This window comes from Sitophilus oryzae, unplaced genomic scaffold, assembly GCF_002938485.1.
Source record: "Sitophilus oryzae breed Bouriz unplaced genomic scaffold, Soryzae_2.0 scaffold_937_pilon_pilon, whole genome shotgun sequence".
Classification (NCBI taxonomy): Eukaryota; Metazoa; Arthropoda; class Insecta; order Coleoptera; family Curculionidae; genus Sitophilus; species Sitophilus oryzae.
In genome coordinates, this window is record NW_022147569.1 from 1,530,062 (window position 1) to 1,593,638 (window position 63,577).

Below are 63,577 nucleotides of genomic sequence, written 5' to 3' on the forward strand. Positions count from 1 at the left end.
TTTTTACCTTAAAACACTCAAAGAATCACCTCCTGAAGTTTGGCCGGATACTTAATTAACACCCTGTATTTAAAAATGGCTAGCTAGTGATCTAGTAAGCTATGTTTATTTTAATGGGAAAAAAATACATTCCATAAAAAATAAACAAACTCATAATACAAATACTATACACTAATTAATTCATTTTAAATGTATCTAAATAAGCACTTTAATAATTGAAAAATGGTCAGGAGCACTTAAAATCACTTCATAGAATATACCAAATATGCAAAAAAAATCCAATAAAAAAAACACAAATGGCACATTAAAATCTGCATTATCTGAAATCAAACTATACCTAAACGGCTAATAAAATAATAGTGACCGGACTAAATAAAAGTGACAAGACGCCGCCATCGATAACGCGATGAGCAGTTTTAAATAATTATTATATTATTCCGAGTTATTATTACATACGTGTTTTACAATTATTGTAATACAGTAGCATACCTTCAAATAAATTTTAATTTAAATATTGTTAATATAGTCATATTAATTATTATAGCCCGTATGATTTCTAAAATAAAAAAATCAAGCGTGTTTTTATCAGAATTATTAAATGATTAAAAATTAGTAGAAATAGTTAATATTTATTAACTTCGTAAGTGTTATATTTTAATTATTAGGGACTATCTTAAGTTTAGGGACTATCTTAATAATCTACTAGAAACTATCTTAGTTAAGAATTAGGGACTATCTTAAGCTTTGCTTAAGTTTAAATTATGGTAAACTTGTGAGTTTCAATCATTTATATTTAAAATGTTAGGAAAGGCAATATAGATTTTAGGCAAGAGGGAAGCCAATATGGGGGGAAGGACTGCGTAACTAGTAATTAAAACTTAACAATCTTTTTTACTTGATATTTTTCTGGTCGTTCACGTTGCACTTTACCACGTTTTTTTTTAAAGTATTTTTTTTTTGTATGGCGAATATAAATTTATGGGCCATCCATAAATTTAAGTTTACACCTAAGTTCGAATATTGGTTAAACCTAGGAATACCCAGGTAATAGCCCGAAATATGCAAAAGAAGAAGTGAGTTTAGGTTAGATTAGAATTAGGTTTTAGTTGGTTTTACATTAATAAAAAATATAGACCTAATCGAAACTTAAGCTAAACTGACCCCCTTTTTGCATATTTTGGGCTCCTACGTGGGTATAGGAGCCCGTCATAGTGTCGTGACCGTGATCGTGACCAATCACTAATCCGCACACATTCATATCCATCATTAATATTTTCCTCACTAAATTCTTCACTTTTACAAAAAACCATCACGATAAAAATCAAATATCAAAATTATTTAACGTTGCGAACGTTAAACTTGTTCACTATACGTATCTGGAATATATTTGTGAATAGCGATCAATGATACGTTTACGTTAGACTGCCGGAGTGCTGACGTCACGAATGTCAAATTGCTTTGCAACGAACAAGATTTAGTTCTTTTATATTTCTATTGAGCTCTTCCAAATGACGCCACAAATTAATATAAAATGTAAAAAACAGGTGATTGTCGACAACCGCCGACTTGTGTCTGGTATTTTCAATACGCCTATGATGGTTGCGCATGTTGCAAAATCTGTGAATTTTTTATTTAAAAAACGGTCAAGTTTCCGAAAAAACGCTTAAACCCGTATATTTTATTTTGTTTTTTTACATATTTTAAGATTTTTTAAAAATGTATACAGGGTGTTTCGAAAAAACTGGTCATTTAATCACCATCCTGCTTAAAGCGCTTGACGTAAAACGCTGATTTTTGGATTGACTTTAGGGTGTAGAGGTTCGATAAGAAGAGATTTTTCGAAACTCGAATTCTAAGGGGGTGAAACTATCTCTCAAATATTAAAATATTTTTAGTATTGAAAATACTTCTGGCCGCGTTTATATGGGACCCATCTTTGAAAAAACGACATGCTAGAGCCTCATGGGTTCGATAACCTGCCTGTCAACACGTCGATAGTTTAGCCGGCGTTATAGGAATATGGAATAGGGCAAGGTCGTTCGAAGGCCGAAATAAGGTAGAGGTCGTAATTTAAGATATTGGTGAGTACTTTTTGAGTCTTAAGTCAACTATGTAGGTGAGAGAAATATTATGTGATTTATTCGAATGTATAAGCCGTGAAGCTAATAGGGTGTGTGTTATATTTCATGAATATTTCATTTTATTTTGTTCGTAACTGTGAGTCTTGTAAGCTCACACTGTATTCGTAAACAATAAGGTATTATCCTTATTATGGTACTTACGCTTAATTTTATATGTATGTATATAATTTTGTATTCTCTGTTTAATGTATTTGTACACAATTTTTTTATATATTTCTTAATTATCATATTATTTAACAGTATCAAAAGTATTTTTATACAGGGCGGTAAAGTTTTCAGGAAAATCAGTTTTTTTTATAATAACACTGATACTATTTTAAATATCTTTATAAAATTTAGTACACGTCTTCCATGTATCAAGATGTATTTTTTCATATAAAAAAAGTTCTGTAATTTTTATTTCAGTTGCGTCCTTACGGGATTGGGTTAGTTAATTAAATTTAATTTCTTGATTTTCTTAAGAGTTTAATAGCGAAGTACTTTAGACTTTAAATGGATACATATGATAATATTCTTTTTTCTCCGAAATTATGGAATTGTCTAGTTGTAAAATTTATTGATTCTAGTATACTTTAGTTGTTATTAATATAAGTTAAAAAGACGCTAACTTCTTTATTGCATTTTTAATTGATTAGCAATTTTTTGATTTTATCCAGTGTGTAAGCCACCAATGCACATGTCATATTTTGCACCCATACCTCATATTTGTATTTTACCACATTTTAAATTTATATGTATGCATGTATGTTATTTTTGATTGTAATATAATATTTGCTAAACTTTCTATCATGTTTTATGTATTAGTATATCAGTTTTTATATCTCCCTTAATTTTCACATTATTTTACAGTCGACATCAAAAATAATGTTGCCTCTGTACTTTGACGTAATATACGTATAAGTATTTGTTAAAACAATACTCGCCTATTCTATAAACATAATTACTTGAAAAAAAGATACCTATTTGGCGTATTTAGGTATATCCACTAATTTACTTGCACTTCGAAGTAAAATTCATTTTCGAAATACAAGACGTTTTTGAAAATGAAAATGTCTAAGCACCTCTCGTATCCCAACGATCTCATAACTTATCGAAAAGGTAAAGACTAATGGTCGAGTAAATTTTGAACCTATTGAATTATGCTAGAACTGCTTTTTCTTAGTAAATTATGACAGTTAAAACTTAATTTTTTTTTTTAATTTCATTATCTCTTGGATGGTCTATTTAATCATTATCAATTTGTTATTCTCCTTTGTGGCTTTATAAAAATAATATTTTTACATATTTTTACTTTTAAATTATAATTGACAACGACAAATCATAGGCTATGCTAGTCTTTGCAGTATAACTTAATTCAAAATTGGTCGCAAATTTCCTTAATTAACCTAGCATAAGTCGTAATACAGATTATATCAGTGTAGGAGTAATCAGATCGGAAGTCATAAGTTGAATCGGATATAAAATGCAAATATAATGTATAAATATAAAATCCAATAGTTCACGTGATGACTCGAATCGAGTGGTCTGTGGTACCTTTTAAAAAATGGCGGATAAGCAAAACGGTTCATCGTTCATTAACTGAATCTTCGTTAAAAAAAATCTTAAATACTACCAGAAGATGAAAAAAAAAAAGCTAGAAAACTTAAATTAAACGTCGAACGTCGTCGAGCCTATAGAAATCGCAAGAAAATTGCTAAAGTTTTTAAATCGATACTTCTTCTTCGACCTTGGAAGATTTTGAAGGACCATCAGAGACAAAAGGAAATATAAATCAGGAAGGTAAGTAATAATACCTAATATGAATATGGTTAATAAATATTACCGTGACTTACCACTGGTGTATATACGGATATGGAAAACGTCTCGGAGAGCCAAGATAATAAAAAATGATTTTCATAAGAAATAAGAAGTTTCTTATTCGCTGCATTTCAAAAATATTTTATGACAGGCCTCTGGACAAGCACACATGTCAAAGATATTAAAATTGAGTGGCTTAGAATCCTAATCCGGCATCCGTTTGTCGTTCATCGTTCCGTCAAACCAGTAAAATTGAAATATTATCTGTCATTTTTGAAATAAACCAATAAAACTGGTTAAAAACAACAAGAGACGACGCATGACGGATTTATATTTAAACCCATCCATAGCTAACTTAAAAAATATTGGAAACTTTTTTTAGTAAAATAAATAGATTGGTATGAGATGTCATCTGCTATTCTTGTCATCGTCTGTCTTACCTGAGAAAAAAAAACAGAGTATACATCGATAATCTAATCAAACTGGTAGTTTCGACCTTTAAACCGATATTAATGATTATTACGTTTACTTTCTTATTTTTCAGAATTAATATTAAAACATTATAGGTACCTACCGTTAAAATCTGAAATTTTGTTTCAGATTTCAGATTTATATTTAATTAATAAAGTCCAATGCAAGAAACAACATAATGAAACCACCATCACTAAGTGTCAAGATTTTATATTTATGGTTCTTACTTTAGAAAAATAATAAAAACTTTTTGTGACCAAATTTTATTTTTTACATTAATTTTTATTAATGTAATTTATTTTTGCTGCTTACCACCACGACCTTACATGGCATGGTTTCTGTAACCAAGAAATAAATATCACAGTTCAGTAGTAAACATTATAATGGTGACCGTAAAGTATCGAATAAGTTCATTTAAAATTAAGGGGTGTGTAAAAAAAAGTTTTTTTCTTCGACAACCGCCAACTTGTGTCTGGTATTTTCAATACGCCTATGATGTTTGCGCATGTTGCAAAATCTGTGAATTTTTTTTTGATTTAAAAACCGGTGAGTTTTTCGGAAAAAACTCTTTTTTATAAATTTTAAAAAAGGTTTTTTATAAATTTATATAGGGTGTTTCATAAAATATGACCATTGAGTTATCACGATTCTGCTTAAACTGCTTGACGTTTAAAGCTGATTTTTGGTAAACGGATTGACTCTGGGGTGTAAAGGTTCGATAAGGGGGGGTTTCTCGAATCTCAAATTCCAAGGGGGTGAAAACGCCCCTCAAATATTACAATATTTGTTATTTAAAAAACGGTTAGTCTTTCGGGAAAACGTTTGGACAAGCATAATTTATTTGCTTTTTTTTTATATTTTGAAATTTTTTAAAAAATCATACAGGGTGTTCCAAAAAGTTGGGCAATTTCTTAACCACGATTCTGCTTAAACTGCTTGACGTAAAAAGCTTATTTTTGGCAAACGGATTTTTCGAAAGTCAAATTCCAACGAGATGAAACTACCCCTCAAATATTACCAAGTTATATAATAATGATGGTGCCCGGTGGCGTAGAGGTACAGGCTCTCGTCTACCAATCTCAAGGTGTGGGTTCGATTCCCACACCCGGCATTTCATCAGCCGACTATTTTTATTAAAATAAAAATAGATTGGGTACCTAGGTCGACTCAGCCTTAAATGAGTACTTGGAATTCACAATCCTGAGGTAATAATAGGCGGTTGAAGCGTAGTGCTAGCCACATTACCTTCCTTGTATACCGAACGGCTGTACCTTGCTACTCCCAAGGCGTTAAACGCTATATACGGGAGCTATTATTATATATAATAATATCGCCACAGTATTTTTTCTCATGCTGACATAAATGTGAGAAAATTTTATCCAGTTTGTATGTTAACAGAAATCCTTGCTTTGCTTTATCATCACCATTACAAATGATTAATTCGACGCGAACGAAGTCGCTGGTACACGCTAGTAGGGTATAAAATAAAACATAAAAAACATATATATAAAACTTTATTATTAAACTTTAATAAATTACTTTAAAAAAAGTTCGTTTTCTTTATTTATAATATTTAAATTCTTTTTAATATTTTTAAATCCAGTTTCGTTTGCTCGCCTCCTTTATAAGGAGAACCATTTTGTCTTTTTGACGCTGGTTGAGATTTTCTACCATTCTTGTTAATTCACTGAACATGTCGACATCTTCCACTGCTATATCTACGGCAGGATTCTTGTCTGCTAGAATTGGGATGGCAAAGAAGATCGAATGTGGTATTTCGCTATCCCTTGCAGCTTCCTCTACTTCTTTCAAGTATTCGTCGTAGCTCAGTTCTAAGTCCAGTTCAAATCGTTTCAGATTTTTGGTAAACTCGCCGTAATAAAATCTAAAATATCATATTATGTCAAAATGATAAAATATTAATTGTTATACAGCATGTCTCCGGATTGACTTTACAAGAAGAAAAACTTTTTTGTTAGAAGAAAGAAAAATTAGTTCTTCGAAAAATTATTTGCATGTTCTAAAACGGAAAGGAGAATGAAATGTATAGTGAAAATCTTAAAATTTTCATATCGTTTTAGAAAAAAAAATAAAAAAACCTTGAAAATATGGTTGAATTTTCCTGAATATTTCACTCATGTACCGGGTGTCCCACTAAGAATAGCTCTCGGCTGTATCTCGGAAAGTATTAGCCGTAGGGGCTGCGGAAAAAAATATTTATAACTAAAGAGGCTAAGAGAAATTGCTGGAAATTATTTTCAAATTTGTAAAACGGCCGCTAGGTGGCGCAACTGCTATGGAAAATAAGAAAATAGATTTATTACAGAATTTTGCTTAGATAATGGGTACTATAAATAATAGCTTCATAATCTTCAGTATATTTAGGATTTTTTTTGTTAGAACCATTTTCCCCTATCTGCTAAAATAAAGTGGTGGGGGAAGATTAGATCTATCTTTATTTAAATATTAATAACTCCGGACTGGATGATTAGAATCCAACAAACAGGGCTCGTTTAAAAGAGCGGTTCTTACTCTATATTATACCATAAAAATAATAATAATAAGGTTTTGAACGTAGACGCTAGGGGGCGCTTTCTTACAATTTAACAAACAGCGCGTTTTTTTCAAAAAAAAAATACAATAGTATGTGTTATTTTAGCTGACAGTAAAGAGTAGTAAAATCTTAAAAAGTCAGCGAAAACCGCATCTTGATATCTTCTTTCAAACCGAAGATATTAGCAAAATTATAATAAATACTAAAAAATAAGTCCTTAATTACCTTACTTTTACAATACAGTATCAGTAGCCTTCTTGATTGCGCCGATTCTAACCTAAAAATAAGATAGAAACAGTTAGTTTGTTTTAAAATCGACGAAATACCAGAATACCATAATATACCAGATGTATTAATATTTAATAATTAAGATATTAATAATAAAAAAATGAACTGAGACGAAGATTCAGTGAAGTCATGGTAGGCTTTGGAAAAAAGTTGCTTTTCGCGTAATAGTATAAACGTCAAATTGTTATTAGATCAACATTTTGATAGTCTTAGCAGCGTTTTTTTTATCTTTTAAATGCTTTTTCAAAATGCCTTTATTATTTGAAGTAGTTGAAGTTGTTGGCATTTTGAAAAAGCCACCAAAAGATAAAAAACGCTGCTAAGACTATCAAAATGTTGATCTAATAACAATTTAACGTTTATACTATTATGTCAAAAGCAACTTTTTTCCAAAGCCTACCATGACTTCACTGAATCATCGTTTCTTGTTCACTATTATTAATATCTTAATTATTAGATATTAATACATCTGATATTATGATATTCTGTTATATCGTCGATTTTAAAATAAACTAACTGTTTCTATCTTATTTTTAGGTTAGAATGGGCATAATCAAGAGGGCTACTGATACCTTATTGTAAAAATAAGGTAACTAAGGTCTTATTTTTTAGTATTTATTATAATTTTGCTAATACCTTCGGTTTGAAAGAAAATATCAAGATGCGGTTTTCGCTGACATTTTAAGCTTTTACTAGTCTTTACTATCAGCTAAAATTACATATACTATTGCGTTTAATTTTTTTTGAAAAAACGCGTAATGTTTGTTAAGTTGTAAGTAAGCGCCCCTTAGCGTCTACGTTCAAAATCTTATTATTATTATTTTTATGGTACAATATAGAGTAAGAAACGCTCTTTTAAACGAGCCCTCGCTTGTTGGATTTCGATCATCCAGTCCAGAGTTATTAATAATCAAATAAAAACAGATCTAACCTTCCCCCACCACTTTATTTTGGTAGATAGGGGAAAATGGCTCTAACAAAAAATATTCAAAATTTACTGAAGATTATGAAGCTGTTACTTATAGTACACCTTATCTAGGCAAAATTGTGTAAAAACTCCATTTCCTTATTTTTTGTTGCAGTTGCGCCCCCTAGCGGTTGTTCTACAAACTTGAAAATAATTTCCAGCAATTTCCCATATCCTCTTTAGTTATAAATATTTTTTTCCGCAGCCGCTACGGCTAATACTTTCCAAGATACAGCCGAGAGCTATTCTTAGTGGGACACCCTGTACAAAAAATCACAGATGAAGCGGGAAAAAAACGGAAATTACCCGGCTAAAATTTCCCGCAGAATGTCTAAGTGACAATGACATATTTGTCACTTAGACATAAATTATTTTTAATAGGTATTCTAAACATGTCTTGATTTGGAAACGAGTGTTAATAAAGTAATTAAGTGTAATTGAAGAAAAAGTTGCCGAAAGTAAGCCGAAAAACACTATAATTAATCACCAGTATGTATGGAAACAGTTTATGGACTTTATAAAAGATAGAAACTACATTTTGGATGCGAACATCCCAATCTCGGCACTGGCCAATATTTTGACCGATTGGACATTTAATATGAAAAGGAAAAACGGCCAAGACTATAAGGATTTTACGTTAAAAACTATTTGGAATGTAACAGCCAAGCTATTAATGGAAAAATACCAAAAAGAATGTAATATTAAATTTAATCCTTTTACTGACACCGAATTTAAAATATCCCGGGAGGCAAAAAGTGCCAAAAGGATGGAATTTCAGATGGACCCTCTAAAAAGAAAAGAAAGCTCTAAGGCACTCAAATACGAAGAATTCAAATTGATGGTACGAAATTGTAATGAAGAATGTCTCGATGGTTTGCAAAAAAAATATATTTTTTGTATTATCCTACGAATTGGCATGGCGTGGAGGGGGGGGGGAGGAAAATGTTTTGTTTCCTATTTTAAAGATGATATTCATAATATAGGACAACCCACGATATTCAATAAAACCGCTCAAGGAGAGGAGATAAACCTTGTGCTCCGTCAAAATGGCTGGTCATAAATAGAGGCCAACCGGATATATGTTCAGTAAGGCTATTCAAAAAATTTATGGAAAAAAGAAAATTAATTAATGTTCCAAGATTGTTTTTAACTGTAAATCCTTCCTGGAAAATGGCTAAATGGTTCAAGAACCTTCCTGTTGGGAAAAATACGATTGCTCAATAGGTGTCTATCGAAGCGAAAAATCAGGTTTGGCTACGGAGAAAATAAAAATTACAAATCATTCGCTACGTGCAACAGCTGTGCAAAGAAAGTGGTTGAGGAGAACACAATGGTCAAAATAACTGGGCACGCAAACCCGAAGTCAATTAAACCTTACCTTCAACTCGATGATGAACTTCATGCAAATTTGGTAAAAAATGAGAGACAATGAAACTGCTACAAGTTCTAATAATAATATTAATGTTTTTGTACCTACTATAGGTTCTTTTAATTTCAATTCAAATTCAGCATCTTCAAGTACCGCAACGGAATCTAAACATCATAATTTTTATAACTGTGTTTTTCACTGCAATTCTTCATGTAATTTTTAATTTCTAATATTATAAGTTCTGTTTCATTTTATTGCTTCATTTTTAAATAGATTTTTTTAATATGTTCAAATAAATGTTTTTAAAAAAGCTATGTATTTTTACTTGTATTTTCATGGTTTTTATTGGGGAAATATTCTACCGAATTACACTAGTGCATCAAAATTAACCTGATATTATTTTTTAGTAACAGAAATACAAGCATCAGATATCCGATTACTGGGTTGCCTTAAGAATTCTTAATTACTTACCTCAAAAGTTCATCAAAGTTGTTTAAAAAGACGTCATTCTTCAAACTCGTCAACAAAAAGAATACTAAGTCGGTGGCAAAAGATCTATATCCGCAGATTTGGAAATCGACTAGCTTCACTGAAATTTCCTTTCCCGGTTCAGATTTAATCATCATATTGTTTACCCAAAAATCGTTATGTGCAAACGTTCCCCATGGCTCAGTACCCGGTTTACCAGCTCCTGGAGGTCCCATTTTCCCCATTAATGGACTTAGTCTATCTATATAAGGTGACAATTCGGGAATATCTTTTAATGTTTTCAGTAGAACTTGATGAGGGTGTTTTCCATCGGGAAAATTAAAGCCGCCAGGTGGTCCACCACGGGGTGGTCCATTTGGTGGTCCACCAGATGGAAATTCAGGACCATTTTCTGATGGTCCTTTATGAGGACCTCCTGGGGGACCGTCTCCAGGGGGACCACCACCAGGTGGCCCAAATGGGCGGCAACTAACCAAGAAATCTTTAAGAATTTTAAAATTTTCAGCGTCTTTACTTCTTAATGCTATAGGAATGGAATGGAATAAAGCAAGCCTTTTTAGAATGGCTTTGCTGGTATCTAAATCAAATCCAATATGTCTGTCCTCATTCTTGTAACCTGAAAATAATGTTTTGTTCAAAAAAAAACATATTTACCAAGAGTACCGGGTGTTTCTCAAAAGTGGCTCACCCTTATAACTTTTTTTATTTTTTCAGATAAAAAACGAGATTTGGTACGTTAGTATATTACTTAAATCAGGATTGATTGACGTACTAAATTGTTTTTGGTCACCTCCTGTTTGACCGGAAATTAGTGATGGGAATACCGGTTCCGCGTGAGTCGCGTTACAATAGCGACCGTTCCAGAAAAATACCGCGACAAAATACCGCGATTTTGTAACCGAGGTTCCGACTTCCAAAATGTTGCGGTTCTCGCTAAAAATATCTTTAACTTATCTATATTTGTAGATTAATGTAACTTTTATCCGCCATTCATTTTCCAAATATCGAGTTTATAATTGTGTATAGCCAATCTATCTCATATTTAGAAAAACGATGACATTCTATATTATTTTTTTTTCTTTATCAATTTTTAAGTTTAAATAAAATGAACGGCTCATATTTATGTGTATTGCAATATAATATATTTAATGTTAAAATCAAGAACAAAGTCGAAACCACTGTAAAAAAAATGTTTATTGGTCTCACCTAACCTTAAAAATAGATATAAACAATAAAACTTATATAAATGTATAAAAGTAAATAAAATATTTTTATTTTATTTTATTTGCTTTTGCGTTTCATCTTTCAAACAACACTATTTTATACCATGCCTGGTACATACCAAAAATCGCTATTTCGAAAGTAACGTAGCGACGGGAGCACCAACGCCTATAGTAACCGACCAAATCGCGACAGGCAAAACCGAAATCCTAGAGGCGCTCCAGCGACTGCTGGAACGAAGTACGTGGCCGCCGAGGTCGAGCGTCGATAATCAGTTACAGCAGTTACTCCTGTTCGCTACAGGGAACTAAAACTCTAGGAGCGCGACGGCTGGAACGAAGTAGGTCGCCGCCGAGGTCGAGCGTCGATGCCCAGTTACAGCAGTTACTTCTGTTCGCGACAGGGAACTACAACTCTAGGAGCGCGACGGCTGGCTGGAGCTAACAGGTCCCGATCGAGATCGCGCGGCGCTACGGACATACCAGTTCCAGATACTACCGTTGGCGACCGACGAAATCGCGCCGGCTGGAGCTAAACACGTCGCTATGCGGTTATTACGGTTCGAGCTAACTTGTCGTCATTATGATCGTCGTTCTTCAGTAACAGGTTCCTGATTCGTTGTGGAGTGCGACACGACGTTACAAAAAAATACCGCTCCAAAATCGCGTTACTCAAATACCGATACATCACTACTATGATTGATAATAAAAGAAACTAAAGAATTGTTAAAGTATACTGCTATCTGTGTCTTGTTTTGTTTTGGGAGCCACTAGTAAATTCTTCATAAATCAGTGAAACTCTCTACCGCTATTCTCGGATGCTATTGTACCGGGACTTTTAGATATTCCTTTAGTTAGTAACTTTACGAGAAATATAATTTAAGCAAGATGGGGCTCCCTCTCACAACTTTGAAAATATTAGAATTTTGTTAAATAACTATTTCCCAAACCAAACCAAACCAATGGACCATACCTCTACCTCGTCATCCTGATCCCAGGATTTGTCCGTTCTTGATTTCTCTGTATTTAGTGATTTTTGAAATACGAAATATATCGTGGCAACTACAACACTGTCGAAGACCTGCAAAATGCTTCAGGCAAGCTGTAGATATTTAAAAACTCATTCCGTTTTAATAAATCCCGTTAAAACAAAGAAGAAAATTATATTCAGAGATGCCGTGGTAACAGTTTAAAAGTAAAATATTTCAGTCCCAAATAAAATTTTAAAATGTGTATGACTATTTTAGTAAATACCTTTTTGATTTTTTTGTTACTAATTTTCCTACCAATAAGAGAAAATTATATCTTTTAAATATCGCAGTAAATAGTAAAAATAAATACAGAGTGGCATATATTTTTGAGAAGCTCATAGCAAGACGGATCATTATTTGTAAATATACAGGGTATTCCATTTGAAAATACATAACTTTAATTCATATTTTCAAAAAAATATTTTTCTTGTTAAACAACAGACTACGCCACTGTATTCCACGTAAAAAGTTCTACAGGAATCAGTTTTCACCTTCTCGATACCTTCTATAATAACGGAGATACGGGGGCTGTCCCAAATTGCAACATTTTGAAAATACACTGTAGATCAGAAAAGAAGAGGGCTATAAAAATTTTGTTTACAGCATCTTCCGGTTGACAAAAAAGTGGAACAGGTTTGTGCAAACCGTATCCATCTTTACTTATAACGGAGATACCGTATGATTTCAACCAAAATGGGACACCCTGTACAGTGCCAGAGATAAAGCCCGCATTATGTGGAGAACTTTTTTTACCATTTACATTCGGACAGTGGCATCGGTTCGAAACGTCTAGGGCGTCATCCTGTAGCCAGTGGTGAAGCTATGGGGGGTATTGGGGGGGGGATTATGGGGGGTATTGGGGGGGGGGATAAATAAACTTATTAACGTGTTCCCTAACTGCTATACCATTTTAAAGATTTTTTTAACATTGCCAATCACTAGCTGTGAAGCAGAACGCTCCTTCTCCAAGATGTCCTATGTAGAAAATAAATATAGGACAACAATGTCGAACTATCGACTAAATAATTTATCACTTCTTTCCATAAATTGTGATCTAACAAAAGACTTGGAATGTGATGACCAAATAACTGTCAATTTCTGTGACTACAGCCTATCAATTTCTTTTACTAATTCATAATAAGTAAATAAATAAAATTGTTTTATTGTTTTTTTTATATTCTTATCAAAATATCACTATTTCGATTTCTCTCTCACCCAAAGTTTGCCTGGAAGAGATTACTACCACAGCAATAAGGTCGCCTTTTGTACAACTAATACTTGCGTATATTTAAGTAACATTAATGTTACTTAAATCCACATATCACAAATACCGAAGTCTACAGCAGAATAGGCAGAGAAAGAGAATTGCTCAATATAATAAAATTAAGAAAAACATCATACTTAGGGCATATATTGAGAAATGAAAAATACCACGTCTTACAATTGATAGTTAAGGGTAAGATTGAAGGAAAGAGATGTCTCGGCAGGAAGAAACTATCTTGGTTGAGAAACATCAGAAACTGGACTCACCTAACTTTTGAAGAACTTATAAGGAAAGCCGAGAATCGTGAAGATTTTGCCAATGTGATCGCCAACCTCCACGAAAGAGACGGCACGTAAAGAAGGAGAATAATAATATATCATTATAGAAACAGTTTTTTGATATGGCTATTAGTTGAGTACTTATGTAGGCCCCTAAGTAGTTTCAGCCCAGGGCCCCACAAATTCACGATCCGCCCCTGCTTCTCTGACTGTTAAGGGTAATAAAGGACCTTTATTGTCACGTTCTCGTTCAAGCTCTTTGCTTCCACTGCTTAAATGCTTCGGCATATTTTCATTTCACACAATTTCAAGAAATGCAATACAAAAGCTCGAAAATTTAGTTCTTAAAAGAACTGTATGTGCTTAAAGGTACAATTTTTAAAAAATACTATGAAACTAGGCAAAAAAAACGAGAATTACTCACAAAGATTCAACAACAACACGGTATTATACAAATAATGACTGACATTAGGATAATTGTCAAATAATAAACGACAACCTTGCTGATGTCGTCGGCGCAATGTGGCCAACATAGCGATAATAAAATTATGTTTAAACTAATTTTTGCAGCTTTAATCTAAAAAAATATCTGTTACAACCATTTGCTCTATAAAGTAAAATGAAGAGCTGCTCGGTATCTAAAATTATACAACAAATTTAAACATTTTTGCCAAAATTTCATTTAGTCAGGTTTATAGACTCATGTCAGTGTCAATGTCGATATGATTGATGACGTGCATCGGAAAATGTTTTACGATTACATTACAATTTTTACTCCATGTGATGAGGACTTTATCTAGGACACTGTTGTATGTTACGTTGAGTTTTACTTACCTAGCGGAATTATATTTTCCAATAATAAAATAGAGTCTCTATCGGCATCCTCGCTGGAATCATCTAAACTAAACCTAGAACCGTAGTATTTTGCAAAAAACTCCGAAGCATCGACTTCGTATGTTGAGGCGAATTCTGTTAGCAACGGTACAATTTCCCTGTAAAATTTAATTTCATTTTTCATGGCGTGTGCTGCCATTTTGCTTCTCATTTCATTATTTCCCAGCGGCAGGCGCTTTCCTATAGTTTTCACAGTTTTCTTCTTGCCATCTTTTTCCACGTCGATATCCACGCGCAACACTAAGCTTACATAGTTTTCCCCAGGTGCTGTGAGTCGAGTGACTTCGATATTTTTTACCGTACCGTCTACTGTTACAATTGTTTCCAGATCCTTTATGGAGTAGTCTGGTGGATTTGGCGACATCTTTTAGGATCTAAAATGAACATAGACACTTATTAAACAAGGTAGAAATGAAAAGTCGCAAGTGTGAAAAGGCGGAGTTTTTTTTTAAATAGGTGGGGTTTTGGTATAACATATTTTATTTAATATGTTGCTCAAAAGATATTAAAATTATATAGTGTGTATCAAAAGCTCTGAAGTCGTGCTATAACGTGTAGCGAAAATCACATTTTAAATATTTGTGAATGTAAGTATCTGCCGCTAACGAAATGATTAGATTTTTAGGAATTGTGAGTGATTCGATCATTGGAGGACTACTAAGCTACAGTTTAAAATTATTATCAAAAGGTAACAGTTGAGGGTTCCAACCCTCAACTGTTTTGGTGTATTGTGGTGATTTAGTGTTTCTATTTTGATCAAAAGGTACAATAATAATAAAAAAATAAACAAATAAAAAATATCAAAGTTGTATTTTTTTAAATGATACCTGTATATTATTACATTTTTAGTTTCTACGATTATAATAAAGGTAGCAATGCACAGTTTAATTGTCTTTAAAATTGTATTACACCATTCTCTACCTATCTCGTCAAGTTTTTTGTATAAAATGCATTTTCTTATAACTTAGACCTCATTTAGCAATATACCCATGGAATATTGACATTTTATATTTTTTTACAGCAACAAATGTATGTATAGGTGCTAAAAACTATAATATTGTTAAACTGCCGCTACATTATCTCCGAAATGTTTTACGAAATATTTCTGGAAATATTTCGTAAAACATTGCTGAAAATAGTACGATCTATAAAAAGACGGACCGAAAACAAAACTAAAATAAATTTGAAACGCTGTGTACACGTCGAGCAACGGATGTAGACTGATCCAAGTCTACAAGACAGGCGGGGAGCGGCGGGAGGAATTTTGATGCGGACGAAGAGTGGGTCAACTGATATATTTATATTCTTTAAACTGTGATACTATACTCAGTAAGGCTTGACAGTTTTAGCCAAGTCAATTCAATATAATTATGAGAATATCATCAAAACGCTTCAAATATAAATCTAACACAATTATTTTGCATTACTTGCAATCGATTTTTTGTTTGAAGATCCAAAAATGGAAAGTATATACCGTTGCAATAAGTAAAGAGTGACATAATAAGAGATTCGCACAGCTTTTTTCGCAGTTTGTAATTTAGAATAAATTTATTTGAATACAATAATCTGAGTTTTATGTACATTTTTCTAAGGTTTTTAACATGGCCAGTAAAACTTAATTTTGATTCCATGGTCAAGCCCAGTATCTTAACCGAATCAGAAAATTTTAAATTAACTTGTCCGATTTTTAAATTGAGCAACTCTTCAACCGTATATCTCTCACTTTCTGAACAAAATAGAATTATGCTTGACTTATTCATATTTAGTAAAAGATTATGCTTTTCAGAAAATGCACGCACCCTTTCAATGTCACTGTTAAGCGCCTCTGTGGCGTAATTTGTATCATCCGGAAAGAAATAATGAACCAATTGTGTATCATCCGGAAAAGAATGAATCGTTCAAATCCGCAAATCGTTGAATCCGCAAAAGAAATGACATCGTTTGTACTTATAAATAATTTTGTTATCTATGATCTTTTATGATTTTAAATTCCAACAATTTTTCTCTCATAAACGGATATTTTTAATTTTTATACATACAGTATTGGCCGTAATGGTTGGAACTTTTTATATTTTGCAATATATTTATTACATACTATACATTTTAAGAATTTTATTAAATAATGTATAGCTTAATGCAAACCTAATAAAATAAAGTAAAATTTATATCAAATGTCGGCGTGTTTGGGTTTTGGGTTTAAAATAAAAAAATAGGCCGGACAAAATAGTTGGAACAAAAGCATATCATTTATTAAAAACGAAAAACAAAATAAATTTTCTTAACATAATTTAATAAATTAATATTTAGTGTGATAACCTTTGGCGTTAAGGACGGCTTGCATTCTTCTTGGCATTGATTCTATTAGATTTTCAATTGTTGGTCTGTCAATGGTATTCCAGGCTTGAGTAAGTTTTTCAAACATTTCATTGGCATTTTTGATGGGTCCCAATTCACGAACTTTGCGGTCTAAATGTTCCCATAAATTTTCAATCGGATTTAAATCGGAACTTTGTGCTGGCCACTTTAATACTGCGATCTTTTCCGTGTCAAACCATTCCTTTACAAGCTTTGAAGCGTGCTTCGGATCGTTATCATGTTGAAAAATGTAATTAACGGGCATACTTTCAAACGAGTATGGCTCCATTACGTCACGAAGGATGTCTTTGTACATGAACCTGTCCATTTTTCCTACCACTCGATGAAGAGGCCCCACGCCATACCAAGAAAAGCAGCCCCACACCATTACGTTACCACCTCCATGCTTCACTGTCGGTCTAACGTATTTTCTTTCTAGTCTTTTGCCCTTTGATCGCCTAACATGTACAATACCATCACTAGAAAACAGATTATATTTGGACTCGTCACTGAATAACACCTTTTTCCAATCTTGCACAGTCCAATGGATGTGGTCTACGGCAAATTGTAACCGTAACTTGATGTTTTTTTTTCTTAGTGATGGTTTTTTGGCGGGTCTGCAGCTTTTGAGTCCACTACTCAGTAATCGTCTCCTTATCGTTCTTGCCGAAATATTGCAAGGTTGAGTTTCTCTTATTTTTTGTAAAATTTTCCAAGAAGATAAAAAAGGATCATTATGCGACACAGTTGAAATTCTTTTATCCATGCGGGCATTTGTAGCTCTAGGTCTTCCAATGCTTTTTCCCGGAATTACGTGACCATACACTTTATATTTTTTTTTTTGGAACTTTAAGTCTTTTAGAAATTAAACTCTGTTTGATACCTTGGTTGTAAAAATCTAGAATTCGCTGAAGAATATCACTAGAATACGCTTTTCCTTTTGCCATACTGATAATAATAGTTCAATTATTGTAAAACTGTGTAACACAAACGCTGGCTAGTTAGAAACTATAATTATCTAGAATACCTTTTGACAATTTGAATATAGTTCCAAGTTTTTTGTCCATCCCCAAAAAAAAATTACTGATAATATTGTATGCAAAGATAAGACTTGAATACTAACATCTTATTTTGTTTATGTTTCCTTAGATGTATGATTTGATTTGTATATGAGAATAAGGAATATTGAATTTGTAGAAAAAATTTAACAAATATAAAAGTTCCAACCATTATGGCCAATACTGTATACACTCAGATGCAAAAAAACGCAACGGAGAAATTTTTGTTATTTTTAGCCCTATTTTCATGAAATTTTTAGCAAGCTGTATATAATTACATCAACTTTAATTCGTAAATTCTGTGTTTTATAAACTTTAACCCTAACTTTATAACACCCTGTGCAATAATTTCGTTTGTAAATTTTCCTAAAATATAATTTTACAGTCAGAACCATGTCTCCTGAGCATTTTGTTTTTTGGATCATATTAATACATGCTTTCTTTAATTTTTAAGTGCGAAATGAACTTGCCACCAATAATTTAAAAAAATGTTCAATTACCATTTCTATTTGAAGGCATTTTTCAATATGAAAAGGCCTGTTTTGGTGGTTATTGTGAACGCGAACTATATACTACTATGAACTGCCCATTATGTTCGATGTTTGGGAAATGCTTAGCAGGAGGGTTAGAGGTTGAGTTGGTTCTTAAACAAGAAAGAGAAAGCATAACACAATATGATATATGCAGCCTCAAAGACAGTATGAACGAATGTATACAAACAGGTATAATAACCAAGGGAGGCAACACAAAGTATTAGGGTATTTTTTACATTTTTTTTCTGTTTGTATACACGAGTATTACAGATGTTTTCTTTAATGTCGTTAGTTAAAACCAGGACTGTATCGTTTTTTTTTTTAATTTAGTATAGAGTATCCAATGCAGCGTAATATTATGATGTTACGACAATAGTCACGAAAACCATCTCGTCATATTAAAAAATTGGCACCGGAAGGCACGTAGGTATAGCCGCCCAAACTGGAATATGTTAATAAAAAGTTGGTAGACAGTTCTTTTAGTTTCAAAGTAAAGGAATTTTTCCAATTTTTTTTATCTCAAAAACTGCGACTTTGACTGATTTTGATGTTATTACAAATTTTGTTGCAAATATTATTCCTAATCTTAAATTGAAAACCGCGTTTCGCTAGCTACTGTAATTTTGGAGTTACGATTTTTTTAAATTTCCCCCCCCCCCATGCCCCCTTACCAACATGCCACAGTATTTTTGTGCCAAATTTGATTAAAATCGGTTTAGCGGTTTTTGAGTTATCGTGTTACAGACAGACGGACAGACAGACAGACAGACAGACACCATGAAAATATTTTGTATTTAGGTCATTTATGACCCAAATAACTCTTTTTGAGTGAAATTAAAAAACTTTTTTTTTGCTGATCTTAATAGCCTACCATACCTGTTGGTATGGTCGGCTAAAAATGACGTCAAAAAGTAATGATAATTGAAAAAATTGCAAATTGATCGCGATAAGTACATTTTGCTCTTAAAAATTAACCAAAGCATGTATTGACACAAATCAAAAAATAAAATTCTTAGGAGTCATGATTCTGACGGCAAAATTATATTTTAGGAAAATTTACACACGAAATTATTGCACAGGGTGTTTTAAAGTTAGGTTAAGAAAACAACCCCTCGAATTAACCCTGTATAATATGCCAAATACTAAAGTTGGCCAAAAATTTCGAGTGTAGATGGTTTAATGATCAAAAGTCTTCAAATTGTACAGGGTGAGTCTTAATAAGTACATATATATTCAGGGCTGATAGATCTCGATAAAACACATGTTTTTTCTTTGCCATTTTCCAAATAATTGAACTTATTTGGAAAGCTGAGGTAGCTGAGGTAGTTTGTTTTGAAAATATAGGAAAAAAATTGCGCTTAAATTTTGAACTGGATTTTTTTTCTGGGTTTTCCTTCCTCTATATTTAATCTACTAACTATTTTGCTATACAGTGTGTCCCAGAAATAAGTGCAATTATTTTAACTTGTAGTATAGTTCAACCTCTGAAACATGCCTATGAGGGTTTTTTTCGGGAAAAAAAAATTGAAAATTCGAAATTTTTTGAAAAATTTTTTGGAATTTCTTTTAGTTTTTAGTTAAAAAACATAATTTCTTGATAATATGGTAACATAGGTAGGTATTAAATTAAATTTACAAGAAACAAAATCCAGAAAAGATCCAGTGGTTATCAAAATTTTAGCAAAAAATCATTTTTTTGGAAATTTTCAAACTAAAATAACTCCGTTATTTTGGACTTATTTGAAAAACGATAAAGAGAAAATATGTTTCTTTTATCGAGATCTACGACCCCTTAAAATACTTGCACTTATTTCTGGGACACCCTGTATTATCAAGAGATTATAAAAAAAATCCTCATAGACGAAAATATACCACCGTTAAAATTATTTGCACTTATTTAGGACTCACCTGTATAGCAATTAAAAGAAATAACAGATATTTATTTAATATACCGGGTGCGTCTCAAAAGTGGCTCACCCCTATAACTTTTTAATTTTTTCAGATAAAAATACGATATTTAGTATGTTAGTATATGACATAAATTAGGATTGATAGATGTATTCAATTGTTTTTGGTCACTTTCTGTTTCACCGGAAATGACTACAACTTTTGCTTTTTAAATAGCACTCTCGGTATTTTTTTTACTTTATTCGATAGAAAATGACATTCTGAATAGAATGACATATCATATGTCAACTTTTGACATTCTCGCTTAAAACAAAATTGAATTTTAAAATTCAATCTAGAGTGCGATGGTTATGTTAAAAACACTAATTCTTAATCAAGAAGCCTTGGAAAAATAGATTTGATTGTCTAATGTTTTTAGTGTCTTGTCCTGGCCAGTTAGAAAATGCTCAAATCGTATTTTTAATTATATCTCAATTTTTTCAAATGGAACGAGGGTGGCTCATTAGCATATTTGGAAAAAGCATTTTTTTACGAATAATTTGGTACCACACACTTGGTATTTCGAGTCAAATTTTCGTTACGAGCCGCAAGTTATAATTTCAAATAAACCATATGCCAAAATGTCAAAAGTTGACATATGATATGTCATTCTATTCAGAGTGTTATTTTCTATCGAATATCTCGTCTTTGAATAAGAAGACTAAGGAAGGAGCATAATGCTATCCATGTATTGGTGGGCGGAAAAAGCACTCTAGGGTGGGGATCTCTGACAGTTCTGTTTGACGATTCATTTGACACATTTGAATTTGATTTGAAATTTTGTGGATTTGTCAGTCTTTACGGAGCTTATTTTATGTTATTTATTATTTATTCTACTACTGATAGTTATATAAAGGTAGTAAATCTAGATGGAAATTGTGGCAGAACTTAAATTAACAGTGACAGTATCGCGATTTATCGAAAAAGACTCTAAAATAGTTGGTTGTGTAGCGTGCGGTATATCTCGGCAAAAATAGGTGAAATAATGGAACAACTTTTCGCTAGTAAGTGACTATATAATATACATACGTGTAGTAAACCGATTATTTATGAAATTCACTTAAATTAACTAAATTATATATTTTTCTTGCATTTTAGCTTTTATTTATTACTTGTCAAAGATTAGATGTCAAAGAATTTAGATACATTAATTTGACTTACCTGCTTCAGTAGCGTTTCGGATGTTTGTGCTAATAAATACTTATTATAACTTATCTATTTTTATTAGAATTATATATTTTTATAACAATTTTAATAACTACCAACATTTATTCACAACGTAAAATAAAACAACAAATTATTGAGTCTACCCCACGTCTACCCTACATCATAGTTTTATATTTTTTAAATAAAATTAGAACGACACTGATAAACCGGAATTTAAGTCGGCCATATTTGAGGCCCATCGCGGTATACCTAAGATTTTTGATATGCTCCTTCCTTAGTCTTCTTATTCAAAGAATAAAGTAAAAAAATACCGAGCGGGCCATTTAAAAATCAAAAGTTGCAGTCATTTCCGGTGAAACAGGAAGTGACAGAAAACAATTGAATACGTCAGTCAATCCTAATTTATGTCATATACTGACGTACCAAGTATCGTTTTTTTATCTGAAAAAATAAAAAAGTTATAGGGGGTGAGCCACTTTCCAGACGCACCCGGTATGAAAATTGCTGTCATATTGCGTCGGTATTTCCGGAAGTGTCTGTAATATAAACGTATGAAGCTGTTTAATATTACACCATACAATAAATGTCCAAATTAATAAACGTTGCTTTAATAATTAAAAATGTCGCTTCAGCTTGTATTAATAAAGAGAGAGAGATGCACTTATTTATATTATCAAATAAATTATTCATGTATAAATTCATGTAAATTGCGATGTTATTATTTATTATAACTAATAGCAAATTAATAATATTGTCAGATAAAACTTAATTATTACATGGAAAATGAAAGATAAATTCTCAAACCGGTTATGCTAACGTTACTAGAATTTACAGAATAGAATACTTTACATACTAAGCCACCGAATATTAACTGTGCGAATATCTATCAACTAAACACAGCGAAACATACACAGCACTAATTATCTCAAAAAACATACACACATCTATATTTATTCCCGCTGCGAAATTAATGATCTTATCTCCCTCAACAATCCCTTTGATTCCTTATCAAATACTATTGTATTTGATAATATATTAAGAAGTATTCCCACTTCAAATAGTGGTAATAACAAAAAAGAATGATTAAGTGTGTGCATACGGCATGCGCTAAATTAGATAACCGATTTTCGACTACGTCATTGCCACGATAGATTCAACGTAAAAAAAATATTGCGACAGTGGATCTGTACGAGGTTTTTATAAGGTTTGGAGCTGCTGATTCATCGCTCATTTTTACAACTAAGAGTGACTTGTGAGTTTATTGCAATTAAATATCTATTACCTACGAGCCCAGTCGCATATGAATTGGACCAAAAAGATAATACGATGTTGCATTTCTGAATTTTTGCTTATTTAAAATAACTCTAACAAAAACAACTAGGATAATTTGATACAATATGTATTAGTGGAGTGCTTTAAGCTCTTAGGAAATACAAACCTCGGAATTCATTTACTGTGAACGAATTTTTATAAAAATTTTTGCATTGTATTGTTAATAAGATATATTACAAAGTTTTTAAATTTTTTATTTTAAGTTTAGTATTTAAATAAACACACACATATACAAATGCATATATACAAGATGGCTCCGGTTTTCCGGAAAAGCTCTGTATCAGGATTCCTATTTGAGATTTTCACTCCAAACCTTTTACAAAATATATGATTAATAGTAGTTCACATTTAAAAAAATATTTTTATAGATATACAGGGTGAGTCAAATATATATCATTTATTTATTCGACTTTAGTGAAATACCTTAATACCATAGAGTATATTAAATGGTCTTTGAATTATGACCACGTCCATAAGGACGTCCATATAGACCTCCAGGAACCTTCGTATGAGAACTTCTAATCGAGACGATCGACTTATTGTAAGTTTATCGCTAAGAAACCCCCGTTTGTCAGCTTTTCAAATTGATAATGAATTGCACTTAAGAACCGTACATATTAACTCTAACGGACTACAAGAAGAAGATTAAATGAAGCAAATCTTATGTCAAGAAGGCCTGCTTCGGGACCAGAACTTACTAGATGTGTTGACTAGGCCCAAAAGCAAAGGCATGGTCTTAATGTAAAAATTACGAAAAATGTTAGTGCCTTCTTTAAAACCGAATATTTCCAACAAAAATAAAGCTAATGAGATAAACCAAAAAACAAACCATCGAGAAAGGATGTATCTAGATGATAAAATAATTTTTAAATTTCTTGCTGTTTTAACATATTTTACAGGGTGTTTCAAATTTTCATCAAAAATATCAACATTTTATTTTCCGGCGTATAATTAACAGATGGGGAGTTTCATTTTTAATTTAGAAAGAGATACTAAGAAGTCAAATAATTTGGCAACACACTGCTTAAAAAATCATCAAAATCGGTCCATTAAAATAAAATATATTAACCTCTTTAAAATACATCAAAGTTTTAAGGTGCCCATTTTTCGTGCCGGTGATTGTATTTCAAAAACTATACATTTTAGTCATATACTTTTCTAATGAAACAAACCTTTATTTTTTGACTAGAATCCTAAAATCAATTAATATATAGGGTGTTCCATTACAAAAAACATCTTTGATGTGTAACTTTTTTTGGGGACACCCTGTAGAACTCTACATAATTTTAGAAAATACTTTGAATTGACTTACATAAGCTCAGAAAATATCACTTCAATACAAACTTTTGTTCTTACAAAAACCGCGTCGTATATGACGCGCCACCCTGTATAATTCGATTTCAATCAAAATTTCAATGATTAGAATATAAGCAGAATAGGTATAGCTTATGTATTAGATTTATTTATTTCAATAAATTTACTTAGAAAAAGAATTAAAAAAATCAAAATATTAAGAAGGAAATAATTCAGAATTTACTAAAATTACTAAAATAAAAAATTAAAAGCAACGAAAAAAAAAGGGTAAACATTTTAGTATTTTATCTATAAAACACAATACAGAAGGTTTCATATTAATACATTCACAGTAATTGAATTCCGAGGTAAAAGTCTCTGGGCACTCCACTATACAGGGTTGTTCACCACATACGACACGGAGTATTGTAGCTAAACGATGAGATTTTTACAAATTGTAAGTTTTGGGTTCGATGAAGGACTATTAGAGGTACAATTTAAAATTAATTTTACAAGATACAGAGTGTCCCAAATAAGTAAAAAATATCAAAGTTGTATTTTTTTAAATGGAACACCCTGTATATTATTACATTTTTAGTTTCTACGATTAAAATAAAGGTAAATTTGATTAAGGTTTATTATACTTAAACCTTACCGTTTTTGAAATATTTTCAATGTTGAGAAATTGCAGTAAAAATTTTAAGGCTTCATTTCTCCAAGGGTATCAAAGTTTTTAATACTAAATATTTACTGAAGTTTATTTATTGATCAGTTATTTTGTTGCAATAATAAAAATAATACTACCTTATACAGGTGCCTAAAAATTTATTTTAAATAATTATTAGCTTCAAACGGCAATAACTTGTTTAATTTAAACGGAACACCTTGTATATTTTACGAGAATCAGATGCAAAATTTAATTGTCTATCAAATTATATTATACCATTTTTTACCTATCTCTTTAAGTTTCCGTAGAAAATGCATTTTCTTGTAATTTAGTACTTATTTATCAATATACCCATGGAATATTGACATTTTAGATTATTTTTAAAGATGTACCAAATTTGTAAAGAGTACAGATATTAATATTGTCGATATAATTTGTTTATTTTATTAAAAAATAAAAAAACTGTTTAAATATTTGTTAAAGGGGACCAATTAATATGATTCCAGTATTCAAACTACATTAAAACACCTTAAAAATGATATTTCATTTTTTAATAAATACTTATTTATAACAACAGAGACTTTAATTTTGATAACTTATTATTATATTGATTTTTGATTCAAATCCACATTTATTTAGAATAATTTATTAACGAACACAATTAAGTATGTAATTAATTAGTATATGGGCGGAAATAATGGTGTTATATTTAATTAATGGTATACTCTTTTATAAAGATTTAAATAGTTTTCTTTTTGCATACAAATGGGCTAGTAATATTATCGTTTTGCTAAAAACGATAATATTACTAGCCTGTACGTTTTGTAGATTTGTTGCTTTAAACACAATCTAAAATGTCAATATTCCATAGGTATATTGATAAATAGGGTCTAAATTATAAGAAAATGCATTTTCTACGAAAACTTGAAGGGATAGGTAAAAAATAGTATAATACAATTTGATAGACAATTAAATTGTGCATCTGATTCTCCTAAAATATACAGGGCGTTCCATTTAAATTAAAGAAGTTATTTGCGTTTAAAGCTAGAAATTATTTAAAATAAATTTGTAGACACTCTGTATAAGGTAGTATTATTTTTATTATTGCAACACAATAACTGATCAATAAATAAACTTCAGTAAATATTTAGTATTAAAAACTTTGATACCCTTGGAGAAATGAAGCCTTAAAATTTTTACTGCAATTTCGCAAAATTGAAAATATTTCAAAAACGGTAAGGTTTAAGTATAATAAACCTTAATCAAATTTACCTTTATTTTAATCGTAGAAACTAAAAATGTAATAATATACAGGGTGTTCCATTTAAAAAAATACAACTTTGATATTTTTTACTTATTTGGGACACTCTGTATCTTGTCAAATTATTTTTAAATTGTACATCTAATAGTCCTTCATCGAACCCAAAACTTGAAATTTGTAAAAATATAATCGTTTAGCTACAATACTCCGTGTCGTATGTGGTGAACAACCCTGTATAAAGCAAAAAAAATAAAGTCCAGCAGTTGACGGAAAACGGAATTCTCAGTCACGGATTTCTCTCTCTCATGGATCGCCTGCAGGTGTTTGTTAACAAATGTCTCCGAATCCAATCAAATTAACAACGAAGAACTGTGGAGACGAACATCGCAAAATCAAATCGATATCGAAATTTAGAAAAAAAGCGGGTCTGGATTGGGCACATTTTGCAGACCTCTCAGAGATATAGCAAGACAGGCACTTGAATCGAACTCACGGGAAGACCAAGAAGAACACCCTGGAGAAGAACAGTAATCGCTGAAGCCCAAGAGATTGAGAAAACATAGGGAGGGATCAAACAGACAGCTCAGAATAGGATTAAATGGAAACATCTCTTAGAAGCCCTATGTCCCATGAAGGGATGACGCCGACGGGGGAACACCTACAGTGTCGCTGTTATGTATGGAATTCGATTATTAGGTAAAATATACAAGAGACCGTAAAAAGATAATATAAAAATTCTTGAGTTTTTAAATGTCTATTGGCGTGTAATAAATTTATGTGTACAGGGTCGGTCGTAAAGTCGTGGCACATCAAAGTTTATTTTTTTTAAATAGAACCCCCTGTATATTATTGCACATTTCAATTCTAAGCAAAAATCGAAATACACACAATGTACCTCAAACCAACAATTTCCGAGTAATTGACTTTTGAACATATCACTCAAACAATTTAATTTATTTAATTTCGATATCCAGTTTCATTTAAGGATGCTATTCTGCCGAAACTGTGATACTTAATAATATTTGACATTAGTTCTTAAGTTATTCGCATCGAAGCTTCATTTTTTTTAAACAGAACCCCCTTATATTATTGCATATTTCAATTCTTCCTTCAATTCTAAGCAAAAATCGAAATACGTACCTCAAATAAATGTATACCTCAAATAATACCTCAAACGACCGTTAGTTTCCGAGTTATTGATTTTTGAACATATCACTTAAACAATTTGATTTAATTATTTTTGATATGTTCAGTTTTATTTAATGATGCCATTCTGATGAAACTGGAATACTGTTGTAATGGGATTTTAACTGCCTATTAGCTACTAGTAAATTTAAGTATACAGGGTCGGTCATAAAGTTGTGGCACATCAAACTTTATTTTTTTTAAATGAAACTCTCTCTATATTATTGCATATTTAAATTCTTCCTTCAATTTTAAGCAATAATCGTACACACTAACACAATGTACATAAATTGAAGAATTTGTAAAACTTGGAAAATAAGTTGGTTATAATAATGGTTTTATAATTCGGAAACTCTCTATTTATTTATCTAGTAATGGTAAAACACTCTATTTGAAAGTCGATTAGAGAAAATAGTATGATTCATTGGCAAGTAATGTAAATATTTACGATCCGGTACAATTGTGATGTAAGAGGAGGCTTAGCTTGCCTGCGGCAGGTCAGTAGTAGATAGGCCGGCCGGCTGTTGTGTTGTGTTTTGTCATAGAGCTGATATTTGGGGGTTGAAAGTCTTTTGACTATAAACGTTGCATGTACTGTAAGGCAACGGGTCGTTTGACCAGAAGAAAACCTCTTGTGACGTCTTGCCTTCGAGGTTGGTCTTGAGAGTTTGAGGTCTCCCTTGTCTTCTCGATTGACACGATGCGGCGTTGGGGTAGAGAGACTAGTGAGGTACCCCAATTAGCTTATTCGATTGGGATGCGAATCTGTTTAGCGGTAGAATTGCGTCCGGGGGAAGCCCCTATACTATTTCAGGTGACACTAGCTAGTTGTTGAAGATGATTAACCAATATATAACCGAATGATATTTGAATTAGTTGGAAAATATGGAATGGGATATATTGAATAGAATATATCAGTGGCTAGGGGGCGGAGTACTCCCAGGTGAGTCTTACTATTTAACTATCAATTTTATCCAGATCAGTAAATGTTTGTTTTGTTATTTTCATGTACAATGAGAGAGTGCTTGCCAATGACCAACTAAATGGATATTTGAGGTGAATTTGCATTGTGAGACCTGGTTGAGTAAGCCCCAAAAATAGCGATTTTACAAATTGAAATGTTAAACGAAAATTTTGTAATTTCCAGACTTGATATAATCTCGTTTTATACATCTATAAATTTTAACTTAAGAACTAATGCCAAATATTATTAAGTATCACAGTTTCGGCAGAATAGCATCCTTAAATGAAACTGGATATCGAAATTAAATAAATTAAATTGTTTGAGTGATCTGTTTAAAAGTCAATTACTCGGAAATGGTTGGTTTGAGGTACATTGTGTGTATTTCGATTTTTGCTTAGAATTGAAATGTGCAATAATATACAGGGGGGTTCGGTTTAAAAGGTTCGGTTAGTTTTATTTAAAAAAAATAAATCTTTGATGTTCCACGACCTTATGACCTACCCTGTATACTTGTACTGTATGACATAAATTGGGATTAATTGACATTTCAATTGTTTTCGGTCACTTCCTGTTTCGCCGGAAATGACTACAACTTCGGATTTATAAATGGCACCCTCGGTATTTTTTTACTTGGAAAAATAGATTAGTTCGTCTAATGTTTTTAGTGTCATGTCCTGGCCGGGTTAAAGATGCCCAAATCGTATTTTTAATCATATCTCAATTTTTTCAAATGGAACAAGGGGGCTCATTAGCATATTTTGAAAAAGAATTTTTTTACTAATAATTTGATACCACACACTTGGTATTTCGAGTGAAATTGTCGTTATGAACCGCATGTTACAATTTCAAGTAAACCATATGCGATAATGTCAAAAGTTGTAGTTGTCATTTTCTATGGAATAAAGTAAAAAAATACCGAGGGTGCCATTTAAAAATCAAAAGTTGTAGTAATTCCCGGTAAAACCGGAAATGACAGAAAACAATTGAATATGTCAATCAATCCCAATTTATGTCATATTCTAACATACCAAATCTCGTTGTTTTATCTGAAAAAATAAAAAAGTTATAGGGGGTGAGCCACTGTTGAGACGCACCCGGTATATATTTACGATTGATTTCACATGTCAAAATGGGAATAGTTACGTGATAAGCACTATATAGATCATAATAAAACACAATAATATAAGGGAAAAAAACGGCATATTTTTATGTCTCTGGTTATTTTTTAATCAGTTTTTAAATTAACAAAAACAATATTATATAAAAAAAAAATTGCAAACATTTTATACAATTACTATATCATAATTTCGTAATATTCTCTATATTTAAACCCAGTCTCTTTCGCATACTTCTGATACTATAAGAATTAGTTTAGCCCTCTGAAATTCGTTCATATTTTCTATTTTTTTCGATATCATAGCGAAAAAGTCTACATCTTCGACGGCCACGTCCACTGAACTATTCTTTTCACCAAACACGATATTGCTGAAGAATATTGCATGTTTTGTTTCGCCGTCCTTTGCTGCTGTTTCCAGTTCTTTTAAGTACTCGTCATAAGTAAGCTCTAGGTCCAAATCGAACGGTTTTAAAAGTTTTGTGAATTCGTCGTAGTAACATCTGAAATAGAGATTTATAAGCCTTTTAATATTTCTGATAATATTATAATGTTACGGCAAAAGTGGATACTTGGCTAGTTTTAAAACTAGCCAGCTATTTTGCAAACTAACTAAAAGCGATGTTATTTTGAAGGAATCCGCCTATTCTTGCAAAATAGCAGACAAACGCAGCTAGTTTATATTTTACCTCATTTTACTAAAATAGCTGCTAGTTTACATAGTTACTAGATAGTATACAAAATTTATTTTAATTGTTCTTGTTTGTTACTTCCAGTGTTAGGATGGATAGGATAATACTTTGGTGCAGTGCAATTCCTAACTGTTAGAGACGAGCAATCGGTGTAGGAGGCACATAGGAGGCATTCTAATGGTGTTTACCGTCGGCCTGTCCGAGATTTAGTTTAGTTCTGATCGTCGTTTACAGCGCCAGCGGACAGAGTAAAGAATACTATGTATAATATTATATGATTAAACAAAGAACGGCGTCAGAGTTGGCTTGGAAATAAAGATCGCTGTTATCTCATATGGAAAATATTATGGTAAATGTCAATAATCGTGATTTCCAAGCCAACTAAAAGACTTTTCTATCATACGACTATTCAGTACCTTTTTTAAAGAATAAGTAAATAATAATATAAATAATAATAATAAATAATAAGTAAAAGAATTTTTGTTTATTCTATGTATACAGGGTCGCTTTTATGTATGGAAATGGACGATTATTAGGTAAAATATAGGAGGTACCGTAAAAAGTTAAATAAAAAAGTTATACGATTTTTAAATATCTATTAGCGAGTAATAAATGTAAGTATCATAAAGTCGTAGTACATAAAAATTTCATTTTTTAAATAGAACCTCCTGTATATTATTGCATATTTCAAATCTTCCTTCATTCTAAGCAAAAATCGAAATACACAATGTACCTCAAACCAACAGTTTCCGAGCTATTGACTTTTGAAAATGCCACTTAAACAATTTGATTTAAATAATTTCTATATGTTCAGTTTCATTTGACGATGCCATTCTGCCGAAACTATGATACTGTTGTAATGGGTTTTTAAATGCCTATTAGCTACTAGTAAATTTAAGTATACAGGCTCGGTCATAAAGTTGTGGCACATCAAACTTTATTGTTTTTAAATGAAACCCCCTGTATATTATTGCATATTTCAATTCTTCCTTCAATTTTAAACAATAATCGTAATACACAATGTACATAAATTGAAGAATTGAAATGTTAAACAATTTTGTAATTTCCAGGCTTGATATAATCAAATTTTATACATTTATAAATGCTAACTTGAGAATTAATGTCAAGTATTATTGAGTATCACAGTTTCGGCAGAATGGCATCGTTAAATGAAACTGAACATATCGAAATTAATTAAATCAAATTGATTAAGTGATATTTTCAAAAGTCAATAACTCGGAAACGGTTGGTTTGAGGTACATTGTGTGTATTTTGATTTTTGCTTAGAATTGAAAGAAGAATCGAAATATGCAGTAATGTACAGGGGGTTCTATTTAAAAAAATGAAACTTTTATGTGCCACGAGTTTATGACCGACCCTGTATACTTAAATTTATTACTCTTGTATTTAACTTTTTGAGGTACCTCCTATATTTTACCTAATAATCGATCGTTTCCATACATAACAGCGACCCTGTATATATTTAACACGAATAGATTTTTAAAAACATAAACGAGGATTTTTCACCCAAAGGTATTCTCGTCAAACGTATTACACATATCACACTTCGCTAGCCGAATTAGAGAACATAAGTGTTTTATGCGTTAGGCGCAGAAGGATTGGTGTGTCTACCGTACAGCACTTGAGACATAAGGGGAAATCAATTCAGACTTGTCACGAATTCGCCCATTAGGTTGTGTAGGTATCTTCCCAATTTTTTCAATCAACGGTACTAGGGAGATGCACTATTGCTTCTCCTGTCCTTCCCGAGTTCCGAACAGAGAATATTATTCTATAAGTCAAATAATAGTTACCTGAGTAGATCATCAAAGTGCTCTTTGTGAACATCGTTTCTTAAGCTAGTCAAGAAAAAGAACACCACATCCCTGGCGAACGACTGGTACCTACAGCCTTGAAAATCGACCAGTTTAACTAGTGGTTCCTTGCCTGGTTGCGGCTTAATCATTACATTGTTTACCCAGAAATCCCCGTGAGAAATCGTAGCCCACGGTTCAACACCTGGCTGAGAACCCGGTGGTCCCATAGGCTTATTCAGGAGAGGCTCTAATCTTGCAACAAAGGGCGAGCACTCTGGTATGTTTTGAATAGCTTTCAACAGAAGTTTGTCGGGCCCTTCGTGGCCCTCTGGTGGGCCATTTTTGTTGTCTTCCCCTGGGGGACCTTTAGGTGGATGCGGGTGCGGTGTGTCAAGGAATTCCTTAACTATTTTGTATTGTTCTGGGTCTTTGCTTCGAAGCGCTATAGGGATGGCGTGGAATAAGGCTAACTTCTTAAGAATACCTTTTGCTGTGATTAGATCGAAGCCAATGAAACGGTCTTCGTTCTGATAGCCTGGAAAGTAAAGTAGTATTTAAAATAAAGTTGTGTTCTTGGATAAATGTAGTTTATATTATCATTCTCGCTAAAACTGCTGTTTGCATCATGAATATGTAATATGGTACCAGTGGCGTGCCGTATAAGGGGCACGGGGCACGGGGCACGGGGGGGCGATTGCCCCCTCCGCCCTTAGCTCTGACTGAGTGACGCGCCCTAGTGAAATCACAAAATTGTACGTACAATCTAACTATTCTCATTCTACGATCACGTTATGGTCTAGTCTTTTTATTTGTTCGCATTTTCGACATTTTCCTAACCAACACTACTTTTTGTAAGAGCTGTTAGCAACGTTGCTTTGTCCAGTCGAATTTCGCGCCTTTAATCGATTATGATAAGTTTAGCGGTAGAATTGCGTCCGGGGGAAGCCCCTATACTATTTCAGGTGACACTAGCTAGTTGTTGAAGATGATTAACCAATATATAACCGAATGATATTTGAATTAGATGGAAAATATGGAATGGGATATATTGAATAGACTTTTAACAGACCTAAGTCTGTAAAAACAAGACGCTTAAAATTTTAATTAAGCAGATAGTTTTATTTTTTGTTCGTATTTTCCCTAGTAGTACAGTAATGTAATAATGTATGAATAAATACATCCCAATACAACCCCTATAACCCGAAGTACTGTATAATCCTATAATCCAAGCGCCCCAATCGTGTAAAATGAACCATAATCTGAACACCTTGAATTCGGCAATTTGAATTACTCTGCATGTACCCGGCGCCCTCAACATAGCTCGCCCACCCCGCCTTTTAACCACGGAACGCTACTGTTCCCGCAGGCTTGTTCTCTCATACGGGGTGAGGTGTGATTCAGGATCGAGAGTAGGTTAGATGTTTATGAAGAACGGCTACAGGAATAGGTATACTCAATTTAAAATACTTCTGTTTCGTATTTAAAGATAGTAGAAAGATTTTGTAATGTAATTATTTGCGACGATGCCGATTAACTATCTCAACATTTTTAAAAAACGTCAATTCTGACAGATACGAGGCCATCTTAATTTGTTTTAAATGGAAACCTCACATATTTTGGCATCGTCCGGTAGACATATTTTAGCTAATTTCCAAAATATATATATAGTTTAGTATTCTTTGCGCTTACCGTTTTCGATATACAGTGCCATTTAAAAATTAAATTATAAAGTTCCAGAATCATTTTCAGTGTCTCACCCAATTTAAAATTTTCCGGTTTCCCGTTTAAGATAGTAAAAAGATATTTTAATGTAATTTTTCGCGAGGATGTCGATTTTTTATCTGAAAATTTTTAAAAACGTCAATTGTGACAGATATGACGACATTTTAATTGACGAATTAATTTTAAATGTGAAAGAGGTGTCTTTAAAGTTTTTAGAGCTATTGAGTGTATAAATACGTTCATTTTGTGTTGTGGATTGTGACAAAGTGCATACTAAGTGCCCACGATTTTGTTTATTAATTATTTTAAAGCAAAATATGGAAGTACTCTAAAAAGAATGCTTGCAAATGGCGATGCTGGGAACTGCTGTTCTTAAAAATGCATTATCCGAGTATTTAATACGATTAATACAGTTAATTTTCTATACTGCATACATATAAGGTGTTTAAATAAATAAACTAAATAATGAACGTTTTGCACGTATAATGATAATGCACGTGTGTGTATTATTGGTTGCCGGATAAGGACTAATAACCATGACAAGGACTACAATGACGTCACAAAGCGAGTAGTTTTCGCATGCACCTGGCGGACACTTTTGGCTGAATGAGCAGTCCTATTAGGTTAACTGTTCTTGCACCTACCCCAGCATCCTTCAGGCAGAAATCAGACGCTATCGAAAAATGCGTACAATTTATCTTAGACAGGAACACTAAACGCGATCAACCATCAATTCGAAGTTGGTCAAAGAATGCTTAGAGAAGCTCAACAAATTGCAAATTAAGCAAAGAAAATAAAGTCCTCCTACTCTGGGTGCCTGCTCACCAAGGGATAGAAGGCAATGAAAAAGCAAATGATCTAGCTAGAAAAGGAGCGAACACTCCACTAACTAGTAAAAACGTTCTGTTTTCTAAGCGGGAACCAACTGAAAGTGAAACTGAAGAATCTAGAAGACTCCATCCGTAACTTGGAATTCCTGGAAACTGGAAAGATTCTCCTACGGTCTAAAACACTCGAAAAAGTTTCTCAGAACTTACGACCGAGAAAAATCAAAGGTTTTCCTTGATTTAAGGAAAAAGAATCTTCGGATTGTCACGCGGCTTCTAACAGGACACTGTCTCCTCAACGAATACTTCAGTAACAACGGCGAATGCTTAATGTTTAAAAAAAAGTAAATAAACTATTTTGATTGATTGATTGATTGATTGAATGCAGATTATGTAGGGAAAATGAGGAAACACCAGAACACCTTATCACTGAGTGGGCCGAGACGACGACCATTCGTGCCATGAACTTTGGTATGGCTGATGTCGAGGATGGAGAGCTGGTCTCTGTGGAGCCGTCTCAGATATTGGCTTTTGTTAAAGCCCTGCGACTGTATGATGAGCTATTACTAGTTATAACTCATGAAAGGGGTACACAAAATAGATCTGTAAGGTTGCGGTGATTAACTCCACTCCTAAACATTCTACATTCTACATGGCAACTAATTAGTTACTGCTCACGAAAAAAGTTAGACTTAGAATTTAGTTGTTAAGCTTATATTTAATAGTGCGGATAGATGGAGTAGTTTTGTGCTAGATCTCGCCCCATCTTTTATTATGATATTTTGTAATTTGTTTTTCTTGGGTACTAAATAAAGACATTTATTATTATTATTATTTTCATTTATCTCAGTAATTTTTACTGGTTTTGACCTCTCTCTGGATTTACGGGCGCGATGCCAAAGTAAGTCCAAATATTTACTAAATGCCGCCAAGGAATTTTCGGACAATTCTACAGGTACTCAATATTACTGCCTTCTGTAAGCTGATATAGATAGAGGATGGAATATTTAATATTGTAAGTGACTCTTGTAGCGTGTGTGGTATTACTCCGGTAGCAGATAATACAACAGGGACCACAATGACAGTATCAAAATGCCATTGTTGTTTTATTTCTAATACAAGTTCTGAATATTTACGAATTTTCTCGTTCTGGGCAGCTTGCAAATTGTTAGAATCTGGCACTGCAACGTCTATTAAAAAAACCTTCTTTTGTCCTCTGTCAATAACTGTAATATCTGGCCTATTATGTGAGATGGTTATGTCAGTTATCAGAGTTCTATCCCAATAAATCTTTGCCTTTTCATTTTCCAAAACTTTTTGCGTTGAGTATTTATAATAAGGTGTTCGTTCTGTTAATAATTGATAGTTGAAGGCTAATATCTCGTGTAAGATTTTTGCTACATCATCATGCCTTGACTTATATTCGGTGTTCGCAATAGTTTGACATCCCGTGACTATGTACTGGATATTCTCGGTTTCAGTGTTACAGCGTCGACATTTATCATTTACTGTACCGTCTTTTATTATATATTTTTTATAATTTTTAGTGCAGATTACCTGGTCTTGTATGGCGCACATAAATCCTTCTGTCTCGGGAAACAATTTTCCACACGTTAACCACACGTTCGAGGCATTTTTATCGACATGTGAACCGTTTAGGATATGAGCATGTCTCCCGTGTAAGGCTTTCTGTAACCAAGTTTGGTGTTTCTCTTCGTTTGATATTGTCGTGAACTGAGTGTCTGCAGATAAATTTAATGAGGAATATCCTGTGTCTGCTGCAACTACGGCTTGATGTAAATGTGATGTTCTAGCTTTTTGTTTAAAGTACTGTTTTAACGAATTTTTTTGTCTGTTTAATAAATTAGCGATGTCAATCAATCCCCGTCCTCCATGAGCGCGTGGTAGTGGTAGTCTCTCCGTAGCTGAATGTATATGGTGATATCTATAATTTGTTAGTATTTTATTTGTTTTTCTCTTAATGTCTTGAATGTCGGTGCTAGTCCAATTTATTATTCCAAATGTGTATACCAGCAAAGGGATAGCGTATGTATTAATTGCCTTTATAAGATTTCTGCCATATAATTTTCTCTTAGCAAGGCTTTTGACTCTTTCCAGATACTTGATTGTTACTTCTTGTTTAGTTATTTTTTCTTCCATAATTCGTGACTGCTTTATCCCTAAATACCTATACATTTCTCCCTCTTCCATTCCCTCTATCAGTCCTCCCGACCTCTACCAATTCAAACCCTACAATCTCGATAGATGCTTTGAGTCTTATATTTTTCAATACCGAACTTCATTCTAACATCATTACTAAATATTTCAATCATTGTAAGCGCTTCCTTCAGTTCCTTAGCAGTACTACCATATATTCTTATATCGTCCACATATAATAAATGTGACAGTCGGTATGAGGTATTCTGGTTGCGATGGACAATATATCCTTTATTGAGATTGTTTAAGATATTAGATAGAGGATTTAAAGCTAGGCAGAACCATAGATGACTAAACGAGTCAGCCTGAAATATTCCTGTTTTTATTGGTATACTTATAGGGGGTATTCCATTTGCATTATTTTTAGTTGTTAATGACGTTCGCCACTGGGTCATACTATACTTCAAAAACTGGGATAAAGCTGGATTGATCTTATAAATATTCAATACCTCAAGTAGCCAACTGTGTGGGACAGAATCAAACGCCTTTCGAGAATCGATATAAGCCGTGTAAATATTTCGGTTAGTCTTATACGCTTGTTTCATTATTATGGAATCTACTAGTAACTGCTCTTTACATCCCTGTGAGCCTCTCTTACAGCCTTTTTGTTGTTCTGCTAGAATGTTATTAATTTCACAATGCCTGTAAATCATATCCGCAATATATGCCGTCAAAATCTTTTAGATCGTAGGAAGACACGTGATAGGTCTGTAATTAGCAGGATTTTGAGTGTCGTTGTTCTTTGGCAATAAATAAGTTATTCCATTGCAAAGAAACTGGGGCATTGTGTGTGGTTCTACGATAAAACCGTTTAAATATTTTGTAAGGTCTTTATGTGTGCTCGTAAATTTCTTTAGCCAATAATTGTGGATGTAATTGTTACCTGGTGCTTTCCAATTTTGTGTTTTGTTTATTGTTGCTACTAATTCAGTTAATGATATTTGGTTGTACTGCATTGGCTATCTTACACGCTCTTTGATTTTCAGCATCGATCCAGCTATTTTCATCATCATGTTGAACTTCTTTACACCATATTTCTTCCCAATATTTTTTGATACAATTTCTTTCTGGCAGTCTCGAAGAAGGAACTATTTCATTTTTTAGTGCTCTATAAAACTGGCCCTCCCTAAGTTGGAACTGTCGATTTTCTTGACGCCTTTGGTTGGAAACCTTGTACCGTCTCAGTCTTTTTGACGCTGCTGATAGTTTTTGTTTTAACGTATCTAAAAATTCTTCTACCGTATTGTTGTTTTCCTCATGCTTAGAATGTACTTTGTTATTCTTTAATAGGGCTTCAACCTTATTATTTCGTTTTGTTGATCTTTGCCCGCGACTATACTATGTTAATTGGTTAACATTCATTCTCAGGTTCTGAATCTTATTTTCCAGTCTTTTTTGCCATGGAGGGATTTTCATGCGTTTTGAATCTGTTTGTCTTTGTTTACTTTTCTCAATTTTTGCACCATTTTCAATTGCACAAACTAATGCGGCACAATAAATTAAGCAATGGAAGTCTTCAAAGCTGTATATAGACATTAAAAATCTTGGTAATAGGCTGTTTACTCTCGATACAATACTGGCAAGTTTTTTTGAAGTACTTTGTTTTGGTATTATTAATCTTCGTGTTGGGTCGCTTCCTCGAAATTTAATAAAGGTTTCCTACAGTTTGCCTTCTAATTCAACATTTTCACTGGTTTGATCATTTTCGCTTTCGCGGGGCTCTTGAATTGCCCTTCGATTCTCTTCACAAGTATGTTCCGCTATTATTGTTTGTAACTCTGTATTAATTGAGGCGTGCTGCTGCTCTTCATTATTGCACCGTCCCATCACCACATCCACTGTGCTATTTTGAGCTTCTAGTTGCTCACTCACCTGCTCCTTCAGTTCATTAATTATTACGTCCGATAAAAGTTTTCTATGTATAATGGTTCTTCTCTGATCTGCTAACCGTTGTTCCGTAATTTGCAGATGTGGATTTTCATTAACAAATGTGTTGTACATTTTAGCCCTGTATAGTGTCATATAGCTTTCTAGATTTGTAGCTATGAAATAGCAGCGCATGACACTTTTATTTAAATCAGTTGTCCATTTCATGCGCTGCCGTGGAAGTCCCGCTTTAGTGGTAGTGATTGGTTTATTCACTAAAGCACCGGAAGCAGGATATTGTTCAGAACCAGTTTTATTGCTTAGGTCGTCAACGTTGGGCTGGATACGAGCGTCAGATACAGCCCGACTAAGAGGCATCCGAGGCTAAGTTTAAATCTTTATTATTCTCCATGAAATAAAATTATTTATGGGTGCATTTTACCTACTGCCAGGTTTGAGTCCGGCCGCTACTAACATGGAGATCAGACGCCGCGCCGCCCCTATGCCGCTCGTTTCGAGACAGACGCATAGGGGATTTCTTGTACTTCTAAGCCGTCCTAACATGGAAAACAGAAGCTGATTGGATACCGCTCCTGACATGGAGAACCGTCGTACCCTGTGCTAGTTTTTCGTCCACCCCGGATATTTCATTTCTCCGATACCACCCATATCTGGGAGGCTTGCCCCTATCCGCTACCTGGGGAGGCGCCCGGTATGGAACTAGCAAAACCACGCACTTATTATTATTATTATTATTATTTGTCTAATTGGACATTTTAAAGAATTCTAAAATTCGAAAATTGTAAACTGGATGAGTCGCTTAAAATGATTCTGGAAGATTTTATTCTTAAATACACTGTATATCGAAAACGGTAGGTGTAACGTATACTAAACTATATTTTTAAAATTAGCTAAAATATCTACCGGGCGATGCTAAAAGTTGGCATCGTATCTGTCAAAATTGACGTCTCAAAAAAATTTGAGGCAAGAAATCGGCATCTACGCAAAAAGTTACATTAAAATTTCTTTCTACTATCTTCAAATAGAAAACTTTTCGTAATTTTTACATTAAAACCATGCCTTGGTCCTTGTCCACAGAACTAGTAAGTGAGTTGTGGTCCCAAAGCAGACCTTTTTGACATAACATTTGCTTTGTTTAATCTTCTTTTTACATGTGCGCCCCTTTATTCATTATAAATTTGAAAAACAAACGGCGGTTTCTTAGTGATAAAATTACAAGTGAATCGTCTCGAAGTTCTCATTCTCATTACGAAGGTTCTTGAACGTCTAGTATATGAACATGTCTCGATAAAACGACTGCTATGTGCTTCATGCACACCTAAACCATTTAGTGATATAATTTTTATCTCTATCATTTTCAATTAAAGTAACTATAATGCAACTAATGGAAAGCCGTCCAACATTGGAAGAAAAGCAGGGACGTATCACCAGCTTTGTCGCTATTGCTAGACAAGTTAAAATGGCGGTGCTGCCAAAGGATTACCCAGAGATTGCACTGACCACCGACCAGCAAACGGCTCTAGAAGAGGCGATACTGAACGAAGTTCTGGCGACCGGATCGCAACACAATGATATACAAAATGTGGGTCAGTTGCGTTTTGCGGGGAGACACATTCGGGTGGGCATGATCTTCATACATTGTGTATCTCAGAAATCGGCAAGTTGGTTGGTGGAAATCGCAACTAAGCTTAAAAATTTGCAAGGGCCTGGACTGGTTGCAGTGAAGGAAGAAAACATCTCTAAAGGGGCGGCCATCACGGTCTTTCTGCCTAGGAGGAAGGGGAAAGACACCACCTACCTGCTAAATAAAATACTTCTGGCACAGCAGGTGACACAGTACCGCTGGATCTACGGCCGGTCAAGTCTTTATTAAAAATAATAAAGCAAATTGTGCTAAGCACACAACCAAAACAACGCATTTATACTCAAAATAAAAAGAAAGATCTCATGTGAAATTAGAGAAGGGGGGGTAAGGGTCGAGATAAATCTCAAACATCTCACCAGTGGGGGAGGGGTGGCCAAATAATGTTTAAAAACGTCTTTTTATGAACAAAACGTAATTCGTACGCTCCCTAGCTGTACTATGCTTACCTTGAGGAATTAAATTTTCAACTAACAATACCGATTCTTCATCAGCTTCGGTCTTTGTTGGATCCAAGCTCAATCTGGACCCGAGGAATTTTGCGTATAATTGTCTACTATCAATTCCATATTCGCTCGAGAATTTAGTTAATATAGGAATTATTTCAGAATAAAATTTAATTTCGTTGTTCATCGCGAAACTATGCATCTCGCCTCCCATCGTATTTTTTCCTAATGGTAGTCGTTTGGCTACTGCTTTGACTATCTTTCTGTGGCCATCTTTCTCCGCCTCGATGTCGACTCGTAGCACCAAACTCAAGTAGTTTTCACCGGGTGCCGTTAGGCGAGTAACTTCCACGTTCTTAATATCTCCATCAACATCGATTATCTTGTCTATATCTTTTATTGAATAGTCTATAGGAGCCATTGTCAAATAAACAATCTAAAAAAAGAAAATATCAAGGTTATTTTATAAAATAGTATTAAGTAATAAGTATCACAGTGCCACCCATGATAAATTAAATCATAGTTATAGCAATCAAAGTAATCATATGGTTACAAATTCGTTACCCGTTACTTCGGGTATTCTGATACAAGCAGTTACAGTACTCAAAGTATTCAAAGTAATCATAAAAAGAAAAAGTAACTATTCGTTACTTTCGTTACAATCGTTACTTTCGTTACAATCGTTACTCGAGTACTCGTTACTTATCCGATACCGATACCCAAAGTAACGACTAACGAATTTAAAACCGAACGATTACTTTGATTTCTATAACTACTTATAGTATTTATGATTTAATTTATCATGGATCGGTATTTACACTATATCTAAAGCCGGTCACAGACACTACGTGCATTTGGCGAATATTCAGTATTCGAGCTTATTCGCGTAGCGTGTGGGAGGTTCCTTTCGACGAAGATTCGTACTTCGTCATTTTCCCGGCGGTTGTCGGTAAACTGGCACGAATCAAAGGAGCTCGTAGTGCGGCGTAGTCAACTTCGAAATTACTCCCAGACGCTACGGCTATTTCTTTACGTGTTTTTTTGTTTTAGCGGCGCGCCCCCCTCAATTCCCATGTGTATTGCATTGGTGGCACCGTTGTCGAATTAAAAAAAAGAGTTTTTGATGGCAATGTTTCGCCAGTTACAACTATATTAATAAATTACACAACTAGCAGCGACAATAGCTATCTGCTCTTCTTCACTGTCCATTTTGAACTGCAACAGCACTAAAAATCAAGACGTCGCGGCGGCGTTGCTCTACTACGAGAAATATTTGTCATTCGACGCATTTTTACAAATAACGTAGAGTGTGGGAAGGTGGCCGAAGCCGCAGTACATAATTCGAATGTTCGCACATTCGCCAAATGCACGTAGTGTCTGGGACCGGCTTAAGATATATAATTGCAAAGGTAATCAAATGCGAATTCTATGAATAATAATGATATTAATAATGCACAGCCGAAACTGCTCGACATAGAAACACGAAATTTGGCAAATGCGTTCCTTAAGTGATGTATGTGAGCACTAAGAAGGGATTTTTGGAAATTCGGCCGCTAAGGGTTTGAAATTAGGGGGTTAATAAAAAAATTAAAATCTGTATGAGTATGAAATTTTGCACGGACGGTCCTTGAGCTTGGGTGACGTAATTAAGCACTAAGGGGCGATTTTTGTAAAATCGCCCTCCGAGGGAATGCAATTAGGGAGTTAATATTGTAGGTATAAAAGTTTCTAAATCTATCCTAGATATAAATCTGTCCTATAATGCACAGCCGAAACTTCTTGACATAGAAATACGAAATTGGGTAAATGTGTTCTTTAAGTGATGTAAGTTGTGAATTCGACCGCTAAGGGGTTGAAATTAGAGATGGTTGCATAAAAAGTTGTTAAAATCTGTTCTAGGAGTACGAAATTTTGCACAGAGGTCTCTTATGTGGCGTAACTGGACACTAAAAAGCGATTTTCGGAAATTCAACCTTTAAGGGGATGAAACTACCGAAACTAGGGGTGGAAGTTTGTAGATTTTTTAAAATTTGTCGTAGGAGTAAAAAATTTTGCGCAGAGATTCTTAAGTGACGAAAGTGGATACTCGATTTTTGGAAATTTATCCTCTACGAGGGTAAAGTTAGGGGTGGAAGTTTGTACAAAAATTTGTTAAAATTACTTCTAAAAGTATGATATTTTGCACAGAGGTTTCGTGGGTGACAGAATTGAGCACTGAGGAACGATTTCTGGAAATTCACACATAAATAAGGGGGTGAAATTTTGTATATTATATTTTTTGAAAATTAGTCCTAGGGGTATGATATTTTGTATAGAGGTTTCTTAAGTGGCGAAAGTGAGTACTTAGAAGCGATTTTTTTGGAAACTCACCTCCTAAGAGGGTGAAATAAGGGGTGAAAGTTGTCTCACAAATATGTTAAAATGGGTTTTAGAAGTATGACATTTTGCGTAGAAGTTCCTTAGGTAACGTAAAATGAAAAACGTGGGTACTAAGAATCTATTTTTCAAAATATGTCCCTTAAGCAGGTGAAATTAGACAATTACAAAGGTTGACAGCAGTTGACAAAATTGACAGCAGTACCAAAATCAGGAAATAGTAATCAAAGTAACGAATATTTGAAATTATTATTTAGTAGTCCCGTAACGATTAGTAACGAGTAATCAAAAGTAACGAAATCAGTTGTGTAAACAAAATAAATAAAAACCAATGGTCTGAAACTTTTTTGGTTTTAATACTCCATCATTATCTAGCACATTCAAAGTAACGATATTAAAGTTACAATACAATATTAACCATAAGCTAAACATTTCAAATCAGACAATGTACCAGAACATATAAAAAACTTTATTCATTCCAGCCCTTCGAGATACAACGTAATATATAAAGTATATAAGACTATCTGTAGTCAAGAGACAACCTCACCAAAAACCTAAATCCTACGATGATGGCGTGACCAGGTCAAAGGGATGCGTGGCTAAATAGAAGACTAGCCTCAACTGGTTAATTAAGCGAATGTCATATAGGAGAAATTTAGTAATGATTAAGAGTATGGAGTTCTGGACGATGCGACAGTCAGAAATGAAAAAAAATTGACGCAACTGAGATGTACTGTTGGCGACGAATGCTCAGAATTCCCTGTACTGGACTGGAATGAATCCATAATCCAAGAACTGAATATCACAGAACGCCTCTCAACTTTTATACGGTCACGTATACTTAAATATTTCGGTCACCTTATGAGGAGGGATACTGACTGTCAATGACTGTGTATGGAAAAATTCATTATATAGGGCAATGTTCCAAGAAGAAGACCAAGAGGCCGCTCGCCCTCCCGATGGATAGACCATCTATCAAAGATCACCCAAGCCACTGCACACGCTTGTGCATAAAGCAGGGAATTATGGAGACAAACCTCACACATCACCTGACCACTACATTCCTCTTATAGGAATAAAGACACAGAGAGAGAGAGAGAGAGAGAGAGAGAGAGAGAGAAGAGTATGGAGAGATGGTGCTATAGACATCTACTAATCATGCAAAGCCAATTCAGTTTATCCTAGTTTTATTAAAGTTGATATTCAGAAAAGTAACGTTAGTGATAAGGTAGAGAAAATTGCAAAACAAAAATGAACCTTGAAAAATGGCTTGATTTAGAAATCAAATTTCTGTATAGTAAACAAAGTATGCTTGAAATTGAAGCCTATGGACTTTACAAAAAACTTACTTATAAGCTAACTAATGTAGAGTATGAATGTTGGTGTCTCTTTCAGAGAAATATGTTTGTGGTTATCAATTCAAAATTTGTTAGGAAAATGTCCATTTTGAATAATAAGTTTAAAAAATTAAAAAACTCTAAAAACAAACATGTTTTCCAAAGAGACATAAACATAGTAGAAAATCTTTCTTCGCAGACTTTTGATAAACAAGAGCTCAGTTTATTAAACAAAGGTTTAAAGTATGCATTGCCCAACTCTGGTAGCGCTTTGGAGGAAATTGTTGTTGGTGTTGAAACTGCTATTCAGCACTTGCCAGAGGCTTCTAAGGTATTTACAAGAGAGGCTTGTAGAAATCAGTTATCAAAAAATATCGTTTCAAGTAATTCATTAAAATCTAACAAAGAGCACAATATTGTCAAGAGTTTGCGTAACAAAGATTGTTTCTATCTAAAAGCTGATAAGGGAAATGTGTGAGGTTCAAGTTAACGTCTCCTTTCTGCTGCAATGGTTAAACTGGACGGGACCTACTTGTTTACGCGGAATCCGAACCGCGGTCCTCGGCCATATCATGGTCAATGGCCTATCGACTTAGGAAGTGTCTAAATTAACTCTTACTCACGAGATATCCGATCTCATCCTGCCTTGAACCGGCGTGAATGAGCAGTGTGTATCAATAGATTTTACACTTTTCCCTTTTTGGACAACAGCACGATGCAAAGTTTCGAACCGGTCACCCGTCCATCCACTAGCATCGCCTTACGTCGCTTAACTTCGGTGTTCTAATGGGAACCGGTGTTTCGACGTAGCTGGGCCGTTGCCCGATAAGGGAAATAAGGTTGTTATATTAGATAAAAAAGACTATTACTATAAGGTTAACAACTTAATCGATAATGGCCCCTACATAAATTTGAAAAAGAATCCTTTGTCTAAGATTAAAAGTTAAAAAAAACTCTAAAAGAATGTAACACCCTTATTGATCTATCTTTAAAGGGGAAATTGCAAGTATCCAATCCCTCATTACCAAAATTGTATGCTTTGCCAAAAATTCATAAACCGGACAAGTCTATGCGCCCAATTGTTTCGGCTGTAGGTTCTCCGACTTATAATTTGGCAAAATGGTGATCAAGGGAGTTCGAAAATTTACCAGATCATAAACCTTCTTTCTCAGTTAAAAATAATATTGAATTCATTAACAAAATTAAAGATATAACATTGCATGAAGGTGAAATTTTGGTCTCCTTTGATGTATCTTCGTTGTTCCCAAGTGTTCCAATTCCACATACTTTAGGCTACTTAAAGGAATTACTGAACGCAAATGGTCTCGACAACAAAACTGTGAGTGAATATATTGAGCTTACATCGTTATGTATGAAACAAAATTGTTTTCAATTTAATAACAACTTTTTTGAACAGCGGGAAGGTACAGAAATGGGTAATCCATTGTCTCCATTTTTGGCTAATTTATTCATGAGCAGGTTTGAAGTGGAGGCTAAGAATCAGTTTGGGTATTTTCCAAGAGTATGGTTTAGGTATGTGGATGATATTTTTGCTGTTTTTGACACACATTCAGACACTATAGATAATTTTATTTCTAAGTTAAATAATCGTTTTCCTTCCATTAAATTTACGCATGAAATTGAGAACAACGACAGATTACCATTTCTAGATGTATTAGTTATTAGAAATACTAATAATTGCCTGGCATTTGATATCTATAGGAAAAATACGACCACACGCAGATATATTCCTAATGAATCACATCATAGTGTTGAACATAAAATGGCTAGTTTAAATTTCTTAGTTCATAGGTTACTTAGTTTCCCACTTTCCAACGAAAGATATGAAATAGAAAGAGATTACATTAGGAATGTAGCTGAGTGTAATGGATATTCTCCTTTACTAGTTGATAAATTAATTAGAAAACGTAGGTATAGGTTAATGATTTCTGAAAATTCGACTTTTCAAGTGGAGAAAGATACGTCTAAATATTTTTCGATACCGTTTGATAGAGAGTTATCCCGTGGTCTAAAAGGAATTTTTAAGAATGTCAATTTAAACTTGTGTATAGTGCTAATAATAAATTACAACAATTATTAGGTAATCCAAAAGATAAAACACCTCCACTGGAAAGGTCGGGTATTTATGAAATTTCTTGTAAAGATTGTAATCAGAAATATGTTGGGCAAACTAGAAGATCAATATTAACTAGATTTAGAGAACATTTAGCTCAGATAAGATATGGTAGACCGGATAAATCTTGCGTTGCCGAACATATTGTTGATAAAGAACATTGTATAGATCTTAATAATTTAAAATTAATTAAACAATTGGCAAAAATTCATCTGTCAGAAATTTTATCTGTCAAATTCATCTGTCAAAAATTTCTGCCAATAGAATTACTGGAAATCGATTCAAGGTCGTTACGCCGTTACGCCGATACGCCGTTTTCAGGATAGTGTGGATGCACCCTCAGTGTCCCATCTCAAAACGTTTATTTTGGGGAGATCTACCAACCTTTAGATTTTGGTACAATAGTTTCGGAACACTCTGTATTTTTCAATCTACGAAAACTTAGGGATATTTTAAATTAATTTAAGATATAAGAAGAAAACCTAAAGAAAACTTTAAAATTGCCTAAAGTAACAGACTTTTTTAGTATTTGCAAACCCCTTCAACGTCAAATTCTGAGTTGAATAAACACCAAGATCATGAACTGCCTTCCTGTTCAACTTCAAGCAATATTAGTTTAAGTGAAAATAACAGCAATGAGGAAAAATAATCCGACCTGGGGGTCCCCAAGGGTAGCCCCTAGCCCCGGACCCCCTAGGACCTTAATCCGGCACTGTGAGAGATGGTATGTCGAAAGTTTACGAACAGTTAAGAAATAACTTCTGAGGGTATATAAGCAGCAGTGAAGTCGGGAACAGTTAGTTTTGAGTTATTAATAACTGGTAAAGGGCGAAATAATCTAAATCTAGTTTTGTGATACAATTATGTAGTGTATTATAGTTTCAGTCGTGTATTAAATAAGTTAAGTGTTTTTATTGTGTGTTTAAATTAAGGATCCAAGGAATTCCCAACAATATATACTCAGCGTCAATGTTATCTAAAAAAATTCCACTTCTTCACTTATATTATAATCGTTGCCACATCTTCTTTATTATAATTGTTTGTAAAAAGCTGCTCTAGTGAACAATTCAAATGAGTAATTGTTCAAATGTTTCCCACGAAAGTACTTTTATTGATATAAAAATAACGATAACATTGAAGAATTTGCGTGAACAAATAATAAAAACTTCACAGTTTATTAAATAAGCGTAAATAGATTACCCTTTACAATTGTAAATGAATGGGATTTTAATGATTGTTACTATATCCGTCTTGCCGAGTGTTCTCGAAATAGTTAGTTAGAAGTAGTTTTTTTTCTCAGTTATAGAGTTTTATTTTCAAATATTTTTTTCAATACGCTGATGACTGCGCTCTAGTTGCAAACACGTTACAACAATTACAAGAAATGTTGAACACATATACCTGGGCATACGAGGCTTTGGGCCTTAAGCTAAACATCGACAACACTCCCCCGGAAGATCACAACAATGCTATAAAAATCGGAGAAGAACTATTGGAATATGTTGCGGAATTCAATTACCTCGGCAGTTTGATTTCGGAAAAGGCCAATATTGACTCTGAAATTCAGCACAGGATTAGCAGCGCATCAAGAGCATTCTGGAAATTAAAAGACAGGGTTTTCTACAATCATGACTTGAGTACAAAAACGAAACTTGCGTGTACCGAGCAATTATAATCCCCACCATGTTATATGGGAGCGAAACCTGGGTGCCGTGTAAACAAGTGGCAACAGAGACACCTTAGACAACTCTTAAGAATCCGGTGGTTCCATCATGTCTCAAACGTATCGGTCCTTGAAAAACTGCGAGAGTATTGGAGTCATGGACGAAATCTCGCTTAAGATGGGCTGGTCACGTATGCAGAATGCAAGAAAACCGCTCCAAATCTCTGCTTTACGGTGAGCTTGTAGACGGTAAGAGGAGGCCGGGTAGACAACTGAAAAGGTACAAGGACATTTTCCATGAAAACTTAAAGGGGATTAACATGCAGAATGAGTGGGAAGAAGCAACTCGAATTGTAAACTCAGTTAATAGCGACAACCAAAAAGGAAAGAGGTAACAAAGCAATGAGATTTTTAAATGTCCGGAATGCGGTAGGCAGATAAAATCACGTATCGGGCTTTTCAGTCACAGAAAAGCTCATGAAAGAAAACGCCTTGCGTGACCATCTTCTGGTGTGTGTCGAATACTCGTCAGCGAGTAATGGCAGTATGTATGTATTTTCAAATGAATTTTGGTTTTAAATAAAATAATTTTTAGCTTTTGCTTCATAACTTAATGCTTTAAGATTTTTTTATCAAACTAGAAAAGTTTGGTTTTGGTGTATCATTACGAGAATTTTATTAGCAAGAAAGTACTGGGATATCAGCAAAATTGTTGCAAATATGGTTGTTTTCTAACTAATTATGTCCATGGTTCATGGCCTACTGTTAATTATGACACGAGTAGGATTTCCAAAGCACTGGGATCACTGTGTATGTTTTTGTTTATCCTCGAAATCCCGATATTGAATCTTGGGAACCCGAAAATCTCGAAAAATTTAAATGCCCAATATAAAATGATTCGACTTTATACACTTTAGTCTTTCAAGGATCATATTTTGTTTAAAGTAAGCAGAACGTCAATATCTGAAAGTTATATTTCTGTTATTATTTGCCATATTTTATTTTTTTTTTGCAACAATAATTATATTTTTTTTACTAACTAAATATGAATGTTACTTTGTTTTGTCTATTAATAAAGCTCTTTTCTCATTTTATTTTTGATATATGCAACTGCGGTTTTATTAAGTATTTCTTTAGATTAAATTTCTCATTCTGATAGCCAATTTACGGGATTCCGGGATGACAGGTTCTGATCCAGGGATTTCAAAACGGGATCCCGATCCCGAAAATTGGAAACCCTAGTCACGCGTAGCCTTTGGCCTTCTTTAGGCGGCCTGATATTCCAGATTATTTTTTAATGCAGATATAATTATTTAATTCATCAAATTAATCACAAATTATTCACTAATGCTTTACATTTATATTTTTTAGATGAATACCATCCTGTTCCACTGCGACATTTTCAGATTTGTTGTGGTCATTTCAGTCTACTTAATTAAAATGTATATTGAAGTAGTATGTTAAAAATAACTTCCTTATTCTAATAGATAATACGTTTTGTATCGAAATCAATTAATTAAAAAACGATTGAAGACTAAATTCACTCGTTTGAAATTAATTTTACTTAATTTAAATAGTATTTTTTTTCGTTATATTTCAGAAACTAAAAATATGGATTTAGTAATTTAAAAATATACAATATGTTAAAAATTATTTTACACCCATTTAACTCAAAATATTTTCAGTGTTGGTAGATCTCGATGAAGGAAACATATTTTCTCTTTACCGATTTTCAAATAAGTATAAAATAATCCAGTTACTTTACTTTGAAAATATTAACAAAAAATTAATTGCTTAAATTTTGAAAACTGCTGGTTCGTTTCTGGGTTTTCTTTCTTGAAAATTTAATCTGCCACCTAATGTTGCCAATATTATGTTAAAATTAAAAAAAAAACATCGAAATGTTTTTCAAACATTCCAAATTTTTTTTTGGCGAAACGTACTATAGTAGAGACGTACTTCTGGAGCGAAATATAATATCCCTAAAGATATTTGCGCTTATTTAAGACTCACCCTGTATAAGCTATTACATCAAAAGTCACGAGAAAGAAACAAGTTGATATTTAACTTTTACATACCTAAACGAAAATATAAGTTAAATGCGGCGAATAATTCACAACACTAATTATCTAAATAAATGTAGACACTATTATGTTTATTCCAGCTCGACAATCAGTCTTATCTCTCTCGAGAATGCTTATCAAATACTATTGTATGTATTTGATAATATGTTAAGTATTTTATTTCAAATCAATAGTAATAATTAAAAAAAAAATTAACTGTATACGATTGCGCCTACTTTGGCAACAGAATTTTCGCTGTCATTCCTATTATTCTATTGTGATAGTACATGTGTTTTGAGTTAATTTATTTATAATAATTACGATTAATATTATGCAAATTATTAGATCGTACACTGAAATTTCAAATTAACAATAAAAAAAGTTAAAAATAATTTTTTTAAAATGCTGACTTGGATATTATTTATTTGAATCTTTCAATTCGCTCGATTTTCCTTATTCAATGTTAATTAGCGCTGATCAATATTGTTCCAATGAATATAATCAGATTAAATAATTTAAAAAGCCAGGGTCTGCAAATATCAGGTCTTGCAGACGATCAGATCGTGATTGCACAGGACTACGATCTAGAATTCATGACTAAGAGGCTTTATCAAGGATGCAACAAATGGGGACTTCAGGTTAGTCTAAAAAAGACGGAATACTTAGCTGTCAATTCCAAAGTTTGCTTTGAAATCTTCATTAATTATAACGTCCGGATTCAACAAGTAGACAAATTTAAATACTTGGGTGCTACTATCAACAACTAGGGTTTGGGCAAAGAAGAAATACAAACTCGAATTCAGAAGAGCAAACAAGTTATTGGATGTCTAAATAGTCTTTGGTGGGACCGAAGCTTGTCTGCAACGACTAAAAAGAGACTTGGACGAACATTGGTGGACTCAGTTCTTTGTTATGGTTCAGAGCTATGGACTCTGAGTGCAGACGCGAAGCGTAAAATCCAAGTTGTTGAAATGGACTACCTTAGAAGGAGCGCAGGTATATCTAGGGATTTTAATGATTGTTACTATATCCGTCTTGCCGAGTGTTCTCGAAATAGTTAGTTAGAAGTAGTTTTTTTTCTCAGTTATAGAGTTTTATTTTCAAATGTTTTTTTCAATACGCTGATGACTGCGCTCTAGTTGCAAACACGTTACAACAATAACAAGAAATGTTGAACACATATACCTGGGCATACGAGGCTTTGGGCCTTAAGCTAAACATCAATAACACTCACCCGGAAGATCACAACAATGCTATAAAAATCGGAGAAGAACTATTAGAATATGTTGCGGAATTCAATTACCTCGGCAGTTTGATTTCGGAAAAGGCCAACATTGACTCTGAAATTCAGCACAGGATTAGCAGCGCATCAAGGGCATTCTGGAAATTAAAAGACAGGGTTTTCTACAATCATGACTTGAGTACAAAAACGAAACTTGCGTGTACCGAGCAATTATAATCCCCACCATGTTATATGGGAGCGAAACCTGGGTGCCGTACCGCCGACACATGAACGCATTAAACAAGTGGCAACAGAGACACCTTAGACAACTCTTAAGAATGCGGTGGTTCCATCATGTCTCAAACGTATCGGTCCTTGAAAAACTGCGAGAGTATTGGAGTCATGGACAAAATCTCGCTTAAGATGGGCTGGTCACGTATGCAGAATGCAAGAAAACCGCTCCAAATCTCTGCTTTACGGTGAGCTTGTAGACGGTAAGAGGAGGCCGGGTAGACAACTGAAAAGGTACAAGGACATTTTCCATGAAAACTTAAAGGGGATTAACATGCAGAATGAGTGGGAAGAAGCAACTCGAATTGTAAACTCAGTTAATAGCGACAACCAAAAAGGAAAGAGGCAACAAAGCAATGAAATTTTTAAATGTCCGGAATGCGGTAGGCAGATAACATCACGTATCGGGCTTTTCAGTCACAGAAATGCTCATGAAAGAAAACGCCTTGCGTGACCATCTTCTGGTGTGTGTCGAAGACTCGTCAGCGAGTAATGGCAGTATGTATGTATTTTCAAATGAATTTTGGTTTTAAATAAAATAATTTTTAGCTTTTGCTTCATAACTTAACGCTTTAAGATTTTTTTATCAAACTCAGAAAAGTTTGGTTTTGGTGTATTATTACGAGAATTTTATTAGCAAGAAAGTACTGGGATATCAGCAAAATTGTTGCAAATATGGTTGTTTTCTAACTAATTATGTCCATGGTTCATGGCCTACTGTTAATTATGACACGAGTAGGATTTCCAAAGCACTGGGATCACTGTGTACGTTTTTGTTTATCCTCGAAATCCCGATATTGAATCTTGGGAACCCGAAAATCTCGAAAAATTTAAATGCCCAATATAAAATGATTCGACTTTATACACTTTAGTCTTTCAAGGATCATATTTTGTTTAAACTAAGCAGAACGTCAATATCTGAAAGTTATATTTCTGTTATTATTTGCTATATTTTATTTTTTTTTGCAACAATAATTATATTTTTTTTACTAACTAAATATGAATGTTACTTTGTTTTGTCTATTAATAAAGCTCCTTTCTCATTTTATTTTTGATATATGTAACTGCAGTTTTATTACGTATTTCTTTAGATTAAATTTCTCATTCTCATAGTCAATTTACGGGATTCCGGGATGAGAGGTTCTGATCCAGGGATTTCAAAACGGGATCACGATCCCGAAAATTGGAAACCCTAGTCACGCGTAGCCTTTGGCCTTCTTTAGGCGGCCTGATATTCGAGATTATTTTTTAATGCAGATATAATTATTTAATTCATCAAATTAATAACAAATTATTCCCTAATGCTTTACATTATTTATATTTTTTAGATGAATACCATCCTGTTCCACTGCGACATTTTCAGATTTGTTGTGGTCATTTCAGTCTACTTAATTAAAATGTATATTGAAGTAGTATGTTAAAAATAACTTCCTTATTCTAATAGATAATACGTTTTGTATCGAAATCAATAAATTAAAAAACGATTGAAGACTAAATTCACTCGTTTGAAATTAATTTTACTTAATTTAAATAGTATTTTTTTTCGTTATATTTCAGAAACTAAAAATATGGATTTAGTAATTTAAAAATATACAATATGTTAAAAATTATTTTACACCCATTTAACTCAAAATATTTTCAGTGTTGGTAGATCTCGATGAAGAAAACATATTTTCTCTTTACCGATTTTCAAATAAGTATAAAATAATCCAGTTACTTTACTTTGAAAATATTAACAAAAAATTAATTGCTTAAATTTTGAAAACTGCTGGTTCGTTTCTGGATTTTCTTTCTTGAAAATTTCTTCAAAAAAGAAAATTAAATCGTTAAATCTGCCACCTAATGTTGCCAATATTATGTTAAAATTAAAAAAAAAACATAGAAATGTTTTTCAAAAATTCCAAAATTTTTTTTGGCGAAACGTACGTCTGGAGCGAAATATAATATCTCTAAAGATATTTGCGCTTATTTAAGACTCACCCTGTATAAACTATTACATCAAAAGTCACGAGAAAGAAACAGGTTGATATTTAACTTTTACCCTTGTTTATATATTCTTAAAGTTGTTCAACCGACTAGACGAAATGTGCTGCCAACTGGAGGACAAATCGTGAACCTTTCGGGGCGGAGTCAAAAATATCGATTATTTTCGTTATTTTCCTCAGAGTAATGTAATAATATAGCCCCGGGTTTCTGCGAACTTTAATAATGATCAGCTGATTAAGAAATTTAAACGAAACTTTTATTTTATTGTAAATTGTGTATTATTTTTGCCTGTTATTTTAAGAATTCTAAACCGTATTAACAAAGAAATTATTATTTCGATATGTTGGTACATTATTTATAATTTATGATAATGCTAATTGCTGCTAATTAATATTAAAAAAAAAAGTTACATACCTATTTTAATTTGATTTAATGCAGGTTTATAAAAGAATCATTTCATTCTTAGATTATTTTATTCTAAATTGAGTGCTTTACGAATTTTACGATATATTTTTTTTTGAAAACATAAAACTTTTTACATTTTTGATGCCAACTAATTGGTATGGTATTATTGGTATGGGAATTAGTCAAGAAAGTAAAGTATTGGCTATAACTTGTAATTTTTCAAAAAAAAACATATTATACCTATATCGCTGAAAAGCTTAAAGAATGTCGCTTTTTATGAAGTCATGGTCAACTAGGATTTCCATTTAAAAAAAAACATAATGTTTGTGTCATATGTCAAAAATGACAGGCTTTAGAAAAAAAAACAGAAAACACAAACTCATTAGGTATGTGATTATCTACAACTTTTATCTGAAAACTTTTTGTCTAAAATACCATATGATCGAATAAAAACGGCGTCAGCGATGGCTATGAAATGACGATCGATGATATTTCCCATATAATTTTACATATAAAATGACAACGATCTTCATTTCATAGCCATCGTTGACGCCGTTTTTATTCGATCATACGGTAGATTATAATGGAATTAGAGACAAGTTTTAAAATAGCCAAAATTTGTGTTTTTTGAAATATCTAGTAAGCCTTGAACTTCTCCGAAAAATCCGAAAGGCGCGTGACCCCACAAAAAAATCCGAATAACCCCACAAAACTGCAATTCTTTCCCCATTTAACCGACTCTCTATCTCCAGTAGTTTCCGAGATACCCATAGAGAACATCGTAGGAAACTCATCCTGTATAGTATTTAGAAACTAACTATTATTTTTATTTGACTAGATTAATTTGATTAATAAGATTCGATTAATTTAATTTAAAATAAATTTGATCAGATTTTTTGTTTTTATATTCTACTACCAGAAAACCAAAATTATATGATAACGCACTTTTCAACGAAGTTGAAGGAATATATAGAGTATCTATCACAATACTTGAATTACTACAATTAGAAGAAAAACAAAAAGAAAAAATACCCAAATACCTTCACCTACTATTCATCTACAAAATAAACGAATATAATCTCTTATAAAAACACTACACAACTACTTCTTGTATTTTACACTGAAAAAATTATAAACTTACTAATTAATCAAACAAAAAGAAAAAATAACCAAATTATCCCTTCACCTACTACTTAACTACAAAATAAATAAACTATAAAAACACTACTAAACTATTTCTGATATTCTACACTCTACACTAAACATTATAATTAAACTTAATAAAATTAATCTAATTTTACACTACAACCACTACAACTATAAAGAAATAAGAACATTTTTTAAAACTAGAAGAAACAACAGAACTTCGATACGTGCGACCAGTATAATAGATCAAGCGGACAAAGAATATAAAATACTTTAAAAATGTGCATTCAGAAAGAAAAAATATCTCGAAAATTATCTAAACAAACATTTTTTTTTTCTTATCAGTGAAAAGCATCGGCCTCGTCGGCCTTGCGGAATTTGTCGGGTATTTACAATGGTCGAATTGTATAATTACCAGCTTTTATAGCATATCTAATAGACAAAAAGTATCTGGTCGATTAGTAACCAATTGGCACGGTCCGAAAAATATCGATTTTTATTTTCTCTGTTTTTATTGGTCGCTTCAAAATTCAGAGTAACAAAAAATATTTTTCTGTAGTAAAAGACTGTGAAATACGCTCCGCCATCTGGTGCTTTACATCCATAAACGTCTTAGGTTGAGCTACTTTAAAAATTCAAATACAAGGCTTTTACATACCTAAACGAAAATATAAACTAAATGCGGCGAACAATTCACAACACTAATTATCTAAATAAATGTAGACACTATTATGTTTATTCCAGCTTGACAGTCAGTTGTTTTATCTCTCTCGAGAATGCTTATCAAATACTATTGTATGTATTTGATAATATGTTAAGTATTTTATTTCAAACCAATAGTAATAATTAAAAAAATGATTAACTGTATAGGATTGCGCCTATTTTGGCAACGGAATTTTCGCTGTCATTCCTATCATGTGACTATTATTCTATTGTGATAGGTACATGTGTTTTGGGTTTTTCTACAAACTAGTTTGTAGAAGCTAATTTATTTATAATAATTATGATTAATATTATGCAAATTATTAGATCGTACAGTGAGATTTCAAATTCACAATAAAAAAAGTTAAAAATAATATTTTTAAATTGCTGACTTGGATATTATTTATTTGAGTATTTCAAGTGGCTTGATTTTCCTTATTCAATGTTAATTAGCGCTGATCAATGCAATGAATATAATCGGATTAAATAATTTAAAAAGCCAGGTAAATAATTAAAATGTCAGGTCTTGCAGACGATCAGGTCGTGATTGCACAGGACTCATACGATCTAGAATTCATGACTAAGAGGCTTTATCAAGGATGCAACAAATGGGGACTTCAGGTTAGTCAAAAAAAGACCGAATACTTAGCTGTCAATTCCAAAGTTTGCTTTGAAATCTTCATTAATGATAACGTCCGGATTCAACAAGTAGACAAATTTAAATACTTGGGTGCTACTATCAACAACTAGGGTTTGGACAAAGAAAAAATACAAACTCGAATTCAGAAGAGCAAACAAGTTATTGGATGTCTAAATAGTCTTTGGTGGGACCGAAGCTTGTCTGCAACGACTAAAAAGAGACTTGGACGAACATTGGTGGAGTCAGTTCTTTGTTATTGTTCAGAGCTATGGACTCTGAGTGCAGACACGAAGCGTAAAATCCAAGTTGTTAAAATGGACTACCTTAGAAGGAGCGCAGGTATATCTAGGATGGAGAAAAAGATAAACGTCGAGGTCAGGCGTATCATGAATGCATCAGAGGAAACAGTACTAGATCGAATCGAAAAATCCAGCTTAAACTGGTTTGGACATGTTCTGCGTATGCTAGAGAGCCTGCAACCAAACCAAAAAAAGTTTTTTAATGGATAACCCATATGCACGTCTCTGATGAATTTATCGACACTTTTTCAACATTAAAATATGTGGCATTTATAGTGACTTTTACCCTCAAAATTTCATTCGAAACGCTAAAAGTACTTGGAAGAAAATTATAATAAATCGAAAAAATATTATGACTTTAACACCCTGTAGCTACGAAACAAAGCGGAATCGGACCTATGTTGATATGAAAAATTAATTTTATTTTTAAGTGAGGAATCTCCCCACGAGAGATGGCACATGTTTTTTGAAACACCCTGTATAAAGCCAGGGTCGGACTTGTTTTAAATAGTAATTAAATAGTTTTGTTGTTGTTAAGGTACCCAAAAAAAAAATTATGGTGTGGCATATCATTGTACTTAGGCGACCGAGTTTAAAAGGTCCGTATTTAAAAAAATTAAGTTGGCCTCTGTATCTCACAAATTATCAGCTAATTTGAAAATATAAAAATACTATCACATAGCCCTAATAAGGGCTATGAGAACGTGCAATTAGTTTTTTGATTTTATAAAAATTAACGACAGGAAAAAATAAAATTGTTTTTCAAAAAAGTTCGCTGTTTCAAAAAACTCAGCAATCCTTAAAATTTTTAAAACTTTTTTGATGGCATCTTGGTGAACATCCCAAGGTGGCAACTTTGTCCCAATTTAATCATCTTCGTATCTATTACAGTTTCCAAGATACCAATGCTCGTACTTCGAATTTGTAGCACCCTGTATACAGGGTGTGTCTTAAATAAGTGCAAATATTTTCAGGACTGGTGGATCGCGATTAAAGAAACATATTTTCTCTTTAACGTTTTTCTAAGTCCAAAATTATCGAGTTATTTTACTTTGAAAATTTGAAAAAAAAAGACATTGGATCTATTCTGGATTTTCTTTTTTGTAAATTTAATTCACTACCTATGTTGCCATATTATCAAGAAATTATATATTTTAACTAACAACAAAAAAAAAATAAAAAAAAATCGGGAAAAAAACCTCATATACATGTTTCTGGTGTAGAAAAATATACTACTCCTAAAATATTTGCGCTTATTTAAGACTGACCCTGTATAATAATAATTCTACTGTATATTTATCACCACAGAAAAATTTAGTAAACTTTAATAAATTGAATTACTGTAAAATATACTATTTTATATTTTTATGCTTATGCTTACTGAATTACAATATAGTCACCATTTTGTCAACAATATTGTATTGGCATATTGAATTCTGATTTCAGCAGTCTGTAATCAAGTGTATACCTCAGAGTTAATTTCATCCATTCCCTTGGTAATTTTCATTGGAAATATAGTTTTCACGATCTCAAATATCGAAACTAGAGAAAAGTTACGTGATAAACTATAGGGTTGTCAACCGTCCTCTATTTCGGAGGACAGTCCTCTTTTTGATGGTACCCTTGATTATGTATAAATAGATGTACAATGAGGGCTTAGTACAAGCCCGTCTTCTAGGTGGCGCCTTGCCCGTTCTGAATTTTTGTATTCCCCTACGATTTTCTTTGAGGGGAATCCGTTAAACCCGCCCATCGTTCAAAAATGGAAGGGCGCGAGGTCACATCTATTGGGCCACTTATTAGCACGTTTCACCCATGTTTTACGAAAATAGCTTTATCCTTGTTTGTTTCAACTGTGACAAGAAAAAAGGAAAAAAAGTTATATTCGCTTCTAAATTCGGCAGTTTTGTTGATCTTTCTCGACTTGTAATTTCGTTTCGTTTAGGTTATGTCTTATAAAAATAAATATTTATAAGCTTTTGAATTGAAATATACCTTAATGCATATCTGAGTAATTAAAAAATTCAGTTTTTTCGTCCCTCGCGAAGAAACATAAACAGTATTTGTGAAATTTGGATTAGAAACTATTATTTTATTAGTTTATTTTGTTGTGTTTAAGTGTTGTGTATTTGTACCTACTGGATAATATTTTCCAACATATTTAATTAAGCAAAAAGCATCTGTTTTACAGGTAAGTAAATACTGTTCATATTTATTTCTAAATTCATATAAATTTGTTTTAAATCACTCTTGGGAAAAATGTTATAGAGTCTGAGATAAGTTTAATAATAAACATTTGATAGATTGATAGATAGATTAAACGATAATGCCCAGTTTGCTTAAAAGTTTAAAAAAATACTGATTTTATGCTATAAATTGTTTCATTTCTCACTTTGCTTTTTTGGAATTGTCAGATATATTGTGTATTTTATAATTTTTCCGAGAATTTTTCTTAATAACTTGATAACGTAAAATATTTTTTATCTACAGTCAACCCTGTGTTTAGATAAAGCTTCATATCAGATTTCCTATTTTATATTTTCACTCAAATCATATTTTTTGTAAAATATGCTTGCAAAAGTAGCGTAAATTTGACAGGGAGGTATTTTTATAGATATACAGGATGATTCAAATATATATTTACTTTTAAAGTTATTAGTTATGAGCAAAGGTTATGAGTTTGTGAAAAGAAAGGCTATATTTTGTATTTTTGCTTGGTGGATTTGTTATTAAATTGTCATTCCAAAAAATACCATAATGTCGTAGTCGTATAGAGTTCATTTTGACCAAAGAATATATTTTGACCCTTTTTGGATTGAATTTTATTGTTTATATAATAAAATATATATTTAAAGCCCTCTCTTTCTAAGTTAAGTTAAAAATAGGTAATATCGACGTTTTTTACTGGAACTAATTTAAGTTAATAATTATAATTATATAATTCATATAATTATATTAAAATAGACTAAATTGTTTATTATATACAGGATGAGTCAAAACTAGATATTATATTTTTCTTTGCTATTTCAAATGAAACACTGTATTTTATATCATAAATCAACAAAGCTTTTATGCAACTTTTGTTTTATTAAGATCTATATCCCAAATTAATAGTTATTAAATTGTTTTCAATTGTCTCTTTGCGAATAAACATGATTTTTTACGCAATTTTTATTAGTAGGTTTGTCGACAAAAGTGATGTATCTATTTATCAGCGACAAAAATTAAGAATTAGATGTTTAAAATAATTTTCTAATTATTTTTTTACTTGGCATCAGTAAATATGATTTATTTTATCGATGCAGCTGAAAATAATTATGTATTCTAAAAGAGGACATTACTGTATATACATCGATTATGGATTTAAAAATTATTTTTCAAAACAAAGTTGGAAAAAATTTTTGAGAAAAAATTGGAGTTCTGTTCGAAATAATCGAGAAAAACCCAACATCTAGTTTTGACGCCCCTAGTATATATCATGCATTATAGTTGATTATACTGCAATTTATTATACATACGTAGTTTTGTTTGGTGAAAATGAAACTTTCTAAAAGTATTCCCAATTAAAACATATTAAGAATTTCCTACATTATAATTTTGAAGACGTTTGAGTGGGCAGACAATTTGGTCTAAAATAATATGTCTAAAAAATTTAGCCTAAAATAATCAAAAACCACTTAACACATATAACTCGCTTTTAAAAAATCTAAAAGAAATAAGTTTGTTTATTATATTCATATTTTATTAAATTATTATAGGTGTGACTGCTAAGTGGTCGTACTCGCCACTTTAACCAAGCATTGGTGGGACCTTCAGAGATCATAATGCGAATTTCTTCATACCATGTAAATCTATATACATGTATAATAAATGCGTTTGCTTTATTAAATTTTTTTTCTTATACGGTATGAGCGAAAAAAAACGGCGTCTATTTGTTTACGTACAAATGACATCGATATTCATTTCCAAACCACCTCTGAGGCCGTTTTTTTTTATCGTATGGTATATATTTACATATCCCTTATCCTTTAATTCCGATTTATTTCTAATAATTATAAAAATAAGATACCTGATTAATTCTTCCGAAATATTATAAAATGAGATATCACGAAAGAAATAAAGTTAATTATCTCGTTTGTTTTGGGAATTCCAAAAAAATAAAAAAAAGGGTATAGAGAATCTTTAGAGACACAGTTCAAATGTTATTTTTGAGTATACTGGTTGCTTCAAAAAATGTGGCGGATACATGTTTTTTAATGCAAAACTCCATTTTTATTTTATTTTCGATTCTGCCTAAAATTCTATAACTTTTTTTTATAAATAACGTTAGTAAGTATTTACAATTTAAAAAAAAAGTAAAATTTTATTCCTATGTTACTTAACTGTCAGTTGTTTCCGAAGTTGGACTACACAAATTTGGTAGGAGTGTTTTACAGAGATGAAAAAAAAATATATTTATATGTAAAAATACTTGCAGTTAGATGCTACACTGTGTTCAAACATTTTTTTTGGCTGATCCGATATATATATTATTATTTTTTCTAGTGATTTTACAAAACCTTTCAACATTTGTTAAGAAAGTATATTAAGTACACCTATACTCAACAGCTTGCAATCTGTTCTGAATTTTATCCTTCTTTTAATTCATTTACATTATAACAAGTTGCCATATGACAAAACAAAAATTATTTATTATTAAACATTAAGTAAAGTGATTTATTTAGTTATATGACATTCTTAATAGAAGTTGAAGGATTTTGTAAAATCTATCAGAAAGAATTATAATATATCGGGTGTTTTTCAAAAGTAGCTTGATTGATGTATTCAATTAGTTTCGGTCATTTCTTGTTTCACCGGAAATGACTACAACTTTTGGTTTTTAAATGGTACCGTCGGTATTTTTTTACTTTATTTTGCAGAATATGGCATTCTCAATAGAATAATTCAATGTCAACTTTTGACTCTTTTACTTAAAAAATAGTATTTTAAAGTTCAATCTAGTAGAGTGCCATGATAATAAACAACATGTAACCGGTCGTAAAGATAACGACAGTTTGACTCGACATACGGAGTGTGTGGTACCAAATTATTTACCAAAATTAGGTACCAAAATTTATTAGGTATCAAAAAATGCTTTTCCAAATATGCTAATGAGCCACTCTCGTTTCATTAAAAAAAATTGAGTTATGATTAAAATACGAAATGGGCATATTTCAACTGACCAGGAAAAGACACAAAAAATATTAGACGACCAAATCAATTTTTCCAAAGCTCCTTGATTAATCCTTGATTAAAAAATAATGGTTTTAACACAGCCATGACACTAGATTGAATTTTAAAATGCTATTTTTGATTTAATTGAAAATGTCAAAAGTTGACATATGATTGTTGATGTCAAAAGTTGTCATTCTATTCAGAATGTCATTTTCTATCAAATAAAGTACCGTATGATCGAATAAAAACGGCGTCAGCAATGGCTATGAAATGAAAAGCGCTGTCATTTTATATGTAAATTTATATGAGAAATGTCATCGATGTTCATTTCATAGCCATCGCTGACGCCGTTTTTATTCGATCTTACGGTATAAAAAATACCGAGGGTACCATTTAAAAATCAAATGTATACATTTCCGGTGAAACAGGAAGTGACCGAAACTAACTGAATACGAATCAATCTCGATTTATGTCATATACCTACTAACATTCCCAATTTAGTTTTTTTCTCGGAATCTGAAAAAATAAAAAAGTTATAGAGGTGAACCACTTTAAAAAAAAACACTCAGTATAGGCTGTGTCATTGAAAGAGTCTGCAGATATTTTTTTAATTTTAAATACGTAGAATTAACCATTAATATATGTTGAACACCCTGTAGCATCTGCCTTAAATATCTACATAGTATCTAATATTTTTTCTTCATCAACAAATTGAAATATTAGAAAACTAGTTTTAGGTTACACCATTATACAAGGATTATACATAAAAAAGTAATAATTTTACGCAGGATCTAAAATAAAATAGGATGTTACATTTAAAAAAAAACATATGTTAAATCCGTCATACTTTTTACAAAGTTACAGAGGTAGGTAGGTATAGTTTCATATATTTTTTTAATTATCCATCTAGAAATAAAATATATATATACCTAATATAATAATTTAGTATTTAACAAGGGGCCATGAAAATCAAAATAAATATAAATCCATATCCACAAATAAAAAATGTAAATAACGCTTTGAGGTAAAAATTCGATTCAAAGCAGATAAGATATTTTATTCTTTACCGAGAATTAAATTCGAAGAATTCCTAGTCCCTACTTCTTTGCCAAATTCAATAGTCTCCGCCCCTTTTTACGTTTTAATTTCTGCCACCAGTTGGCAGCATCGACTTATACAGGCACATTGACTAACTATTAATATATAAACA

At 32.6% G+C, this 63,577-nt stretch overlaps 2 protein-coding genes across 5 annotated transcripts; both read right to left on the reverse strand.

Annotated features, from left to right (window-relative positions):
• Nucleotides 1-5,907: 5,907 nt before the first annotated feature.
• LOC115890907 lies at nt 5,908-22,826 on the reverse strand. 2 transcript variants are annotated; one of them, XM_030911264.1, is made up of 4 exons: nt 22,680-22,826; nt 14,704-15,141; nt 10,059-10,692; nt 5,908-6,294 (listed from the first exon to the last, which is right to left on the reverse strand). In XM_030911264.1, the coding sequence occupies exons 2-4, from the start codon at nt 15,125-15,127 to the stop codon at nt 6,003-6,005; spliced, it is 1,350 nt and encodes a 449-aa protein (XP_030767124.1). In that variant the 5' UTR covers nt 15,128-15,141; nt 22,680-22,826; the 3' UTR covers nt 5,908-6,002. The 2 variants fall into 2 exon arrangements, with proteins under 2 accessions (XP_030767124.1, XP_030767125.1); XM_030911265.1 differs by having other exon boundaries at nt 14,704-15,137; nt 22,600-22,748.
• A 6,901-nt stretch (nt 22,827-29,727) lies between these two features.
• Nucleotides 29,728-56,290, reverse strand: LOC115890898. Of its 3 annotated transcripts, none has more exons than XM_030911251.1 (4): nt 56,171-56,290; nt 40,893-41,325; nt 32,146-32,683; nt 29,728-30,142 (listed from the first exon to the last, which is right to left on the reverse strand). In XM_030911251.1, exons 2-4 carry the CDS (start codon nt 41,308-41,310, stop codon nt 29,851-29,853), a joined length of 1,248 nt encoding a protein of 415 aa, XP_030767111.1. In that variant the 5' UTR covers nt 41,311-41,325; nt 56,171-56,290; the 3' UTR covers nt 29,728-29,850. The 3 variants fall into 3 exon arrangements, with proteins under 3 accessions (XP_030767111.1, XP_030767109.1, XP_030767110.1); XM_030911249.1 differs by lacking the exon at nt 56,171-56,290 and adding an exon at nt 50,478-50,594; XM_030911250.1 differs by lacking the exon at nt 56,171-56,290 and adding an exon at nt 50,413-50,556.
• Between the last annotated feature and the right edge of the window lie 7,287 nt (nt 56,291-63,577).

Coding starts and splice junctions, on each gene's coding strand:
- LOC115890907 (XM_030911264.1), bottom strand. CDS start 15,127: ATGTCGCCAAATCCACCAGACTACTCCATAAAGGATCTGGAAACAATT. Junction 10,693..14,703: donor GGAAAATATAATTCCGCTAG/GTAAGTAAAACT, acceptor CATTATTTTCAG/GTTACAAGAATGAGGACAGA. Junction 6,295..10,058: donor AACTTTGATGAACTTTTGAG/GTAAGTAATTAA, acceptor ATGATATTTTAG/ATTTTATTACGGCGAGTTTA.
- LOC115890898 (XM_030911251.1), bottom strand. CDS start 41,310: ATGGCTCCTATAGACTATTCAATAAAAGATATAGACAAGATAATCGAT. Junction 32,684..40,892: donor TGAAAATTTAATTCCTCAAG/GTAAGCATAGTA, acceptor TTTACTTTCCAG/GCTATCAGAACGAAGACCGT. Junction 30,143..32,145: donor CACTTTGATGATCTACTCAG/GTAACTATTATT, acceptor TCTCTATTTCAG/ATGTTACTACGACGAATTCA.